This window comes from Rhinoraja longicauda, chromosome 5, assembly GCF_053455715.1.
Source record: "Rhinoraja longicauda isolate Sanriku21f chromosome 5, sRhiLon1.1, whole genome shotgun sequence".
NCBI lineage: Eukaryota > Metazoa > Chordata > Chondrichthyes > Rajiformes > Arhynchobatidae > Rhinoraja > Rhinoraja longicauda.
In genome coordinates, this window is record NC_135957.1 from 34,080,502 (window position 1) to 34,152,590 (window position 72,089).

The following is a 72,089-nucleotide window of genomic DNA, read 5'->3' on the forward strand; positions in this document are numbered from 1 at the left end:
ACTTGCTAGTGTTACCTCTAATTCCATCATCCAAATCATTAATATATATTGTAAATAATTGCGGCCCCAGCATCGAGCCTTGCGGCACTCCACTCCCCACTGCCTGCCATTCTGAAAAGGACCCGTTTATTCCTACTCTTTGCTTCCTGTCTGCCAACCAATTCTCTATCCATGTCAATACCCTACTCCAAATACCATGTGCTCTTATTTTGCTCACCAACCTTCCGTGTGGGACCTTATCAAAGGCTTTCTGAAAGTCTAGATACATTACATCCACTGGCTCTCTTTCATCCATTTTACTTGGCACATCCTCAAAAAATTCCAGAAGATTAGTCAAGCAGGATTTCCCCTTCATAAATCCATGCTGACTTGGACCAATCCTTTTACTGCTATTCAAATGCGCCGTTATTATCTCTTTAATAATTGACTCCAGCATCTTTCCCACCACCGAAGTCAGGCTAACTGGTCTGTAATTCCCTGTTTTCTCTCTCACTCCTTTCTTGAAAAGTAGGATAACATTAGCTATCCTCCAATCCACAGGAATTGATCCTGAATCTATTGAACGTTGGAAAATGATCACCAATGCATCCACGATTTCTTGAGCCACCTCCTTGAGTAACCTGGGATGCAGACCATCAGGCCCTGGGGATTTATCAGCCTTCAGTTCCATCAGTCTACCCAATACTATTTCTTGCCTAATGCAAATTTATTTCGGTTCCTCTGTCTCCCTAGATCCCCTGTTCTCTATTACACCTGGGAGATTGTTTGTGTCTTCCTTAATGAAGACAGATCCGAAGTACCTGTTCGATTCTTCTGCCATTTCCTTGTTACCCATAATAATTTCACCTATTTCTGCCTTCAAGGGACCCAGATTTGTCTTTACTCATTTTTTTCTCTTAACATACCTAAAGAAGCTTTTACTGTCCTTTATATTCTTGGTCAGCTTCCCCTCGTACTTCATCTTTTCAGCCCGTATTGCCCGTTTTGTTATCTTCTGTTGTCCTTTGAAAGTTACCCAATATTCTGGCTTCCTGCTACTCTTTGCTATGTAATACATCTTTTCTTTTGTTTTATTCCATCCCTAACTTCCCTTGTCAGCCACGGTTGCCTCTTACTCCCCTTAGAATCTTTCTTCCTCTTTCGGAATGAAATGATCCTGCATCTTCTGGATTATGTAGTGGGAGAGTCTAGGACCAGAGGGCACAGCTTCACAATAAAAGGATGTACATTTAGAAATGTTATGAGAAGGAATTTCTTTAGCTGGAGGTCGGTGAATATGTGAAATTCATTGCTACAGACGGCTGGGGAAGCCAAGTCTTTGGATATTTTTAAAGCAGATAGGTTATAGATTTGCAAGGGTGCCAATGGTTACAGGGAAAAGGCAGGAGAACGAAATTGAGAGGGAAAGATAGATTAGCCATGATTGAATGGTGGAGTAAACTTGATTGGCTGAATGGCCTAATTCTGTTCCTATGACTTATGGACATAATTTAAAGTGCACTGGAAAAGGCTAAAGAAAAGGTCAACAGATGAGCAGTGGCAGAAATCTATGCAGCTATTTAATAACACCCATCAGAAAATAATCAAAATCAGTGAAAGGAGCTCAATAAGAAAGATGAACCATTGTATTAAATCAAAAACTCAAATATACAAAGTGGCAAAACTGATCTGAAAAATAGTGAACCCTTCTACATATGCTCCAGTTCCAGGAAATCTCCATCTTTTCAACAAGTGGAAAGATAAACAATATTGTTATTTCAAGTCAAAAGACCCTTCTCTTTCCACGGATGCTGTCGGGCACCCTGAGTGTTTCTGGATTTTTCGTTTCATTTCAGATTTCCCGCCCTTGTATGTATTTTGATCCACCTTTTGCCCATCTTATTCAGTTAATTTTAAGAGATTTTTTTGTATTTCTTAGTTTTCATCATTGGTCATTTTTCTCACAGTTTTGCACTTTTTCTTGGAATGGAATGCTTTATTGTCACATGTGACAAGGCACAGTGAAATTCTTCGCTTGCATATCCAAGGTATGCTAATAGTCACCACATAAAGGGCGTTGACAAAGTTACAAAGTATACTGTGCCGGCTCCTCCTTTGTTCTTCCCCCCCCCCCTCATGGCGGACCCTCCCATGCCGGCTCCTCCATTGTCCTTCCCCTCCCCCTAATGGCGGTTCCCCCGCGCCCTCATCGACCGCCGGAACGCTGACCACGGGTCGATCCGCGACTCCACCGACCCGCGAGGCTTCAGCACCGCCAGCTTAGGTCCATAGACATTCATTTCAAGTTGCTTTGCAAATGTCAACCAAGCTTTACATGACTGCTTTAAGTTCTTTTGAAAATCTTTCTGGAATCATTGTTTTGCATCTTAACAATGGTGTTGAGTCTAATTAGGCTATTTTCCAAAGTCTGAGACTGAACTGTTCCAGCTAAGATGCATGGACTTGCTGTGCACTATTGTTTCATCAGCAAGCTTGTCCTAATTATTAAATATATAACATTCATACGTTTTCTGAGACCTCTGATCTAAAATTATTCCATCTTGTTAAAAATAACTTTACATAAGTCCTGTCTTTACTTGTCACAAACTGAAATATTTTTAATCCTTTTTTACTCACCCCAGTAATTAGTGTAGCAGTTCACACATCCTTTGACTGTCTAATGAGACATGTTGGAATTCTTTTATTATCCCAAGTTTGTTTAAAGCTTTTCCAATTGCTGATTTGATTCCCTGTCATCTTCAATTTTGTGTGGCGTTGCACTTTTTCAATAATAGCTTTGAGAAGCTCTTAAACAGCTACATTTTAATTTCAGATTTTAAATGCCTTTTCAGATGACTGGATTACTGAGAGACAACAGAGAGCCAGACCAAACAAGTATGCAAATGATTAGTTCATAGTACTTTGCTGAAAATTATATGGGAAACTATAATTTCTGGATTCAAATACTCCGCTAAAGAAAATTTTGATAAAATTGTGTTCGGTTATCACGCAAAATTTATTTTCAGTCAATAGGAGGTCAGAAAATATTTCATAGCTTAAAAATATAGGAGAATATCCTTTGTTGTTGAGCACAATTGCTAGCTGCAGCAAAGAGGAATCAAGGAGAAAGGATTTTGTATTGGGGTATTGCTGTAGATTATTTTCTCCAGGTGTTCCCAACATCATTGAAAGAAAGATAGGGAAAGACATGAAATGATGGATTAACTCAATGGGTCAGGCAGCATGTGTAGGAAGGAACTGTAGATGCTGGTTTATACCAAAGATAGACACAGAATGCCGGAGTAACTCAATGGGTCAGGCAGCTTCCGTGGAGTGCATGAATAGGTGACGTTTTAGGTTGAGATCCTTCTTCAGATGATAGGGTAAAGTCATCTCAACCTAATTTCCTATTAAAATGTTATTAGATGTTTATCAAACAGATAATCCAAGAGAAGTGATTAGTAGGAGATCCACCTAGATGCTCCCTGCTTATGTGGCTGCCCTGACGGCCCTGAAATAATAAGAAGCCGGAATGGTGGGACTGTCATATGTTGAAAGACTGGAGCGACTAGGCTTGTATACACTGGAATTTAGAAGGATGAGAGGAGATCTTATCGAAACGTATAAGATTATTAAGGGGTTGGACACGTTAGAGGCAGGAAACATGTTCCCAATGTTGGGGGAGTCCAGAACAAGGGGTCACAGTTTAAGAATAAGGGGTAGGCCATTTAGAACTGAGATGAGGAAAAACGTTTTCAGTCAGAGAGTTGTGAATCTGTGGAATTCTCTGCCTCAGAGGGCAGTGGAGGCCAATTCTCTGAATACATTCAAGAGAGAGCTAGATAGAGCTCTTAAGGATAGCGGAGTCAGGGGGTATGAGGAGAAAGCAGGAACGGGGTACTGATTGAGAATGATCAGCCATGATCACATTGAATGGCGGTGCTGGCTCGAAGGGCCGAATGGCCTCCTCCTGCATCTATTGTCTATTGTCTATTGAATGGCGGTGCTGGCTCGAAGGGCCGAATGGCCTCCTCCTGCACCTATTGTCTATTGTCTATTGTCTATTGTCTAAGACCAACATGTGTTGGATTTAGCTCCCCAACCGGAGGATTTATGGGTCTCAAGGACATCTGGCCACAGTTCTCAAAAGTGACCACCCAAAAACAAGAAGCCTGGAGATGCTTCAGCAATAGTAAGCACACCAGAGTGTGGCTTGAGTAGGCAGGGACAAGACACGGTGGGGGTGTCTGTGCACCTGTGTAGGCTGCTCCTGCTCTGGGTACTGAAACTCTCAAGTGTGCTGCAACTGCGCGAACCCGAGGGGCCATACGGAGAGCCAGTGTGAAAGGGGAAAGTGACACTGTGCAGGCAGACGGGGGGAGAGGGGGAAGGAGAGATGGTCAGCGTCAACTGGAGAGAGGAGAGGGACGCCAGTGAGAACCAGGGAAAAGAGAGGGGTGAATCATGCCAATGTGCACTGGCAGGTGTGCTAATGAGAAGAGTATAGAAGAACAGGAGAGGAAATTACACAGCAGAAAGGTGGAAGCAATGAGGATGGGAAAAGGGTGAAGAGAAAATGGTTCCGCACAAGGTATAGTGAAGCTGAGGTAACACTGGGCTGGAGGGGAGAAGGTATTGAAAGAGTCTGGGTCAGAGATTGGCAGGATGATGAAAGAGATGATATGGACCTAAACTTAGGAAGGGGCTGAGAGAGTAGGGAAAGATGGTGGGCATGTGGAAGTTTCCTCTCGTGGAGGCGTGGGGATGGGAAAAGTTTCAAATGTCTGCCTGACAAGTATGTGGTAGATAAAATGCCAAACCTGAGTACTCTGACATTTTGAAAACCTTCTGTAAAGTCCGTAAAACTGAGCCCCTGTCATAGTCAGCCACTGCCTGTGGGTGCAAGGCTGACACTGGCTCTCCCGATGTTTGTTACTCTGCTTTATGGGCCCATCTATAGTGCTGCCGTCGGCAGCCTGGTGAGTTAGAGCATCACTGCGGGAAGTCCGCGTGCTGAGCTGTGCTGGCGATTACGTCGGGACAGCCGGCTGAATTGGTTCAGACCTGCAGTACAGAACTATGCTGAACTAGATCAATACAGCGAGCTGCCTGCACACTGAGTCATGTTGGTGATTTAGGCCACCAGCATGCTAAATTAGATCAATGTTGCAGTCGGCCAAACTAGGTCAGCATTGCACAAGGACGACACACAGTGATAAGTCCTTGCTGCCCAAGACCATTTGCTGAGTTGGGTCGGTACTGTGGAGGACAGCTCATTGAGGAAGGTCAGTATTATACTTGGCTGCGTTGGTCACTAGTGTATTAGACCAGCCCACTGAGTTTGTTCAGCTTTGCAGGAAGTCAACAGGTTTGCACAGCTAGTAAAACTTGCACATTGGGAGTTGTCAGATTGTAGCGGGCCAGCATGCTAAATTAGGATATCATTGCAACTTGCAGCTTGCTGAGTTACGTCAGTGTTGGTTAAGTACTGCAAGAAGGCTGCATGCTGAGTGTGAATCCAGTGTTGCAGGAGGCCAGTGGCCTGAATTTGGTCAGTATTTCAGCAGGTGTATTAGATTGGGTTCAGTCATAAAACTATGTAAATTTATTATACATCTGGAGACCACTCCGTTTAGCAACTTCATGCAGACTTCAAAAGAACTATTTAGACAAATGCCAGAACTCAGTATCAGTCTTTGGGCTGCATGGTGGCGCAGCGATAGATTTGCTGCTTTACAGCGCCAGAGTCCCTGGTTCGATCCAGATTATGGGTGCTGTCTGTACGGTGTTTGTTTGTTCTCCCCGTGACCTGCGTGGGTTTTCTCCGGGAGCTTTGGTTTCCTCCCGCACTCCAAAGACGAACAGGTTTGTAGGCTCTTTGGCTTAGTAAAATTGTAAATTGGCCCTAGTGTGCGTAGGATAGTGTTCGTGTGCGGGGATCATTGGTCACCGTGGACTCAGTGGGCCGAAGGGCCTGTTTCCGGGCTGTATCTGTAAACTAAACTAAACTTTAAAAGTCTTAAGTGGCCTTGCATGTTACAGCACCTCAACATCTCATTATTTACCATAAGAGTTTCTGCCCCAATCGTTCTTTCCGCTAGAGCACCAGGCACCCACTGACCTTTGAATGAAGATAGACCCTTGGAATGAAATTCTATTTCTCAACGTCCTTTCAATTTTTCACCCTTTACCTGCAATGCATTCCACCTTTATCTTCTTCATTGAGGGAAACTGGTCCTCCCAAGCACTTATCTATTGGCACATTATCCAAGCATGTCAATTAAAATCCATTTACTATTTAAATCCTTTTACTATTCTAGATTAAAATATAATCTCATATACAGACATTGAGGTTGCTTCTCGATCAACTCATTTTGGGCCTCCAAAATTCACTAAAACACCAAAGAAAAATCACTGGACAACACTGTCCAGGAATTTATTTTTGCCATGGATTTTTGATCACTCCAATTAGACAACTCAGGAGTATCATTGGTACACCCTCCTTCACAAATTAAAGCCATATAATCGCACAGCATGGAAACAGGCCCCTCAGCCTAACTCATCCATGATGACCAGGATGGCACATCAAAGATAGCCCCATTTGCCCATTTTTGGCCCATTTTCCTCCAAACCTTTCCTATCCATGTACCTGTCCAAATGTCTTTCAAATGTTGTTATTGTGCATCCCTCAACTACTTCACCTGGCATTTTGCCAGGATCATTAGGCTGCAAAGTTTAACACATATTTGGGCCAAACACAGTCTAAAGAGGTGTATTACCGAGGTTGGATGCGAGTGATGGTCCTTAACACCAAGGAAGCATTTGGCCAAATATGGCATCAAGGAACCTTGGTAAAATGGACGTGAATGGCGTACAGGTATGTACGTCCAAAGACGTACAGGTATGTAGGTTAATTGGCTGGGTAAATGTAAAAATTGTAAAAATTGTCCCTAGTGGGTGTAGGATAGTGTTAATGTACGGGGATCACTGGGCGGCACGGACCTGGAGGGCCGAAAAGGCCTGTTTCCGGCTGTATATATATGATATGATATGATGAGCATCAAAGACAAAAATCACATCAGTGGTTTGAGTTTTACATCAAACTAGAGCGGCACAGTGGAGCAACTGGTAAAGCTGCTGTGTCTCAGTGTCAGCGACCCGGGATCGATCCTGACCACGGGTGCAGTCTGTGTGGATTTTGCATGTTCTCCCTGTGACTGCATGGGTTTGCTCTGGGTGCACTGGTTTCCCCTCACATCCCAGACATGCTGGTTTGTAGGTTAATTGGCCTATGTAATTTCACCCTGGTGTGTGTGGAGTGGATGCAAAAGTCGGATAACATGGAACAAGTGTGAACGGTTGATGATGGTCAGCATGGACTCGGTGGGCCAAAGGGCCTCTTTCCATGATGTAACTCAAAACTAAACAAAGGAAAATGTTGGAGATTCCCAGGTTATTTCGGCAGAAGTTCCTCAGAGCAGTCTTCCGGACCTGACCGTCTTCAGCAGCTACAACAGTGACCTTTCTTCCAAGATAAGGTCAGGAATGGAAATGTTTGCTGATAATTGCACAAGGTTCCTTTCACATTTCTGCAGCAATGCAGCAGTTCTCTCCTTTATGCAGCAAGACCTAGACAATGCAGCTATAGCCTGATTAATGGCAAGTGACATTTGTTTGCAGAAGTGCCAGACCATGATTATGTGCAACAAGAGAGAGAACCCAGTCACCTACAGGCCACAAATGCTGGCCTTCAGAGTAATGCCCACATCCCCAAAACTGAAGAACAAAAACCATGTCCAGCAAAAGTAGTTTTATTTAAGACCATCCAATTCTGAGTCACTGTTGCATGAGTATATTTGGCAAGTAGTTGCTTGATCTAAAACACAACTTATTTAAAGGCAATCTGAAAGAAATAAAGCCCAGCTATAGATGCCAAACAATGTCACAATATCTTCTGAGGAGATTACGATGGTGACACCGATGCAGAAAAATACCAAGCTGCATAAGTTTTCTTACCCGTTACTCTTTCCCGTGATTTTCAGTCTGAAGAAGGATCTCGACCCGAAAAGTCACCCATTCCTTTTCTCCAGATACTGCTCGTCCCGCTGAGTTTCTCCAGCATTTTTGGTTTCTTAAAACCAGCAGCCTGTTCTATTGGATTTCCAAAACAGATTACTCAAAAAGCTGTTATGTCTTTCCAATGGCTTTTAACCCCTTAATTTGAATTCCATTTGATAAAAAAGGATTTACTCAACAGTCGATGCGAAGAAACCTTCTCACTTCATCCACCAACTTAATACTTCTCCCTTTAATTATGACCTGAAGGACTAAGACCTATATTTGTAAAGAATGATTTTTAGTGAAAACTAAATTAATCCCCAAATAAATTCTTCATATTGCTTATTATTAAATCTTGCTTCATATTAAATCTTATCCTCATTGTTTTTACACAGGTCCAATTGGTCAATTAAAATATTAAATCAACAAATTATTTTCAGGAATTGGATAGGAGCTTGTCAAACACTTACATTGTTATTCTCTGGTTAATCTCATCCACTTCTGTTGAACTGTATCTCTGGGTCAACATAAGATCGTCCACATCCGTATCTGACCACCTTGTGTGTATTAAATTACAGCATCCCTATTGAAAGTCTATGTTGTTGTCCCAACTATAGACGATCAAAACAAAAGACATCCAGGTTTATAGGTTAATTGGCTTTGGTAAAATTACAAATAGTCCCTAGTGTGTGTAGGATAATGTTAGTGTGCAAGGGTCGCTGGTCGACATGGACTCAGTTGGCCGAAGGGCCTGTTTCTATGCTGTAGCTCTAAACTAAACTGAAAAAAATAGAGATTGCGGATGGTAGAATCTCGAGCAAACAATAATCCATGGGAGTAATTCAATGGGTCAGACAGCATCTGAGGAGGGAAGGGAGACAATCCTCCATTCCACTTTAAAAAGGCAATCCTGAATTAAGTAACAATGCCTCCCTGTTCTGGAGTCCTTCACAAAAGATAGATGGTGATAATGGAAGATGAAGGGGACAGTTGTTAGATATAAATGGTCCTTGAACATATCTCCTGTGACCTCAGAAAGTGCCCTAAAGTTTTGTGGTCAGCTCAGGAAGCGGGACAGGGTGACCTTGCTGCGCAGGAGGGCAGGTGCTGGAGGTAACAGGCAGCGTTTTTGCGATTAGTGCAGGTTTTTGTGACTGTGGATGCGGCCGCTAGAGGTCTTGCAGTAGCCTGATGAGTAGGCGGATCGGGCACAATGTGCAGCAGCTGCAAGGAACAGCAGTGGAAGGAACGGATGGCATTACACTGGGCCAGGCCGATCCCTACTTGATTGCTCTAGTACTGCCAGGATACTGGGCATTAAAGTGCAAAAATAAGAATTTGCATTTCTCCTTTGTCCAAGCTTGGATTTTTCAGAAACTTGTGACTTGAAGTTGCAAGATGTCGGCAGAACGTGGGGTCTCTTTGGGTACTATTGAGAAGAGGATCTATTTACAATCATTTCACTCCTTTACTTGTATACGAAGGTACAGTATGATTTAACAGGAAAGAATGCAGAACAAGCATTTCACTGTATTTCAACACTAATGCTGTCTGATGACAAAACCTCCCACACTGTTATGCTCCCCCTTGCAATGAAAAACCATATTTTTTTCAGGACTCTCAGATGGTTAATGCTGACCATGATCAAAGTGTAGATAGACACAAAAAGCTGGAGTAACTCAGCGGGACAGGGAGCATCTCTGGAGAGAAGGAATGGATGATGCTTCAAAGCAGGGTCTCGACCTGAAACGTCACCCATTCCTTCTTTCCAGAGATGCTGCCTGTCCCGCTGAGTTACTCCAGCTTTTTGTGTCTAACTTTGGTTTAAACCAGCATCTGCAGTTCCTTCTTGCACATGATTAAAGTGAAAATTGGTCTGTGACTGCCTAATTTACACTATTATGGAGCATCATCTGAAACGAGAATGTTCAGAAATTGCTGTCAGAGTTGTACTGTTGATTCTAAGAGTGTACAAGATCTATGTCTCATTAAGATTTGGTTGCCATTGCAGTGTATTGAACAATGGGGAGCTGCTGTGATTTTGTGATAGGTACACGTTGACCTCGCTATATAAAGTTGGGGAACAAACTGCTGCAAAACACCAGCTGTTTTCTTGAACAAGATTCCAGCATCTGCAGTCTCTTGTGTCTCCACATAAAATCAGGGCTTGTCTACTGCAATTTGAATGTGTTCTTAAAGGTCTGATATCATAATTACAGCCAAACAATCTCCCTGCCTTTTAAAATTGGTTTTTATGAATGTGGAATTTTATTCATTTCAATTTTAGTTATTGTCAAGGAATTTCTAAAAATTGGCAAAAAGATTGAATTTTTTTATTTTGTTTTTATGTCTGTGTATGGAATTAATTAAAATAAGAAGGCAATAGGTTGAGGATTTTCCACAACCTCAAATGCAGCTATGCCCAATATTATATGAGTTATATAGTTTTTGGAGAGATGGGGCCAGAAGACTAAACTATAAAAAAGGGTAGCATTTCAAATGAACTTGGCAATGCTCAAAGTGGGGAATAAAATCTGGTGACACAAGATCTATTTACGAGTAATGCCCTTCCAGGAAGTTTATGTTTTGACATTTACTTGATGGAGTTTCCAGCATTTTGAAGGGTGTTGCAATACTTTTCCTTGTTTTCTTTTTCTTTTGGGCAGCATCCAAAGGCTGTAAAAAGGATATTTAAATTGTAAACCCCTCAAAGAGAGGGGCTGGGGTTGTTTTGTTTTACCATCTGTCAGTAGCCGTCGGCAACAGCACCAGGTGAGGAAACCTGCACCCAAGTGACAAATATAGCTGTCGCTGCTTTCCTACCGATTGCAGGCTGCAGGTGAGCCATATATGAGAGGCATATGTAAGTTTTAGTTTTAGTTTAGAGATACAGCATGGAAACAGGGCCTTCAGCCCACCAAGCCCATGCCAACCATTGCTCTCCCATTCACGCTAGTTCTCCAATCTACCTCATTGGAGACCCTTGGACTATCTTTGATCAGACTTTAGTGGACTTTATCTTGGACTAAACGTTATTCACATTATTCCCTTTATCATGTACCTGTACACTGTGAATGGCTCGATTGTAATCATGTATTGTCCTTCCGCTGACTAGTCAGCACGCAACAAAAGTTTTTCACTGTACCTCGGTGCACGTGACAATAAACTAAACTCAACTCAACTCAACTTCTCATCCAAATCTACATATTAGGGGCAATTTACAGGGGCCAATTGACCAAGTAACCTGCACATCTTTGGAATGTGGGAGGAAACCGGAACACCCGGAGGAAACACACACAGTCACAGGGAGAACGTACAAACTCTACACAGATGGTACCTGAGGTCGAGTCTCTTGCACTGTGAGGTAGCAGTCTACCAGCTGCACTACTGTGCCGCCCACTGGTTGTCATTGCTTGGACCCCCAGCTGGAAACTATACTCTGTCAGAGCACTAGATGTAATGTGATTGCATCCTGGATCAAAGGTGAAACTCACGTCTGAATGAATTAAACAGAAAGCCTGTAATAGTTTATTTCATGAAGTGTGTTTGGGTTATTACAGATTCTGAGGCTAGCGTGCATAATGAGCCCTTTTGGAATGATGATAACAAGAGTTAGAACGAGAGAGGAAGCAGGTTATTTGCACTGGAAGCTTCTCCATCAGCATGGGCATGAGAGTCTGCAAGGATAGGCATCATATTTTTCAGTAGGAGACATATTTGGTGCATTAATATCACGGGTTTACGTACAGCGCTGTCACACCTTGTCTCCTTCCTGAGAATGACTGATTTAGATTCTTGGGCTTGGCAGACCGACGGCCACCCCTGTAGCAAAGGTACGGCTGTGAATATGAAGCTCAATTCCTATTGTTACCAGTCACCATGATAATGGACATTCCCATTTCGTGCCTCCCAATATTAAATTACCAGACTCCAGGAAGGTAAGAATGGGTTGAGAAAGCCCACTTGGCCACAGTTATTTTGTTGGCCAGGTCCCTTCTGCACCGCTAGGCCTCAGAGAAATATACCAAACCTCTGTAGGATGGTCATCTATAGAATGGGCTTCTTTGAGAAGGTTACCAATGGGATTGGTTAAAGTGTAGAGTGTAACACTGATCCTGAAAAAGCAGCTCGAGTGCTGGTGTTGTTAAATCTGCCTACAGCTTTAAGCTGGCTCATACCCTGAGATAAGGCACTATTAAAAAAAACACTGTAACAAAATATCTGCAGGATTCAAGGATTCGTTTCAATGAATGGAGGAAGCACATGGTGAAGAGCACAAATAACTCTCTCTCTCTCTCTCTCTCTCTCTCTCTCTCTCTCTCTCTCTCTCTCTCTCTCTCTCTCTCTCTCTCTCTCTCTCTCTCTCTCTCTCTCTCTCTCTCTCTCTCTCTGTCTCTCTCTCTCGTTCTGTCTTCTCTCTCTCTCTCTCTCTCTCTCTCTCTCTCTCTCTCTCTCTCTCTCTCTCTCTCGTTCTCTCTCTCTCTCTCTCTCTCTCTCTCTCTCTCTCTCTCTCTCTCTCTCTCTCTCTCTCTCTCTCTCTCTCTCTCTCTCTCTCTCTCTCTCTCTCTCTCTCTCTCTTTCTCTCTTTCTCTCTTCTCTCTCTTTCTCTCTCTTTCTCTCTCTCCCTTTCTCTTCTTGGTGAAGCTCTTTGCTCTCCCTGAAGATGAAGCTCATGCTTTCATGGTAAAAGCATGTATTTATATAATAATTTCATCTCTAAAAACAATAGGTGGTTATGTGTCAATTTAGCTATCCTCCTTGGTAGCATAATGGCGAGAGTTATGTGTCCTTTCAGACACCGAGCTAGTCTTGGATGTCTCTGGGAAAGCAAAGCTGACCTCAGTGACCTCGCAGGTGTCCTCATGATCTTTCTGGTCCCTTTGAATTAGCCCAATCATTCTTTGAAAACATCTACTTGTTTACCTAAGCACGGTTTGAAATGCTGTGCTGGCAATTTAGCTGACAACTCCATTTTAGCTCACATAGTCTGTTTAACCCTTACATTTCACCTACCCACCTCTTCATTGGCATTAATGCATGGTATGGCTCTCACCTGCACTATCAGATAATTACTGAGCCATTTGTGGCTGATGGTAGTGGAAAACTAAATTTTGTAGATAGAATTTCAGAGTTCATGGCGTGCTTAGTTATTGTTATCTTGCTACCTGAGATACCAGTGGTATTTTATTTATAAATGATTGCATTGTGTAACCCTGCATTTGTTATGGTTTCCTACCCCATTTGTCAGAAAGAACTTGAAGAAAGTTCTACAATGTATCAGCGACACAGAGTATAAATGGTGAGAAAGAGGCACCAGGCAATGATGCATAAGTCACATATGTTTACATACATTTTCACACAGAGGGTGGTGGGTATACGGAACAAGCTGCTAGAGGGTTAACGAGGCAGTTACTATCATAACATATAAAAGACATTTGGATAGGTACATAGATAGGAAAGATTTAGAATATGGGCCAAACACTGTCAGACAGGACCAGTGCAGATGGAGCAACTTGGTCGACATGGACAATTGACTGAAGGGCTTGGTTTCTGTGCTGTATGACTCTATGCTATGTTATAACCACAACTCATAGTGAGATCCATGATCAGAATGTATTTGGCCTGATGCAGTGTGTTTTCCTTTTGATCTCATACTGATTTCATCCCATTAGGAGCAGCATGGTATGAAAGACATAAAGAGCCAAGAATGGCAGAGATTTTACAACACCAACTCTGTGGATCTGACTCAAGCAGTAAGTGTGGAAGCCAAAAACTCTAATCTCTCCTGCAAATTCTTATTTCAATATGTAAAGATGAGTTACTTAACTCCTGAGACTATCTGAGGTAAGCTTTTGTTTAACACAGATGATTATTGTCCATCATGAGCAATTTCTTAATTATATGAGAATAATTTATAAATATACTGTTATAACTTTAAAAGCTGCATGTGATTTCTCCAAGAATATATTCTAACATCTTAATGTTTTATTCACAAACTGAAAAGAGGTTGGTAGGAACATTTTAGACAAAACCATTTTTATAATGAGTAAAGAGAAATGATCTTGCCAGAGTGTGTTCACCTCCTTCCAAAAATGGAAAATGTTTATCTCATTTAAGAAAATAGATGTCCACAGAAAACCCTTGCAGTCTGCTGGGGATTGTATTCATGCAACGATGTAGCCTATATATCTGTGTGGCTTTAAATTGAATTACATGGAGTGAAAAGGGCATACATATTCTCATCATCCACCATAGATATAGTAGTTCAGAATTGATAGCAGCTGCTGCAGGCAACCAGAAACCTAGACCAGGTCTTCACTCTGCAATTACTGACTCACATTTATTGACAACACTTCATAATATAACCTGGCAGCAAGGGCGAAGAATATTTCATTCCAGTTTCTATTTTCCTGCTCCATTCCTTTTACTATCCACAGCAAAGGGGAGGGTAGATTAAAATGAAAAAAAAAGTTAGAGCAAAATACAACATTCAATATGACCTTTGGAAGTTCCCGAATGCTTTATATAAGTGAGGTATTTTTAAACGATGTTTAACTTTGCAAAAAAAGAGGAATGCAGTGGTAGCTCTAACAGCATAGCTGGGGCCTGTGAACATTCGTGAGCAAGGTGAAATGGTGTCCCTTTATGGAAGCCCCAAGCTGTGGTACTTATGGGCCACAGCCCATGTTTAACCCAGTCATTTCTACAAGGAAAGGCAACACTTTTCATTTGATAACTACAGCGGTAGCCAGTTAAAATAACTGCCCTCAATATGTCACCCACAACTGATGATTGCATGCCCACGATTTAAACAACACTGATAACTTGTTCGTGAGGAAAGTGTTAATATTCAACTTATCTTAAACTATTAGATCATTTACAATTGAAATGCTGGCTTTGAAAGTATCTATTGTGTGGTTCCATTTCAGTTGCATAGGAAATAGCGTTTCTTTTGTCCATGTTTGAAACAGCACCCCCTCCCTAAGATGGCTAAATTGCTTTAATTTAACAAGTTTAACTTGACAACTATTTCCTGTTGACCTTCACAGGATGTTGTTATTCCTCTACAGATACAATAATTAAGTCAAAAGTCAAGAGTGTTTAATTGTTATATGTGCTGACAACAGACAATGAAATTCTTACTTGCTGTACCTTAACAGGCCTATACTGGCACTAACACACAGACAATAAAATAATAATAAAGAATACAATAAATTAATAAACATAATGCTAGGTAACCATAATAGTGCAAAACATCAGTCCATAGTTCAATCAAAGACAAAGTACATAGAATATCATAGTTGCTAAGGTTTGTGTAATGTTCAAGAGTTTGTTAAGGTTTGTGTAATGTTGTGTAATGATGGTTGTTGGGATGAAGCCATTCTTGAACCCGGTAGTCATGATTTTCAGGCTCCTGTACCTTCTTCCTGATGGTAGCAGCAAAATGAGAGCATGGTCAGGGTAGGCTGGGTCTTAGATGATTTCGGCTGCCTTTCTCAGCATATTCTGGGGATATCTGAGATCCCTTTGGTGGGGGTGTAGGTCAGTACCTGTAATGGATGGATCAATGACTATCACCCTCTGTAGTCCCCTTTGTTTCTGGACGTTCGAGTTACTGAACCAAACTGATACAACCACCATACATCTGTAGACGTTCTATAGAGTATTGGAACTAGTGAAAAAGACCGGCTATTGTGGTGAATGAGGAGTTAGTTGTGAGGTGGACATTCATTGGAATATCTGTACTAGTGACTAGGAATGGATGGTTGATTGTTATTTGCATAGTTTACTAAATTAAAAAAAAAAAGAATATCTGTTGATGAACACGTTGAATCTATCAGAGCCACTGCCTCTTGGCAGATTCCAAATATTTTGCTTTGTAAGAGCAATGGGTGAGAATGCTAACTCACTTGAGACACGTCAGGCAGATTGTGTTTATGGACGCAATCTGTCATTCGCCAATATGTGACTGTTGGATCTGCTCACTAGTGGTTGTACTGCTTATCCCTGCTGGCTTGGAGCTGTTATTCTGGTTCATCAGGCTGGCTGTGATTACAGCTTTCCGCTATAAGCAAGGTTGTTGGTGTTTCAATGGTTTCCATTTTCAAGTTCATCGTGCATTCTATTGCTAGATAACGATAAAAGGTAAAGTGAGTAAAATGCATGGACTCATAAAACACTTCACAAAAAATTGGTTTAAAAACATGATACAAATATGGGTCTGAAGATCACATGGTGAACACGTGTGAATTAGTAATTTTTAAATTTCCCGTTCGATGATGCAAGTAGCCGTATCTGAATTGCCACTTAACCACGTGTGGCTAGTGGCTAGAGCAGATATTGAAAAGAAAGCCTGATATGTATCTCATTCTTGACTAACCACAATTGAACAACCCAAGTTGCTTCATCAACACACTCAACAAACATGTTATCTGCACACAAATTGCTGGAGTAACTCGGCGGGTCAGGCAGCATCTCTGGAAGACATGGACAGGCAACGTTTTGGTTTGGGACCCTTCTTCCATCTGCCACCAACTGTCTGAAAACCCAAAACATCACCTATCCATGTTCTCCAGAGATGCTGCCTGACCACTGAGTTACTCCAGCACTTTGTGTCATTTTTAGAAACCAACACTGAAGTTTCTTGTGCATTAATAATCTGCACATATGGTTTATTACTGTTGATCAGGATGGGTAAGCTAGTTTACCTCTCCCACTGATCCAGCAAACTGATTCATCTCAACTCATTGTCACTAAATTTGCATCTCTGTTCCAAATTTTCCCTCACATCGAACATAACTGACAAATATATATTGTGTTTTCTCATGATATTGCTCAATACTCCAGGTTGAAGATCCCACTTTTACTAAAAAATAAAAATCACATTAAAGCATTCATCCATTTCACGTTTAACAATTATATACATTCAAAATATAGAAGATGAATTCATCAGGCCCTTATTCCCTGGAGGAAAACGGTAATCAAAGAGATTTTGAAATGGAGCTTTTTTTATTGACCCACTTTTCTTTCAAAAGTTAGACCTTATTGAGAGAGTAATGTTTCTAAATTTATCTATTGATCTAATATTATTGTAATTAGGGTTTTTGAGCTGTTTGTTCTGGGAAAAGAAGGTTAATTTCCCTGTCCATTTGTGGGAAGGTGCAATCAGAATGTTTCTGCTGTGGTAATCTGGAAACTTGCAAAATGTGGCACATATAGTCTTGCAGTATGGAAATGGGCTCTAATATCCATTTTGTCCGTGCTGATCAAGTTTGCATTCTGGACTGCTCCCATTTGCCTGCATTTAGCCTGTATTTCCCAAAGCCTTTCCTATCCATGTATATGCTACTGCCACCTGGAATGAATTGAAGACATCACCTCTGTAGGCAAAGACATTTAGGCCTGGATATACGTGGGAGTTCTCTCTGTCGAAGGTGAAAGATCTCTCTCACCACTGATTTTAAAACCTGACACAATACTCTTGACAAGTGGGGATGCTGAGTGGCTGCCAGATAATGCTTGAGGGATCAGATCTCCTGGCCACATCAGATCCTCCTGCTTTAGTCTCCATTCTGCAGATGATCTTGAGCCTTCCACACTTGCTCTTGATTGTGGAAGCCTAGGAGACTAAAGTAAAACCAATAACATTTATCAATCATTACATCATCAAATGCAGCCCAGCTGATCTCAACCAATTCTCCTGCAAGTCAATCCCCAGCAAACCTCCAGTTAATTGTTGGTATCACAAAATGCTGGAGTTACTCAGCAAGTCAGGCAGCATCCAGGAGAGAGGGAATGGGTGATGTTTCGGGTCAAAACCAGAAGGGTCTCGACCCGAAACATCACCCATTCCCTCTCTCCTGGATGCTGCCTGACCTGCTGAGTTACTCCAGCATTTTGTGATACCTTCGATTTGTACCAGCATCTGCAGTTATTTTCCTCCAGTTAATTATTGATCCCTTGAGTTCCTGAGCTTTCAGTACACTGCACGTTTACCCAATGATAGGTACTGCACATATTATTTCATTCAGGGTATTGCTATTTTCAAATCAAGTGACCTATTTGTGACAGTTACAAAAAAAGCAGGTTATTTGCTCCACATTTCACATTCATTTGCACTTGCAATCACTTTTAAAATGTGCATTATGAAAAGAATTGTAATACATAATGGAATTAAAAAAGGACTTGCTATGCGTATTTTAGTTAGTGACAACACAATTATATCTAATCAATTGTTTTGGGTCCGGATCCTATCTGAAGAAGGGTCCCAAAACCAAAACATTGTCTCTTCATTTCCTGCCACAGATGCTGCCTGACCCGTTGAGTTCCTCCAGCAGTTTGTTTCTTGGTTCAAGATTCCAGCATCTGCAGACTCTGCTGTCTCCACGATCCATCAATGTTAGTGCAATGCCCCCCTGTGTACATCAGAAATAAATGCACCCTCATTGTCACAGATATGTTCTGAAAAAAGTTTTTTTACTTTGTTTTTTTTTGGTGTTCATATGTCTATCTAAGTGGCTTTCCAATTCCTTGTCCAGGTCCAATCTGCATTATTCATTGACCAAAACTGTGGTTCTAGAACCCCATGATTACTAGATAATTTGTCATTTTACGTATCGTTATTAGTGTTTCTTTAAATTTTGCATTCAAGTAGTTTTTATCTTTAAGGAATTCTTCTCAAACAAAGCATTTCCTGGCCACTGCTTGCTCTGGTTGGAGTACAGTCTTGCAGGTGGGTATCAACTTATATTTCTGGTAAAAGGCATTTAGGTTATGGAATGCATTTATCTGTTGTTGAAGTGTAGCCTGTCTTATATAGTCCTTATATGGCGTCTTGACCCAAAACATTGACAATCCCACTGCCTCCACAGATACTGTCTGATCCACTGAAGTCCTCAAGCAGGTTATTTTTGCTCCAGATTACAGCATCTATTTTTTGTCTCCACATGGCCTACCTTTTTCTCAAGTATTGATGGAGTCCTTGTCTCCTTTGCAGATGCAAATCCTGTTTTCAATCAATCTTTTGTCAGTGTGTTCTTTGATCTGTATGGTGGTGTAGCTGGTAGAGCCACTGCGTTGCAGTGCCAGAGACTGGGGTTCGATTCTGGCCTAAGGTACTATGTGTGTGGAGGTTCCACATTCTCCCTGTGACCACAGCGGTTTTCTCCAGTGCTTCGGGGCATAGAAACATAGAAACATAGAAAATAGGTGCAGGATGAGGCCATTCGGCCCTTCGAGCCTGCACCGCCATTCAATATGATCATAGCTGATCATCCAACTCAGTATCCTGTACCTGCCTCCTCTCCATACCCCCTGATCCTTTTAGCCACAAAGGCCACATCTAACTCCCTCTTAAATATAGCCAATGAAGTGGCCTCAACGACCTTCTGTGGCAGAGAATTCCACAGACTCACCACTCTCTGTCTAACCACATTTCGAAGACACGAGTTTGTAGGTTAATTGGAAAGTGCCCATAATGTGCAGGGAATGGATGCAAAAGAGGGATAACATAGAACTAGTGTGAATGAGTGATTGATGGCTGACGTGGACGGTGGGCTGAATGGCCTGTTTCCATGCTGTTTCTTTCAATCAATTCAATTGAAAACATCATGATGATTCTGTAAGTTCTCTACTCTCCAAGTAATGAAGGAGTAAGGCGCACAGTGGTGCAGCGGTAGAGTTGCTGCCTCGCAGTACCAGAGACCAAGATTCAATCCAGACCATGGGTGCTGTCTGTGCAGATTTTGTACATTCTCCCTGTGACTGCGTGGGTTTTCTCAAGGGTGCTCCATTTTCCGCCCATACTCCAAAGACGTACAGGTTTGTAGGTTAGACAATAGACAATAGGTGCAGGAGGAGGCCATTCGGCCCTTCGAGCCAGCACTGCCATTCAATGTGATCATGGCTGATCATTCTCAATCAGTACCCCGTTCCTGCCTTCTCCCCATACCCCCTGACTCCGCTATCCTTAAGAGCTCTATCTAGCGCTCTCTTGAATGCATTAAGAGAATTGACCTCCACTGCTTTCTGAGGCAGAGAATTCCACAGATTCACAACTCTCTGACTGAAAAAGTTTTTCCTCAGCTCAGTTTTAAATGGCCTACCCCTTATTCTTAAACTGTGGCCCCTTGTTCTGGACTCCCCCAACATTGGGAACATGTTTCCTGCCTCTAACGTGTTCAACCCCTTAATAATCTTATACGTTTTAATATGATCCCCTCTCATCCTTCTAATTTCCAGTGTATACTAGTCGCTCCAGTCTTTCAACACATGACAGTCCAGCCATTCTGGGCATTAAGCTAGTAAACCTACGCTGCACGCCCTCAATAGCAAGAATATCCTTCCTCAAATTTGGAGACCAAAACTGCACATAGTACTCCAGGTGCGGTCTCACTAGGGCCCTGTACAACTGGAGAAGGACCTCTTTGTTACTATACTCAACTCCTCTTGTTATGAAGGCCAACATTCCATTGGTTTTCTTCACTACCTGCTGTACCTGCATGCTTCCTTTCAGTGACTGATGCACTAGGACACCCAGATCTCGTTGTACGTCCCCTTTTCCCAACTTGACACCATTCAGATAATACTCTGCCTTCCTATTCTTACCACCAAAGTGGATAACCTCACACTTATCCACATTAAACTGCATCTGCCATGCATCCGCCCACTCACACAACCTGTCCAAGTCACCCTGCAACCTCATAATATCTTCCTCACAGTTCACACTACCACCCAGCTTTGTATCATCTGCAAATTTGCTAATTGGGTTTGTTAAAATGGTAAATTGTCCTTAGTGTGTAGGATAGTGTTAGTATATGGGGTGATAGCTAGTTGGCACGGACTCAGTGAGCCGAAGGGCCTGTTTCCATGCTACATCTCCAAAGCCTAAAATGCCTAAAGAGCCCAATCATTTATCTCTGGGGCATTAAACAAGAGGCCTCCAACATTCATGATAAATGTTTTAATTAACTTCCTAAGTTACATTCCATAATCTGTGGATCTACACTGCAGTGCAAAAGGAACAAAATCAGGATGTGGCAACTGTAACAAGAAACCACAAATGAGCTGGGAGGGATAGGAAGGGTTGTTAGTGCAGGAAACAAAGTCACATCAGAAGTTATTTAGTATAGTTCTGACACATTGCGTAACTGCTCCTCTAGTTCAGCATGAACCGTTCATTCTGATATTTCCTCAGTTGTTCCAGGAATAGTGCTGAATTTCATGATTAGATGGAGTGGGGTCAGGAGAGAGACATTTCATGGAATGCATGAGTATCTGGGGGAAGTTGCTACTTGACATTCTAATGTAGAGGGTTGCTGAAATGTTGATCACAAGATGGATAAAAGAATAACATTGAAATAAGATACTCGATTTGAAAGGAAAGGTGAAACTGATGCAGAATTTACTTTTGAAGCTGCATGACGTTGGGCGAGGCAGAGGTAAAAGCTCAGGCTGAAGAAGACACACATTGAAACTATGGTTAAGAAGATATAACAAACATAAAATTGAAATGTGTAATAGAATGCCCAGCGGGAGTAATAGAGATTGCAAGATAAACTAGACAGGCCACGAGTGACAAGTGGGAAGGCAGAAAATGCTCTGAGAATCATTTTGATATGAATGTAGAAACAAACCAAAAACAACGTTTGATGGCAAGAGTTTTAATGGGTATCATGAGAAATATAATGTAATTCATTATGGAGACACATGAGACTGCAGATCCTGAAATCTGGAGCAACCAGTGATCTGCTGGAGGAGCTCAACGGGTCAAGCAGCATCTATAGAAAATAAGTGCAGGAGGAGGCCATGTGGCCCTTCGAGCCAGCATCGTCATTCATTGTGATCATCATTCATGCAAGGCTGATCATCCACAATCAGTAACCCATGCCTGCCTTCTCCCCATATCCCTTGATTCCACTAACCCCTAGAGCTCTATCTAACTCTCTTTTAAATTCATCCAGTGAATTGGCCTCCACTGCCTCCTGTGGCAGAGAATTCCACAAATTCACAACTCTCTGGGTGAAAAAGTTTCTTCTCACCTGTTTTAAATGGCCTCCCCTTTATTCTTAGACTGTGGCCCCTTGTTATGGGCTCCCCCAACATTGGGAATATTTTTTCTGCATCTAGCTTGTCCAGTCCTTTTATAATTTTATACGTCTCTATAAGATCCCCTCTCATCCTTCTAAACTCCAGTGAATTCAAGCCCCGTCTTTCCAATCTTTCTTCATATGACAGTCCCGCCATCCCAGGGATTAACCTCGTGAACCTACGTTGCAACTGCCTCAATAGTAAGGATGTCCTTCCTCAAATTAGGAGACCAAAACTGCACACAATACTCCAGATGTGGTCTCACCAGGGCCCTATACAACTGCAGAAGGACCCCTTTGGTCCTATACTCAATTCCTCTCGTTATGAAGGCCAACATGCCATTAGCTTTCTTCACTGCCTGCTGTACCTGCACGCTTACTTTCAGTGACTGTAGGAAAATAATTGCAGATGCTGGGACAAATCGAAGGTATCACAAAATGCTGGAGTAACTCAGCAGGTCAGGCAGCATCTAGGAGGGAGGGAATGGGTTACTTTCCCAGCTATTCTCCTCACGATCTTATAGAATCTTATAGAATTTTGTAGAATCTTGATCTTATAGAAAAGTATAAGATTGTGAGGAGAATAGTTGGGACAGATGCACTGAATATTTTACCCAGAGAAAGGGAATCAAGAACCAGAGGACATAAGTTTAAGGTAAGGGAGAAAAGATTTAATGGCAATCTGAGGGACAACCTTTTAAACAGAGGGTGGTGGGTATGTGGAATGAGCTGTTGGAGGAAGTAGTGGAGGCAGGAATTATAACAACATTTAAAAGACATCTTATAGAAAAGATCACCTCTCCTCCGCCAACACTCCAAGCAATACGGCCCGAGCCTGTCCAACCTCTCCATATAGCTCAGGTCTTAGCCTCTGTGTTCCTGCTGATTACCCTCCAGCAGTTGTCTCCACCTTCATCCTCTCCTCCCCTCATGTGGCTCCATCTGTATCTTTTATTTTGGGTTGTCTCAATCTATCGTTCACTGGCACGGTGGCGCAGCGGTAGAGTTGCTGCCTTACAGCGCCAGAGTCCCGAGTCCCGGGTTCGATCCTGACTGCGGGTGCTTGTCTATACGGAGTTTATACATTCTCCCCGTGACCTGTGTAGGTTTTCTCCAAGATCTCCGGTTTCCTTCCACACTCCAAAGACGTACAGGTTTGTAGGTTAATTGCCTTATTATAAATGTATATTGCCCCTCGTGTGTGTAGGGTAGTGTTAATGTGCGGGATCGGCGCGGACTCGGTGGGCCGAAGGGCCTGTTTCCATGCTGTATCTCTAAACAAAACCTGCCTCGACCTCTGAACTTCATCCCTCTCCCTCCCCTATGTGGTTCCATATGCCCGTCATCCCTCACCCTTCTTCGGTCCATCGCCCACTGGCCCCTCCCTCGCCCCCTCTTCTCTCCTCTTTCTACTGGCTATTTCCCCTCTCCACTCTTCGTCCCGATGCAGGGATTTGAGTTGAAACATTGACAATTCTTCCCCCCTCCCACTCATGCTGCTCGACCTGCTGCAGTCCTCCAGCAGATGTTTGTTGTATGTAATTAATTGCTCTGCACTAACCTGTGGGAATGTGGAAGATGTTTGTAGTGATGCCCATGTTTATCTTTCATGTCGCTGAGTTTATGCTGTGTGATATCACCACATTCAGCCTATGCTTTAGTACAAACGAGAGAAGTTGGTTGTGGACAATGACTCTCATTCATTCCTACTGTCACTGGAACTTTTTAATCAGTGACATCTTTTACTTGTCTTTTAGAATAATCCGCAGTTTACTTGCACTGAGAAGGCTCAGTAACTTGTGTTAGAAGATCGTGGGTTCACACCCACTTTAGAGCCTGTTCATATACTCAGATGAAGTAAAGCACTGAGGTGGTTATGCACTGTCACATTTGTGATTGTTTGGCTAGTACATGAAACCAAGTCAATGCCTGCTTTTTCATTTGAGCAAAAACTGTCCCATGGCACCAAAGAAATCGAGCGATCCATTGGACAACTGTTTAACCTCGGCCAAGCAAGCATAAAAGGATTAACTGGTCATTCAAGTTATGTACAATTTATTGGATCTCATGGTATGCAACATTGGTTTGCCTGAATAAAAATAGACATAGGCAACAAGGAAATGGCTACCTCATACGCTTCTGCCCCCACAGTCCACCACAGAAAAGAAGCATTTGTGCTTGTCTTTCATTGACAACACATTCTAAGTGCTGGCCTGCCACAGTTCCGTGTCTGTGAATGTTTTCATATATATATGGATTTCATCTTGTATTTTATACATTTAGTTTCTAAAATAATCCAAAAGACATATTGAAAGATTTTAATAAACTTTAGGCGTGCTAGATATAACACAAGCCACTGACGTAATCAACTGTGAACCTGGGCGCTCATTGGTTAGCTGCCTGGGTATAAATATTATAAACCATCAGCATGAGTCATTGATCATCCGTATGTATATACCACAGAAATGTTATTATGATATTTATTTTAAGACTTGGCAATCTAACAGCTAAAGATTGTAGTGCTCCAAAGTGGAGCAAGAGGCTGTTCAAAGGAGCTCATGTTGCTAATTTTTAGATTATCAAAACATAAAAAAGCCTTCATGATTATTGAAAATGGTGTTCTTTATTCCACCGCACATTAACTTTATTGCCTTTTGTTGGAAATGTGAATTCACAGTTGAAATGTCGGGCAGGCAACTTAGTCTTTATTATCAAAGTACAACAATTAGGCAAGGATAGGAAGCCATGGAAAAAGGCTTTTACCAACTTGTCTTATTTATCCCGGTTTCCTTCGGAGGAAAACACTCATTTCCATTTTTTGTTTACTTGAAAATATATATTTTTTTTCTCAATAAGAAACAGTTCACTGAAGTTACAGTTTACAACTTTGGGCTTATAAATCAGGACGACACAGTGGCACAGTGGTAGATTTGCCTTATAGTGCCAGAGACCTGGGTTCTATTCCATCTATAATGCTGTCTGTATGGAGTTTGTATGATCTCACTGTTTTTGCATGGATTTTCTCTGGGTGCTCTGTTTTCCTCACATACTCCAAAGACGTACAGGTTTGTAAGGTACTTGGATTCTGTAAATTGTAAATTATCTCTAGTGTGTAGGATAATGTTAATATATGGAGTGATTGCTGGTCGACGTGGACTCGATGGGCCAAAGGGCCTGTTTCCACTCTGTATCCCTAAAGTTTAAAGTCTAAAGTCTAAATGGAGCATACAGTGCATTCAGACCATTTCACTTTTTCCACATTTTGTTATGTTACAGCCTTATTTTAAAATGGATTAAATTCATTTTTTAATCATGAATCTACACACAATACCCCATAATAAAAAAGTGAAAACAGGTGTTTAGAAATGTTTGTAAAGTAATTAAAAAGAAATAACTGAAATATCACATTTACATAAGTATTCAGACCCTTTACTCAGTACTTTGTTGAGGCACCTTTGGCAGCGATTACAGCCTCAAGTTTTCTTGGGTATGACGCGACAAGCTTGGCACACCTGTATTTGGGTAATTTCTCCCATTCTTCTCTGCAGATCCTCTCAAGCTTTGTGAGGTTGGATGGGGAGCATTGATGCACATCTATTTTCAGGTCGCTCCAGAGATGTTTGATTGGATTCAAGTCCAGGCTCTGGCTGGGCCACTCAAGGACATTCACAGACTTGGCACGAAGCCACTCCTGCGTTGTCTTGGCTGTGTGCTTAGGGTCTTGTCCTATTGGAAGGTGACCCCAGTCCGAGGTCCAGATTGTCTGGAGCAGGTTTTCATCAAGGATCGCGATGTACTTTGCTCCATTCATCTTTCCCTTGATCCTTACTAGTCTCCCAGTTCCTGCCACTGAGAAACATCCCCTCAGCATGATGCTGCCACCACCATGCTTCACTGTAGGTATGGTATTGGCCAGGTGATAAGCGGTGCCTGGTTTCCTCTAGATGTGACACTTGGCATTCAGGCCAAAGAGTTCAATCTTGGTTTCATCAGACCAGAGAATCTTGTTTCTCATGGTCTGAGAGTTCTTTAGGTGCCTTTTGGCAAACTCCAAGCGGGCTGTCATGCCTTTTACTGAGGAGTAGCTTCCGTCTGGCCACTCTACCATAAAGGCCCGATTGGTGGAGTGCTGCAGCTATAGTTGTCCTTTTGGTGGATTCTCCCACCTTCACAGACGAACTCTGGAGCTTTGTCAGAGTGACCATCGGGTTCTTGGTCACCTCCCTGACCAAGGCCCTTCTCCCCCGATTCCTCAGATTGGCCGGCTCTGTGAAGAGTCCTGGTGATTCCAAAGTTCTTCCATTTACGAATGACGGAGGCCACTGTGCTCTTCGGGACCTGCAATGCTGCAGAAATTGTTTTGTACTCTTCCCCAGATCTGTGTCTCAACACAATCCTGTCTTGGAGGTCTACGGACAATTCCTTCGTCTTCATGGCTTGGTTTTTGCACTGTCAACTGTGGGACCTTATATAGACAGGTGTGTGCCTTTCCAAATCATGTCCAATCAATTTAATTTACCACTGGTGGACTCCAATCAAGTTGTAGAAACATCTCAATGATAATCAATGGAAACAGGATGAACCTAAGCTCAATTTTGAATGTCATAGCAAAGGGTCTGAATACTTATGTAAATGTGATATTTCAGTTATTTCTTTTTAATTACTTCGCAAAAATTTCTAAACAGCTGTTTTTGCATCTTCATTCTGGGGTATTGTGTGCAGAATGATGATTTAAAAAAATGAATGTAATCCATTTTTAAATAAAGGCTGCAACGTAACAAAATGTGGAAAAAGTGAAGGGATCTGAATACTTTCTGAATGCACTGAAAATACATAGATTTGGCAACTCAAAGATCTTCTGCTCATAGTAGCACTAGCTCATCTTCAGATTATATCTGACAATAGCTTACATTTCCTCTACTTTTCATTCTGTATTGTTTTCCTTCAAAAATTATTTACCAACATATTGTTTGAAAACAAAAAATCTACAGTTATTTTCTCGGCCCTTGCTAAAGTGTGTTCAAAAATATGATAAGGCATTGTCCTGCTGGGAGAGATAAAAATGACAACCAGATCTCCTGCACTAGAGTTATGCTGATAGTGGCAGTCCAAACACCTGTCAAATATTCTGCAACTTTACACTCACTAATATTTTATGTGCTGAGGACAGTTAATGCAGCAACACCTGTAAATGAGTGATGTATGTGTGTTAGATATGAGTGCACTGATTAAATGGAGAAGGGGGAATAAACATGCAGGTGCATAAATCTATCAATTGTTGTCACTGATTACACCAGTCAATCAACTATGATGGGGGATATATGCTCAGAAAATAAAAGCTAGACTGGCTAGGAATTTTCTGCATGAAAAATTAAAAACAAAATTACTGTACTAAATTTGCAAAAATGTTCAAGGATAACTACACAGTCATGACAGGTAGGTCACATCTAGACAGGTACAAAACTGGTCTACTGGAAGCCTTGACTTGTGCTATTAGCACTCAAGAACATGATGGTGGAAAAGTTAGATAAAATAGACTGAAATGGAGACTCACTAAAGCATTTATTTATGCTAGCATTTATTTCAAGAGGGCTAGAATACAAAAAAGGGATGTAATGCTGAGGCTCTTAGGCGCTGGTCAGGCTGCATTTGGAGTACTGTAAACAATTTTGGGTACCATTTCTGAGGAAGGATGTGCCTGCTCTGGAGAGGGTCCAGAGGCGTTTTACAAGAATGATCTCAGGAATGAGTGGGTTAACATATAATGAGTGTTTGACGGGACTGGGCCTGTACTCGCTGGAGGTTAGAAGTTTGAGAGGGGAGTCTGAAACTTAATGAATATTGAAAGGCTTGTATATAGTGGATGTGGAAATCATGTTTCTGCTAGTGGAAGAGTCTAGGACTAGAGGGCATAGCCTCAGAATTAAAGGACGTTCTTTTAGGAAGGAGATGAGGAGGAATTTCTTTAGTCAAAAGGTGGTGACTCTGTGGAATTCTTTGCCACAGATGGCTGTGGAGGCCAAGTTAATGGATATTTTTAAGGTAGAAATAGATAGATTCTTGATTAGTACGGGTGTCAGAGGTTATGGGGAGAAGGCAGGAGAATGCGGTTCGGAGGGAGAGATAGATTAGCCATAATTGAATGGTGGAGTAGACTTGATAGGCCAAATGGCCTAATTCTGCTCCTACCACATATGACCTTATGACCAGGTAGAGTCATTGAACAATACTAAGTTTAGTTATAAAGCAAATAAAATTGATTGATTGTATGGTGACGATTGAACAATGAAGTAAATGATCAGCAGTACACATTGCTTCATGCAATAATTATGTAAAGTTGGCAGTAGCCAAAGTTGATAGGATCCAAAGATTTACCCAACTAGATCTGCATATGTTCAATTGAATGAGGACTTAGCACCAATTAAGAGCAACATGGCACCCAAATAATATTTTAACATGAACATCCACCACAGTGAGTCCTCCACATTCCTCACTGTGTTGGAAAGCAAAGAAATTCCATCTACTTCCCTTCTTTGTTCTCCCGTGGTTGGGGCACTTGAACCTTCTGTTGTTGGGGCGATCTTGGCTCCTGCAGCTGGCGGTTGAGCCCTCCGCTTTGGGGCGATCAAGCTCCCGCATTGGGGAGGATCTCAGCTCCCCCGTGCTGGGTGATCGGAACCCGGGTCGGGGATGGTCGAACCTTCTGTGACTTGGAGCTTCCCGACATCAGTCTCTACCCGAGACTGCGAGCGCCTCGATGGTGAAATCTGCAGTTGGAACGTCGATCCCAGGCAAGGGATTGTAGACTCTGATGGTAAGTCCACGGCCCTGCGGTGGGGCTCAAAGTCAGTCTCGAGCAAAGCCGCCAGCTCCATGATGTTAGGCTGCAGAGCGACCGGAGATATGATCCAGAAAACATCTCCGGCAAGGTAAGAGATTGAAAAATATTTCCCCTGACCCCCTCCCCCACCCCCCACATAAAACAAACAGAGAACATTAACGCAAACTTTTTAAAACACACTAAATATCACAAAAAAGACGAAAAGACAGACAGACTGTTGGCAAGGCTGCCATCGCTGATGGTTCCACCTGGTGGTTATCTGTGTAATCAAGATGATATACTGATAGACATAAGTACCAAAGAAATAAATCTTTGAAAGTTTAATGAAGTGTTCAAGTGTGAACACATGAACATAATGTAAGGATCTAAAGAAAAGAGTGTGCATTTGTACAGAATTAAATAATTTATCTTTGACTCAAAGAAGGTGCAAGTGGATTGCTGCTATCCCAAGGTAGCGCGAAATGTAAATGGAGTCAATGGACACGAGGCTGCTCTGTGTGATAAACAGGATACCAATGTGGAGAATTATTGTGGAGGGGGTTTTGTCCTCATGATTGTGGTCTATGAGCTATAAAGTCAAGGATCTTGTGGCAGAGAAATGCACTGACTCCTGGGTCGAGATGTTTTGAGATGAGTTTGTTTAGGATTATGATGTTGAAAGCGGAGCTGCAGTCAATAAACAAGAGGCGAAAGGAGCTGCAGCTATTGGAATCTTGCGTTGTACACAAAGTGCTGGAGTACCTCAGTGAATCAGGCAGCATCTATGGAGGACATGGATAGGTGATGTTTTGGGTCAGGACCCTTCTTCAGACAATCAATAGGAGTCTGATGTGGTGTCCTTGTCATCCAGATGTTCGGGAGATGAGTGTGGAGGCAGGGTGAGTGTGTCTGCCATGTAACTGTTGTGATGGTAGGCAAATTGCAGTGAATCAAGGCTGTCAGGGGAGGCTGGAGCTAATGTACACCATAACCAGGCTCTCAAAGTATTTCATGAAGGTGGATGTCAGAACCACTGGTCGGTCATCATTAAGGCACATTGCCTTGCTTGTCTTTGTCACCGGGATGATAATGGCCTAGCTTAAAGCAGGTGGGGGCCACAGAATGGAGTAGTGAGAGGTTCATGATGTCTGTGAATACTCCTAACAGCTGATTGGTGCAGGCCCTGAGGATGCAGTTGGGGACTCCATCTGGGCCAGTTCACTCTAACTGCAACAATGGCCCTAGGTACAGGTCTGGGCAAGGTTATTAGGGGCAGATAACAATAGTCCATGACCTTCTGTTCAATGCTTGTCAGGGAGGGTCATGTTGTTGCTTGTGATACTGCCTGCCTTCACTTTGTCAATTGAGTGGTGAAGTGGTTATTTTGACTTCATCTTCATTTAGCTTCATCTGGAATTCCCTCTTGGCATCCTTGATTGCTTTGTGAAGGTTGTTCAGGTTGTACTGCTAGGTATTGTTTGACTTGAATGCTGCAGACTTGGACGTCACATGGGACTGAACCTCATGGCTCATCCATGGTCTCCAGTTGGGGAATAGTTGTATTGTCTTATCTGCCCTGCATTCCTTTACCTACTTGTGATAAAATCTGTGAAAGTACTGGCTTACACATTTAGGTTGGCCGCAGAGTCCTGGAATATGTACCAATCTACCAACTGAAAGCATTCACAAAGGATCTCATCTGTTTCCTTGCTTAGACCAACACTGAACAACGTTCTGTACCCAATTCTCTTGCTTCAGTTTCTGCATCTAAGCAATAATACAATACAATACAATATCTTTATTGTCATTGTACAAGTACAACGAGATTAAGAATGCCACTTCCATATCGATTGCTAGAAAATAAATAAATCATGGTGAAAACAAAAACAACAAAGGGAGGGGGAAAAAAAAAGCAAACAAGGTAAAGTGCAAAAAAAGGTTCATGCAGGGTCAGTTGTGCCAGATGACCATGGGGCAGAGACAGATCATGGGGGGCACTCAGCAGATCCGATTCAGAGCAGCTATAGCTCTTAGCAGGGAATAGAAGTATAGCTAGGTGGGCAGATTTTCCAAAGTGCGGTCGAGGGATGGAGAAGTCGGCGTGTTTGATGGTTGTTTAGCAGTGTTCAAGAGTGTTGAGGTCTCTGGTAGGACAAAAGACATGCTGCTAGTATTTTGGTAGCACACTCCTGAGATTGGCCTGATTGAACATCCTTGGCAATTACGAACAAGACCATGGGGCACTTGGTTTCATGGCTCTCACTAGCACTACGTATCTCATCAAGTGCAAACAGTATTGGCATGGGGTAGGAAATAGACTGCTGTCAAGATCGCTGAAGGGAATTCCTGTAGCAGGTAGCAGGGTGGGTATTTCACCATGTGATATTCCAGGACCAGGGATCAGGAGATGGCCGGGACGCCATAAGGAGTTGATTAGGAAGCACACACCTCCGCTCCTAACCTTGCCTGAGAGCCCACATATAGTCCATCTCTGAAGTGAGAAGCCATCGGCTTGTATGTACACTCAGGGGTGAGCCATGCCTCCGTAAAACAGGGTACAATGCAAGAATGAAGCAATAACAAAGCCTGGAGCCACGATGATTGATTGGCAGATATACTCCAGGAATAATAGGGGCAGTATACAGGTGAAACCTTTCAGCAGGACTGACCAACTGATGAGGAATTCGAACTTCTCTCTTTCAGCAGCTAATTGCTGCACATTACCAGTTTTACCAACCACTGATCATCAACCCGGCCAATATTTATTCTTCCGAACAGAACATCTCTTGAAAATATTTCACATGATGCAACTGCCCTTATGCACTATTTTGTTTTCCCTCGATGCTCCTTTTATGAAAGATTGCACAATATTTTCCCTCTGGCTGCTGATTTTATTGCTAAGTTAAATCAAAATCATCTTTGCATTGAAAAACATGTGCAATGATGTCACTGTTGGCCACATACCCTGAATCCATATTGATTTACAATAGAGAATCAAAATTGCAAAATAACATCCAAAATATAAATCTAGTTACAAGTCTTAATTATAAGAATGTCTTCTGAACATTAAAAATGTATTTTGTATCGACCTTATATGTACAAAAATTAGATCTATTCATAAATAGGATTTCTATAATAATTCAAGTGGCCAAGTGCAGGGAGCCCTCCAATAGTGTGAAATTGTATAGGAAGAAACTGCAGATGCTGGTTTAAACTGAAGATAGCCACAAAAAGTTGGAGTAAATCAGCGGGTCAGGCAGCACCTCTGGAGTAAAGGGATGGGTGAAGTTTTGGGTCGAGACCCTTCTTCAGACTGACGTAGGGTCTGAAGAAGGGACTCGGCCCGAAACATCACCTATTCCTTTAACTCCAGACCCACTGAGTTACTCCAGCTTTTTGTCTCTATCAAAAAAATGGAATTGATTTATTCTAATGCTGCCAGGAATGATCCTTGTAGCTAATGGCCGGTTTTCCACTAAGACGATTTCAAACCTTATTCAGAACAGTCAAATGGTGGCGATGCCGACAACAACCTTGCCTTTCTCTCATTTGGGTCAGCCATAGTGAGGCTACAGCCAGCATCTTAGCATTGAGGCAAAACCTCATTGACTGTAGGGTGGTGAGCTTGACAAGATTGCTAGTAGAGTACTGATTAAACATGGAAGTTTTCATTACCGGAGAACTTATCGTGACCACTGCTGCAATGTTCCGGATCCAACAGCCAATTTCCACACAAATACATCCCACAATACGGTTGGATAATCTATTTCAGTAATGTTGGTTGAGGGCTAATTAGGTGTTTGGGTGCAGCAGGAAACTCCTTAGGCTACGCCTTAAGATACTGCCATTAAAATCTTTCCCAAAGGCAGCACAGTGGGGCAACGTGTGGAACTGCTGCCTCACTGTACCAGTGACTCGGGTTTGATCCTGACCTCAGATGCTGTCTGTGTGGAGTTTGCATGTTCTCCCTGTGACTGCATGGATTTCCTCTGGGTGCTTGTTTCCTCCTACATCACAAAGATGTGTAGGTTTGTAGGCTAATTGGACTGTAAATTGTCCCTTGTGTGTAGGGAGTAGATGAGAAAGCGGGATAACATAGTGTAAGAAAATAACTGCAGATGCTGGTACAAATCGAAGGTATTTATTTCATAAAATGCTGGAGTAACTCAGCAGGTCAGGCAGCATCTCAGGAGAGAAGGAATGGGTGACGTTTCGGGTCGAGACCCTTCGGGATAACATAGGACCAGTGTGGATGGGTGAGGATAGTCAGCGTAGACTCAGTGGGCGGAAAGAACTGTTTCCATGCTGTATCTTTCAATCAATCAATCTATGTGAGAGATTTTACTTTTGAAAATGCAGATCTCCATCAGCATGGATGTGTCAATTCAAATTATGTAAAATGTGTGTAAAATCTCTGGAGTGGATATGATCAGCCTTCTGACTCAGAGGTGAAAGAGGTACCAATACCCACTTATGAAATCCATAACGAAATGTGTAAGCTGTTAAGAAGCACAGCTACAAGGCTGGAACTGAGAAGGACAGTTGGTGTCCAGTGAATATGAGGCTGATTTCAATCAGCACATGCTGGAAATTGGGGAGAAATTAGGGGCAAACATGCATTTAATGCAGAATGAACCATTTGCTGGAAGCAATTCCCCCACTTCCTTTTCTTTTAACTCATGTTTTATGTAGAGTAAGATGAAATAAACATTTTAAATGAATTCCCCAATCTTCCATTTTTATGCCAATCCATTAGAAGTAGACTTCCTGAAGGAGGTGCAGTGAACCGTGTGGCAAACTGCAACGTGAGAGTCCGCTAATTCCCATTTTGTGGCAATGTATGCAGTGCAGCAGAAATTTCATCAATTTTGAGTTGAAATGCTGTGTTGACACTGTCATCCCCAGCTTGCATTCCTGTTTTGACTGTTGTCTTGGCTCCCGCTTCCTTTTGCAAGCTTGCTAACTCTTTTATTCAATAAAAATGAAGACAGTTGTGAGCAAAAGAATAAAGCCAAACTGAAAATCCATTCAAGATTACTGAGCAATTATTAGTTTTAAGAGGCAGGCAAGTAGAAACAGATTTTTCCACCAAGAAAAGAGGAAGTTGTACACCAGACAACATAGACTTGGCAGCAATCCTGTTAGCCTTTGCTTTGTTTCAGTTTTATAATACAGCAGCCACTCGTATAAACACATGGTTACATGTACTTTCTGGTCTCCAAGCAGCTAAAGCGTAAGTTCTCTCCCTACCCCCATCGATTTCTTGTGAAACTTCTGATGAGATCATCTGCAGACATGGAGTCAGATTCCACAGATGTGTGGATGGCTCCAGCATTACCCCTCCCCTGTGCTCTCTGACCGTCTGGGTGCGCTAAAACTTCCCCTTCAGCTAGTCATTGGGAAGAATTGCCTTGGCTTTAGCTGCCCGCCAGAGTCTTTCTGACCACATCACAGTCTTATTCTTCCGAGTTTATCAAGTGGCCTGAACCATTGTGAAAAATAAGTTCATAAGTTCAAGGAGCAGAATTAGGCCATTTGGCCCATCAGGTCTACTCCGCCATTCAATCATGGCTGATCTATCTCTCCCTCTCAACCCCATTCTCCTGCTTTCGCCCCATAACCCCTGACAAAAAAACTATCTTGTAAAAAGAATGATCTCAGCACTGAAGGCTGAGAGGTGGATGTTAGTGCTAGATGCAGTAGGTTTAGCACATCAGTCTCCACTTGGGGAAGAGTCTGTGCAATGCCCGCTCCGCTCCTTCTAGGGACAGGCCTGTGTTGTATTTTTCAGCTGAGTGAGGCAGGAGATCATGAGGTCTGCGATCTTGCAGTCTGCTCATCTGTTACACATCACTGACCTCACAAATGCCAGAAATGCGTTCGACTGTCTCTTGCGGTTCAGTATTCCATTATTATCAAAACAACATTGAGTGCAGGGATTCAAGTGACTCTTGACCTGAACATGACCTCTGCTTCTCCCCACCATACCTCTCTTTCTTTTTTCAGATGTTCTTCACCTGCAAGGACTGTACATGGATAGGGAAGGTTTAGAGGGATATGGGCTAAATGCAGACAAATGGGACTAGTTGGGTCAGCATTGATGATTTGTGCTGTACGACCTATACTTGTGCTGTATGTGTAAGCAGGAACTGCAGATGCTGGTTTACACCAAAGATAGACACAAAATGCTGGAGTTACTCAGCGGGTCAGGCAGCATCTCTGGAGAAAAGGAATAGGTAATGTTTTGGGTCGAGATCAGCAGCCTAAGAGTCAGGGAGGGGTCATTATGATTTGATGCTCTATTTTCCATTTCTTAGCTTTCAAATTTTGGTTTTCTCAGTGGTCTCAGGCAGTTCCTGTGCCATTGGTCAGCCATCAGCTCAAGGCCATCAGCTCAAGGCCATCAGCCATCATTGGTCAGCCATCAGCTCAAGGTTCTGCAAAAGAGGGTCAGCCATCGGCTCAAGGTTCTACAAAAAAGATTTCTATTTAGATGGCCATCGCTTTAAGATGGCACAGAGGGCACAGCTGGTGGAGCTGTTATAGAGTCATAGAGTCATGCCATAGTTGTTCACATAGTATCAAGGCCCAGGCTCAGCCCTAACCTCAGATGGTATCTCCCAGCAGTTTGCACATTCCCCTCTGATGTTTTCCTTTCATCTGGGCGCTCCAGTTTCCTCCCACATCTTAAAAGAAATGCCATTGGGGAGGCGAATTAGCCACTGCAAATTGCTACTTGTGTGTGGGTGAGTGGTGGGATCTTGGGGGAGTCGATGAGAGTGTGCAGAGAATAGAAATGGAAATAAGGTAAGATTAGAGTGAATGGTTGTTTGATGGCTGATGCAGTGTTTCTGCTTCTCTGCTGAATGACTTCATGATCTGAATGGATTTCTGCAGATGCAACTGAAGCTTTTGTTCCCAGGAAGAATTGCTATGTTTAGGCCCCACTTGTTTTTTTGTGAGTGTCAGATCGCGATCTGAAATGATTTGATTCTAGATGGGCACATTGTCACCACCTTGAGAGACATCAACATCTGTAGCCACTTCTTGTGTTCACTGATATAAAGCTAAGGGGCAGAAGAGCAATTGGTCAAATTCCTTATTGACCAAATAGTCCCAATAATTTTGTGGGAAGACATGAGTAGTGTTCAAAATGAACCACAAGTTCCTTAATAATTAATGCTCGTTGTTAGGGCAGAAGCCAACAAAATTTGAACCAAAACTCCGGGCCTTGTCACTTAAGGTTTGGTGACAGAAGTTTGGAGGTATAGTCCCTCGAATGGAACTCCTCGCTTAGGTCAATAAGAAGTAAAAACAGCAGCTCTATATCTGCTCGAATCAGAGCTACTCTATTCCCCAAAGAAGTTCTACAGTCATCAAAATGGCCCGCTTCAAAAATATATTAATCATCTTCTTTCGATGACGATCTTGAAATCATAAAAGTTAGTCTAACCTAACACAGCGCCTGCCAGTGTCGTTTAGGCCAAGGATGTAGTCTCCAAAATAAAGTCCATTTTACACCAATGACATGTGTAAGTTTAGATTTATTATTGTAACATTTACTGAGGTATACTGAAAAACTATTCAAACAGATCAGATAATACAAGACATAAATGTAATTGTCAAACTCAAGTACAATGGAGAGAACAAAGAGGGAGATACAGATAGCAGAATATGGTTCTCAGCATTATAGTGCTTTGTAGCGCATTGATTTCCTAGACAAAGTCCAATGTTCACAATTGTAGAGAGGTTAATCAGATAGCACCCGGGCTGCAACTGAGAGGAAGAAGCTGTTCCTGAGTCTAGTAGTATGTGCTTTCACGCTTCTATACTTTTTGCTGGATAGGAGTAGGGAGAAGAAGAAATGACCGGATGGGACAAGTCTTTGATTGTTTTGATTGCTTTTCTGAGGCGTGGAGTGTAGATGGAGCCCATGGTGGGAGGTCTGGAATGAGTGATGGACTGGGCTACATTTACAACGCAATTTCTTGCAGTCTTGGGCAGAGCTGTTCCCAAACGAAGCTGTGATGCAACCTGACAACATGCTCTCTTTGGTGCATCTGTAGAAGTCTTTATGAGTCACAGGAGACATGCTAAATTTCCTCAGTTTCCTCAAGACGTAGAGGAGTTGGTGTGCCAAGACATCTTGGCCGTCGCATCAATATTATTCTCTGAATCAAATGTGGACTTAATTGAATGGAGGTCAGCAGGTCAGTGTGATGCTATTGCAAGACTGTGGGGCAACACAATGGCTCAGCTGGTAGAGACTTGGATTCAATCCTGACCTCGGGTGTTGCCTGTGGGGAGTTTGCACATTTTCCCCGTGCCCACATGGGTTTCCTCCGGGTGCTCCGGTTTCCACCCACATCCCAAAAATGTGTTCGTTTGTAGACTATGTACAGGTATGTAGGTTAATTGATTGGGTAAATGTAAAAATTGTCCCTAGTGTGTGTAGGATAGTGTTAGTGTGCGGGGATCACTGGGCGGTACGGACTTGGTGGGCCGTAAAGGCCTGTTTCCGCGCTGTATCTGAAATATGAAAAAATATATATAAAAATATTAAAATAATTGGATACTGTAAATTTCCCTTTATGTGTAGGTAAGAGGTAGGATCTGGTGGTATTAATTACAACATGGATGGAATAAAGTTGGATTAAATTTGTGTAGAATTAGTGTAAATGGGTGGTTGATGTTCAGCATTGTCTCAGGGGGCCAAAGATTCAGATTCCATGCTGTATTTCTCTATCTCTATCTATAAGGGCGGTACGGTAGCGCAGCGGTAGTGTTGCTGCTTTTCAGCGAATGCAGCGCCGGAGACTCAGGTTCAATCCTGACTACGGGTGCTGCACTGTAAGGAGTTTGTACGTTCTCCCCGTGACCTGCGTGGGTTTTCTCCGAGATCTTCGGTTTCCTCCCACACTCCAAAGACGTACAGGTATGTAGGTTAATTGACTGGGTAAATGTAAAAATTGTCCCTAGTGGGTGTAGGATAGTGTTAATGTACGGGGATCACTGGGCGGCACGGACTTGGAGGGCCGAAAAGGCCTGTTTCCGGCTGTATATATATGATATGATATGATAAACTCTGTGGGGCTATTTAAGCATTTTACAGATTTTGATGATTAAAAAAAGACCACAGACTTTAGCAGTACTCCACAAAGGCACAAATATTTGAAGAAGTAAATTACGCAAATAAACAGTTTCCCAAAAAAGCACATTTTGTCCCAATGACCACATCCCCCATCACTGCTGAAACTGTTATCCAACTGTTATTTTGTCAGCTTTTTATCTAACCACTTCAATGGTCTATTATTGTCGTGTTTTGGCTACGTACTCCATAGTGTTTTGGACAAAGACCCATCATTTATTTATTTGCCTGTACTCTACAATTTGAGAGTTGTAATAGAAAAAAATCACATGTGGTTAAAGTGCACATTGTCAGATTTTAAAAAAAGGCTATTTTTATACATTTTGGTTTCACCATGTAGAAATTACAGCAGTGTTTGTACATGGTCCTCCCATTTCAGGGCACCATAATGTTTGGGATACAGCAATGTCATGTAAATGAAAGTAGTCATGTTTAGTATTTTGTTGCATATCATTTGCATGCAATAACTGCTTGAAGTCTGCAATTCATGGACTTCGCCAGTTGCTGGGTGTCTTCTCTGGTGATGCTCTGCCAGGCCTGTATTGCAGCCATCTTTAGCTTATGTTTGTTTTGGGGGCTAGTCCCCTTCAGTTTTCTCTTCAGCATATAAAAGCATGCTCAATTGGGTTCAGATCGAGTGATTGACTTGGCCACTTGAGAATTGACCATTTTTTAGCTTTGAAAAACTCCTTTGTTGCTTTAGTAGTATGTTTGGGATCATTGTCTTGCTCTAGAATGAACTGCCGGCCAATGAGTTTTGAGGCATTTGTTTGAATGTGAGCAGATAGGATGCGTCTCTACATTTCAGAATGCATTATGCTACTACCATCAGCAGTTGTATCATCAATGAAGATAAATAAGCCAGTACCTTCAGCAGCCATACATGCCCAGGCCATAACACCCCCATCACCATGTTTCACAGATGAGGTGGTCTGCTTTGGATCTTGGGCAGTTCCTTCTCTCCTCCATACTTTGCTCTTACCATCACTCTGATATAAGTTAATCTTCGTCTCATCTGTCCTCAAGACCTTTTTCCCGAACTGTGGTTACTCTTTTAAGTACTTCTTGGCAAACTGTAAACTGGCCATCCTGTTTTTGCGGTTAACCAGTGGTTTGCATTTTGCAGTGTAGCCTCTGTATTTCTGTTCATGAAGTCTTCTGTGGACAATGGTCATTGACAAATCTACACCTGACTCCTGAAGAGTGTTTCTGATCTGTCGGACAAGTGTTTGGGGCTTTTTCTTTATTGTAGAGAGAATTCTTCTGTCATCAGCTGTGGAGGTCTTCTTTGGCCTGTCAGGCCCTTTGCAATTAGTAAGCTCACCAGTGCTCTCTTTCTTCTGAATGATGTTCCAAACAGTTGATTTTGGTAAGCCTGTTTGGCTGATATCTCTAGCAATTTTATTCATGTTTCTCAGTTTCATAATGACTTCTTTAACTTTCATTGACCAACTTTGGTCCTCATGTTGATAAACAGCAATAAAAGTTTCCAAAGATGATGGAAAGACTGGAGGAAAGACAGGGTGCTGAGAGCTCTCTTAGACCTGCATTAAGGAGGCAATTAAACACACCTGAGCAATTACAAACACTTGTGAAGCCATGTGTCCCAAACATTATGGTGCCCTGAAATGGGGGGACTATGTATTAACACTGCTGTAATTTCTACATGGTGAAAACCAAAATGTATTTGGGGGAGGGTGGTGTACATCATTACCAATTGTCCGTTATAACTAAGGTATTATGTAATTGAAACAAAGAAATGCAGATTATTGTTAATACACAAAAGGACACAAAGTGCAGGAGTAACTAGCAGGTCAGGCAGCATCGCTAGAGAACATGGATAAGTGATGTGGGACCCTTCTTCAGACTGATTCAGTCTGCTGAGTTACACCAACACTTTGTGTCGTTTCACCTTAAAACGAGGCGCTGATGCCGCTGGTCTGCACCAGCGAGCCCTTCTTCACCCACTGCATGGTCCGGTGACATGGCTGTTGCTGCGGCTCACATTGTAGCCCCTGGGGACAGCGCTTTCTCCGGGCTGCTGCCAACCGCAGGACGCACTCGGTCACCATGGGGCTCTCTCCCCTCACCTGCTCATGCTTCCAATGTCGGAGACGCCGGGGGAGAAGGAAGAGGAGACAGTGGAGGTGTGGGGGCAGGGAGGGGGGGAGGGGCTGAGTAGAAACATAGAAAATAGGTGCAGGAGGAGGCCATTTGGCCCTTCGAGCCAGCACCGCCATTCATTGTGATCATGGCTGATCATCCACAATCAGTAACCTGTGCCTGCCTTCTCCCCTTGATTCCACTAGCCCCTAGAGCTCTATCTAACTCTCTTTTAAATTCATCCAGTGAATTGGCCTCCACTGCCTTCTGTGACAGAGAATTCCACAAATTCACAACTCTGAGGAAAGTGCTGTTCCCAGGGGCTACAGTGTGAGCCGTAACAACAGGTGCATCAACCGGACAATGCGGAGGGTGAAGAAGGCCTCGCTGGTGCTCCTGGCACGTCAGGGAAGCCGGGGCACTAAGTGGCTGGGGAGATGGTGCGAGCCAAGGGTGGCATCGGCAGATCTGTCCACTTTATCCAAAATAAGTTATAAAAGGGCCCATTAAATCGAGGTTTTACTGTTTTGAAAAAATGAGCCTGAGTGGCTGAGTGAGACATTAAGGACCCATCATGGGGCTCTTTGGTTCGCATGACCTTTACAGATCTGTTGTGGGGTTACTTGTTTGTTTGTGTTGAATGAATGGAGATTTAGTTCAGTAATCATACAAATGCTTGTGCCATACATGATTGAAATTGATAGAATGATAGAACGGTGGCGCAGCGGTAGAGTTGCTGTTTTACAGCGAATGCAGCGCCGGAGACTCAGGTTCGATCCTGACTACGGGTGCTGCACTGTAAGGAGTTTGTACTTTCTCCCCGTGACCTGCGTGGGTTTTCTCCGAGATCTTCGGTTTCCTCCCACACTCCAAAGACGTACAGGTATGTAGGTTAATTGGCTGGGTAAATGTAAAAATTGTCCCTAGTGGGTGTAGGATAGTGTTAATGTACGGGGATCGCTGGGCGGCACGGACTTGGTGGGCCGAAAAGGCCTGTTTCCGGCTGTATATATATGATATGATATATGATATGAAATTGATAGATTCTTGACTAGTACAGGTGTTGAGGGTTAGGGGGAGAAGGCAGGAGAATGTGGTTGAGAGGGAGAGATAGATCAGCCATGATCGAAAGGTGGAGGAGACTTAATGGGCCAAATGGCCTAATTCCACTCTTATTACTTATGAACTTATGATGGCATTAGTAGCTGCATAATTGATGCTGGGCAAATATCGGCTGTGCAAAGGGGAATTGTGCATGAAAATCACTGGGCCAATTTCCTGATGGGCACAAAACAAAATTGGTTGCTAGTATGATTCAATGTGTAGAGCAATGGCTTTATGCTGAATTTGCAAGTAGATTCATAGAACTGCACACCACAGGAATCGGTCCCTCGGCCAACAATATGTGTGCAGTACATAATGCCAGATTAAACCTCTCCTCTCAGCCAGCACATGATCCAAACCCCTTTAATGCCTGCATATTCATGTGCATATCCAAAAGTCTGTTAAAGGCCACTATCGTATCTGCAAAAATACATTTAAAATATTAATTCATGCTTCCCTCTGTGCAAAAATACATTAAAAATATTCATTCATGCTTCCATCGCCGTCTCCTCCTCCTTCTCCCCCGGAGTCTCCGAAATTACTTTCCGGGCAATCCATGCTAATTCCACTGCCCAGCCCTTGGTTTGTAGCCTTTACATTGTGGCACATCTAGTGCTCATCACGATACTCTTTAATTGTGGAGACAGGTCTATCTTCATAACCTTTTCAGAAGGAGTGTTCTCGAGCTTCACTACCATAAAGAATGTTTTCCGAGTTCCTCTGGAATGCGTTTACTAATCCCTTTATTCGATGCCTTTGGTTATTGGGCTTTATGCTCCCTCACATCCACTCCCACCATTCCTCATACCTTAATACACCTCAGTTAAATCGTCCCCATGCCTCTTCTGTTCTGAAGTAAACTACCTCAATCTGGCTAATCATTTCAGATAACTAAAGTTCTCCAACCTGGTAACATATTCACAGGATTCCTTCAAAGCCCACTGGTTCAACTACATCTTTCTTGTAATAATGTTACCAGGTCTGTAGTCAATACTCGTTGGACCAATCTGAAGAAGGGTCCTGGCCCGAAACACACCAGTCCATTTCCTCCACAGATTCTGTCTGACCTGCTGAGTTCCTCTAACACCTTGTTATTTTTTGCTCAAGATTCCAACAGTCTCCTGTGACTCCACTAATTACGCCCTGAATTGTGTTTTGTGCAATTTGAACATTTTGCATTGCATTTAGCCCAAGGATCAAGAAAGTAGAGTATCCTGTATGTCTTCTTCACCAATTTAGGTCTTTGCTACTCCCTCTAGGGAATTCTGGTCCTGCACTCCAGGATCATTCTGTTCCTCCATATTTTAGACTGTATCATCATTTATTATAAATTCTTTTGCCTTGTACACTTCTCCAAATACATTACATCATCTCTGGATTGAATTCTATTTACCATTTTCTTGACTAATCCATTAATACTTTGGCACAGTTTACAGCTTTTCCTCCATGAATCTCATGATCAGTTTTATTTTAAAGTTGTGAAGCGTGCCCACCAATTCCCCATCTCTGGCCTCCTCTGTTTTCTCCTTCTTCTGTTTCACCACCAATGGCAGTACTTTTGGATGCATTCACAGAACTCTCTCACACTCTCCATCTTTAACCTTACTACGGGGAGAACGTAAAACTCCGTATGTACTGCACCCGTAGTCAGGATCGAACCCAGATCTCTGGCACTCAGCTCTACTGCTGCACCACTGTGCCACGATTTAACAACAATAATGGGTGGGCAAAGATTACTTGCCTTGTCAGGTCTGAAGAAGGGTCTCGACCCGAAATGTCACCTATTCCTTTTCTCCTAAGATGCTGCCTGACCCACTGAGTTACTCCAGCTTTATAGTGTAGTTTAGAGATACAGTGTGGAAACAGGCCCTTCGGCCTACCGAATCTGTGCCAACCCACGATTCCCGCACAATAACACTATCCTACACACACTAGTGACAATTTACAATTATACCAAACCAATTAACCTATAAACGTACAAGTTTGGAGTGTCAGAGGAAACCGTAGAAAACCCATGTGGTCACGGAGAGAACGTACAAACTCCATACAGACAGCACCTGTGGTCAGGATTGAACCTGGGTCTCTGGTGCTGTAAGTCAGCAACCCTACCGCTGCGCCACCATGCCGCCCTTTTTGTGTCTACCCATATCATATGACTGAATTTAAACAAATATCTCATTTCTGCAGGAATTACTTTTGTGACGGGAGTTTGAAAACAATAGAAATTTAAGGAACAAACCTGAAAATGAGTTGTGGCTTCAAAATTCTCCAGATTCCTTTTTGAACCTTGCTCGGCTAATGTAACTTTTAATGATGACTTTTCTGTTTCTCGTGTACAGTAATTAGGCAAAATAACAATGATTTATTAAGTTAAGTGAAACACTGTGACACACTTGATGTGAGATTGCAAATATAAAGGCAACTGTTTATTTATTTTCGTTGATGGTTTTATTGCTTTTTTGAAGTATTTGCTATCTGAAGGGCCAAAACCACCAAAAATGGAAACAAGTCTTGTGTTGCAATCGCACACAATGAAACAATAAAAGAGGGAGGTGATAGGAATCGTTCTTTTGCATTTTTTGTCATTATGATGAAGGCAATAAATATTTTTGGAAAACTTTAAAAATTGCAGCCAAATAGATGCCTAGTGTTGACTACCAGCCATGGTCAAAATTCCACTGGGAGGAATCTATCCTTCTGTCCTGGTATAACCTGCACATGTTTTACTCACTGTAATGCTGAAAAACTTACATGGTTTCACAACAACGTTTCTTTTGCATTAACTGGAGGCAGACTAAAACCATCAGGTTTGTTATTCTAAAAAAGAACTAATCAGCAAAAGCTGTTCACAGATCTACATGCCATAATAGACGATGACCTGTTTCATTGGCTTTGATGTTATCAAGGTATAAAGCATCTGGCGCAAACTACTTAACACAAAAGGAATCCTCTTGAACACAAAAATAAAATCTGCAGTTGACTGGGTCAATCCTTCCCCTTTTGTTCGAGAGAGTCTTAAAGTAAAAATCATTCAGGCAAGTATTTTTTCGCAAAAGTTCACAAGCTCTGAGAAATGTTCGCCTCACTGATTTCCAGGAAATTCTCCGCCAGTGTATTGCACCACAGTGCTGGTGTATGGTAGGGACATACGACCTGCTTCTCATGATGGGATTCACATGGCGGGTAGAGCTCAATACTTTCACACATGGCTGTGTGTTTTTTGGAAAATATTCCCCAGATTATTTATTACTGGCATGGAATATGAGTTTCTGTCTGTGCTTCTCCACATGGATGGTGCCTGCTTTTGAATCTTGGAAATCAAATCTTCTGGAACAGAAAGTGAGGAGAAAAAAATCCCATTAACATTTCTACAGACCTAATGAATCTCAACCAGGGTAACAATGACATCCCTTTCAAATTATGGGGCATGCAGACTTAGAAATGCAGTCTGAAGAAGGGTCTCGACCCGAAACGTCACCCTTTCCTTCTCTCCAGAGATGCTGCCTGTCCCGCTGAGTTACTCCACCTTTTTGTGTCTATCTTAGAAGTACAATGTTGGTCATTCAAATCCTGTTATTTATTTGCATCATCTGTGTACCTTTATGAATGAATGAATGAATGAATCAATGAATACGTTTATTGGCCAAGTATGCAGATACAAGGAATGTGCCTTGCTGCTCCGCTCACAAATGACAACACAAACATACAGTTAACAATTAAGAATAAAGCATAAACACATCAAAACAATAACGATACACCATTACGGTCTACACATGTGGGTGAAAATAAACCAGAGCAAAAAAGAGACTACAGACGTTGGTTATTGAGTAGAACTATCATTCGTGGAAAAAAAGCTGTTTTTATGCCTGTTTGTGGCTGATTTGACAGTCCGGAGTCGCCTTCCAGAGGGAAATGCTTCGAAGAGTTTGTAGCCAGGGTGAGAGGGGTCAGAGATTATCTTGCCCGCTCGATTCCTGGCCCTTGCAGTGTACAGCTCATCAATGGGGGGAGGGTTGCAGCCAACAACCTTCTCAGCTGTGCGAACGATCCGTTGCAGCCTCCGGATGTCGTGCTTGGTGGCTGAGCCAAACCAGACCATGATGGAGAAGGTGAGGATGGACTCAATGATAGCAGTATAGAATTGGACCATCATTGCCTGTGGCAGATTGTGTTTCTTCAGTTGCCGCAGGAAGTACATCCTCTGTTGGGCCTTTTTGACTGTGGAGTCGATGGTGGCCCCCCCCATTTAAGGTCCCTGGAGATGATGGTTCCAAGGAACTTAAATGACTCCAAAGATGTGACAATGGTATTGCTGATGGTGAGTGGGGGGAGGGGAGGGGGATCTCTTTGAAAGTCTACAATTAGTTCCACTGTCTTGAGAGCACTGGGCTCCAGGTTGTTGCAATGTCACTTCCCATCTGTAGGCAGATTCCTCCCCATCCTGGATCAGTCCAATCAGGGTAGTGTCATCCACAAACTTGAGGAGCTTGACAGAGGAGTCTGTGGAGGTGCAGTCGTTGGAGTAGAGAGAGTAAATGAGAGGGGAGAGTACGCAGCGTTGCGGAGCTCCTATACTGAGGGTCTGCGGGTCTGAGATGTGCTTTCCCAGCCTCACATGCTGCTTCCTGTCCGTCAGGAAGTTGATGATCCACTGACAGAGGGGTTCAGGCACAGTCAACTGGGAGAGTTTGTAGTGTAGCAGCTCTGGCACAATGGTGTTAAAAGCAGAGCTAAAGTCCACAAACAGAATCCTGGCATAGGTCCCCTTGTGGTCTAGATGCTGGAGGATGAAGTGCAGGCCTAGATTGACTGCATCGTCCATTGATCTATTGGCCCTGTATGCAAACTGCAGGGGGTCCAGCAGGGGGTTTGTGATGTTTTTCAGCTGGGCCAGCACGTCTTTCAAAGGTCTTCATGACTACAGAGGTAAGTGCGACAGGCCTGTAGTCATTAAGACCAGTGATCCTTGTCTTTTTGGGTACAGGGACAATAGTGGAAACCTTGAAGCAGGCGGGGACAGTGCAGGTTTGCAGGGACTGGTTAAAAATGTCTGCCAAACGGACTGCAGCAGCTCAAGAAGGCAACACACCATTATCTGAAAAACAGTTGGGGTTGGGTGATAAAGGTTGGTGCTGTCACCAATTCCCATATAAGGATATCATAGTTGGTTTTAGAGATCCTCAGCTTGTGAGGGAATGGTTGGCCATCTGAACACTTCCTGATTGCTCTCTACTGTTTCTGACATTTTGTCCTTTTTCAACCATATTGATGCTAAAGGTTGTAAAGCTCATCAAAACCTCTACTTCCTCAGAAGACTAAGGACGTTTGGCATGTTTTCAATGACTCTTGCCAATTTCTATAGACGTACCATAAAAAGCATCATATCCAGATGATTCACTGCTTGCTACGGAAACTATGTGCATGACTGCAAAAAATTGTTGTGAACGCAACACAGTACATCACGCAAGCCAGCCCCTCCCTGACTGACTCCAACTACACAACACTGCTTTGGGAAGGCAGCCAACATGACCAAAGACTACTTACAGCCTGGTTTTTCTATCTTCTCTCCCTTCTCCCATCAAGGAGAAGACACAAAGCTTGAAAGCACGAACCACCAGATTCATAAGCACTACAATCAGACTCTTGAAGGGATCTCTCATGTATTAAGGTTGAATTTTCGATCTCCTAATCTCCCACATTGCAGAGGGGTCTCCACTCGAAACGTCACACATTCCTTTTCTCCAGAGATGCTGCGTGTCCCGCTGAGTGATTCCAGGCTGAAGAAGGGTCTCGACCCGAAACGTCACCCATTCCTTCTCTCCAGAGATGCTGCCTGACCCGCTGAGTTACTCCAGCATTTTGTCTAGCACATTGCAGTTTTCTTCTCTTTTTTTAATCTGTAATTTCCATGTAGGTGTAACAATCTATTCTGCACCCTGTTTTTTTGCTTTTCCACTAATCATATACACAACAAATCATCCGCCAACATTTCTGTCACCTACAACGGGACCCCAACACTGGCCATATCTTCCATTCCCTTCCCCTTTCTGCATTCCGCAGAGACCGTTCCCTCCGTAACTCCCTGGTCCACTCGTCCCTTCTTACCCAAACCACCTCATCCCCGGGACTTTCCCCTGCAACCGCACGAGATGCAACACCTGTCCCTTTACCTCCCCCCTCAACTCCATCCAAGGACCCAAACAGTCTTTCCAGGTGAGACAGAGGTTCACCTGCACCTCCTCCAACCTCATCTATTGCATCCGCTGCTCCAGATGTCAACTTATTTACATTGGCGAAACCAAATGCAAGCTCGGCGATCGCTTCGCTCAACACCTGCGCTCAGTCCGCATTAACCAATCTGATCTCCCGGTGGCTGAGCACTTCAACTCCCCCTCCCATTCCCAGTCTGACCTTTTTGTCATGGGCCTCCTCCAGTGCCATAGTGAGTCCCACTGGAAATTGGAGGAACAGCACCTCATATTTCACCTGGGCAGCTTGCAGCCCAGTGGTATGAACATTGACTTCTCCAACTTTAGATTGTTCCTCTGTCCCTCTCTTCCCCTCCCCTTCCCAGATCTCCCACTGTCTTCCTGTCTCCACCTATATCCTTCCTTTGTCCCGCCCCCCTGACATCAGTCTGAAGAAGGGTCTCGACCCGAAACGTCACCCATTCCTTCTCTCATAAGATGCTGCCTGACCTGCTGAGTTACTCCAGCATTTTGTGAATAAATACCTTTGAATTGTACCAGCATCTGCAGTTATTTTCTTACACTATATATTATGTATGGTATGATTTGCCTGGATAGCATGCAAAACAAAGTTTTTCACTGTATCTCAGTGCACATGGCAATAATAAACCAATACCACTACCAATGCTACTGAAAGTGCATGAGTAGGCAAAGGTTGAAGTATTTGATGAGGGCAGACTGGTCTCGAAAACATTGCAGACTGTTAATCCTGGAGTAGACAGGTTTAGTCCTGTCTGTTAGAGATGTGTGTCCATGTATGACGGGTTCACACATTAGGTAGGCAGGCGTGATCTAAGCCCTGTGAACTGCATCCCCATAAAGAATGAACACCTTCAGGAAAGGAGCTGGAGAATGTAGGAGACAAAACGCATCAATCCTGTAGCTTTAATGGACATCTTCACTTACTCTACAGATGCTGCTCAGCATGACCCCTCTTTCAAAGAAAGAGTGTTGTGGAAGCTTAAGAGTGATAGGTTATTGTGGTTAATCCTGTCACCAGTAATCTCTTTCTTTCTCCTCTTGAGGATGTTGAGATGCTATAAATGCACTCCATCACTTCCTCTGCATTGTCAACCAGAAATACGAAGGAACAATTGCGATGTAATTCCCAGCAAGGTTCAAGTCCAGCCAGGAGGACTAAGGGTATGGGGAGGAGTTAATCTGCTGAGAGGGGAAAGAGAAGGGATGAACAAGAGGGGGAAGACTTTGTGCTTCCCTTAGCCCCTTATGACGTACCAATTAAGTCTACATCAATTTTTTTTCACTTACTCACTGTTATAACCAGAAGGGCAGACATTTTTCGGCAATGGATTCACTGCTATCCAGATCAACACTTCCTTTTAATTGAACTGCCAGAGTTTGACTTGGACTTGACAGTTTGACAGTTTGTTATCACACAGCATTGCACCCAGAGATCAAGCCAAAAGTTGTCAAAGCGAAATGAATCAGGTTGAATGATGCTGGCATTTGGACATAAGTCCTCAGGATGGGGGATCCAATGCTTTACTATCAAATACATAAACACCAGCACAAAGGATAATTGAATTCAACATTGAATGCAGTCCAACAGATGACAACCTTTTAAAAAGACAGGTTTAGCACAATGATGTAATTCTTCATTAGGGCTCCATTTGGTAACTATAAACATAACTCAGCTTGCTTTGAAACCTTATCTTGTGGGTGTTTTTAGAATTGTTTTCAGTCAACAGGTTTCCACAACAACTAATCTCTGAAATACTCAGAGCTTAGTGACAGAGTTGAGGTGGGGAACAGGTCAGAACATTCAACCAGTTCCAGTGAAAAGATTGTTTCTATTGCATGTAAATGGCATAATGTACATAGAAAGTTTGAATGATAATTTTATGCTAACCTCTGTCTTCCAGGTAATAGGTATTATACAGTTTTTTTTTAACATATCTGGGTTTAGTAATCCAACTGGGCAATCCAACCCAGTACTGGTTTATTATTCTCACGTGCACCAAAATACATTGAAAGGCTTTTTTGTTTGTGTGCTATCCAATCAAATCAGATAATACTCCATGTGAGTACAATCAAGTCATACAAAGTGAGATTACTTGTAAGATTGCTAGTAAGAAGACCTGAAAGATCACAAGCTGACACATTAATCCCCTGCAGTGTACTGTTTCAAAGAACTTCAGTTCACCTCAACAGTTATTTGTCTGGATAGTTGAGGCTTGTGCCTGGTTCTGTCCACTTATCATCTCCGTGCTTGTTGACTCACACTGGCTCCTTGTCAAAGAAAACCTCGCATTTATAGTTCTCATCCGAAGGCTTGATTCCCCAGCCGCTCTGAAAACGACTTCAGCGGTAAAGTTGCCTAACAACACTTGCAGCGCCAGGGACCCGGGTTTGATCCTGACTATGGGTGCTGTCTGGACATAGTTTGTACTTTCTCCCCGTGACCTGCGTGGGTTTTCTCCAAGATCTTTGGTTTCCTCCCACACTCCAAAGACGTACAGGTTTGTAGGTTAAATGGCTTGGTATAAGTGTAAAAATTGTCCCTAATGGGTGTAGGATAGTGTTAATGTGCAGGGATTGCTGGTCGCCGCGGACATGGTGGACTGAAGGGCCTGTTTCCACGCTGCATCTCTAAACTAAACTAAACTAAACTAAACTAAACTAAACTAAACTAAACTAAACTAAACTACGCTCCTCAACCCTGTGAGATAACTGTCCTCCTCCAACTCTGGCCATGTCATGATCCTCAAATATAAACCCTGGACCACCTATGCATTCAGCTGCCAATTCACTCTGCCCTGGAATTGTTTCCTTGCTATCTCACCGTGTTGACATTGTAACAGTGAATATTGTTGCAATTTCACTCAATGTAAACTGTGCCAATGAATATTTCCAAGTGAATGAATTCACATCGGTTGCAAAACTGGCCCTGGCACTTCAAGCAAGATCCATGTTTGCATGCCCGACTTTCCCCAAAATCAACAGGCACCTAAAGAAGTTCAATTTGCATAAAGTCCATTTCCACCCAAGTTCAAATAAATTACAGGCTCTGCAGGGATATTTTTTCAATGAGTGCCTCAACAGTGACGCCGCTGGAAACACTTCTTTGCTGGAGGCGAGATCCATTTTGGCTATGGCTGTGCTTCCAGGATGGGTCAGAGACCATGGAGATGAAGGCAAATAAATACATAGTCATTGGTGATAAGGCTGCTTCCTTAGAGACTTCAAAGACATTGTATCCTACCTGAATCTCTCTGAAGAGTGATTTATTTGCAGGTTCCGGATTTACAAAGCTACCATTACCACTACCATTATTTATATGTGACTTTTTGCAGTAACCTGGACCCCGTTCTCCATGGATCCGAAGGTCACATTGACTCCCAACTCCCTTACCAGCAGATCTTTGCCACGCCGCTCAGTTCACTGTTCACCGCTGCATCAGAGGGGTCCTTGAGGCAGAAAGGTGAGGTGACACATGTTGGCGGAAAATGGGGAATAAAACAGCACGTTTTGTATTCAGTGGTGTTGAATGTAACAATAAACTCGACTTGACTTGTGCTTTATTGGAATAATGATTCCAGAGGGACAAAAGATTGAAAAAAGTAAGAGGCTAATCTTACCGGAATGGCAATGGTGAGGTCTTTGACTTGTGTTGGATGTTGCAGCCTGATCCTCAGTGTAAATCTCTGCGCATTGCCCTCCCCTGCACCCTCTCCGCTTCTGCTGCTGAAATTCATGCACGTGCTTTTGTTTCCACCAGACTTGACTGTTCCATTGATACCATAGATAAATAGATACATAGACTATAGGTGCAGGAGGAGGCCATTTGGCCCTTCGAGCCAACACCCCCATTCAATATGATCATGGCTGATCATCCACTTGATTCCGCTAGCCCAAAGAGCTCTATCCAGTGAATCGGTCTCCACTGCCTTCACAGGCAGAGAATTCCACAAATTCACAACTCTGGGTGAAAAAGTTTTTCTTCATCTCCATTCTAAATGGCCTACATCTTATTCTTAAACTGTGGCCCCTGGTTCTGGACTCCCCAACATCGGGAACATGTTTCCTGCATCTGGCGTGTCCCAATCCCTTAATAATTTTATATGTTTCTTTAAGATCCCCTCTCATCCTAAATTCCAGTGAATACAAGCCCAGTCGCTCCATTCTTTCATCATAAGACAGTTCCGCCATCCCGGGAATTAACCTCGTGAACCTATGCTGCACTCCCTCATATCCTGGCTGACTTCCCACACTTCAGCCAACATAAAACTCTGTTCATTCAGTGCTCTGTTCCCGCGAACTATTCACTCAACAGCCCATACTCTCTGTCCCACGTGGAATGAAGGGTCTAGCAGTGCACCAAGTTTTAAATGTCTAAACTTCCACTCAAATCCCTCTCTGAATAGTGAGAGCAGCTCCGGTTATGGGCCTGAATCACATTACTGGGATCTGAGCCTGAATTTAAACTGCTGACTGTGATCATGTAAACAGGTCTATGTAATGCCTCTGCCACCCGGGCGGTCACATTCGAATGCAACAGAATATCCACCTTGGCTCTCTCACCAAGCACATTATAATCTGAAAATATACTGTTAAGATTATTAAAGAAAAAACTTCCAAAGGCTGTGCAATCTCCTTGGCTCAATTGACTTTCCTGGGATACATTTGGAATGCATACAAAGAAAACACTGCAACAGGCTGATGATAAAAAATAGTGAACCCAGCCACATGAGGGGATTGGTGCATCGCCAATGCTGCCAATTCTGCGCTCTCACTCTCCACTTGCAATCTTGCACTCCTGGTATCCCAGGCCAGAGAATCAACCCTGAATTCTTCTGAAGGAGCCCTTAGGAAGAGCACTAAATCATTCCTGACTGTATTTTTCAATAAACATTTAACTTCGGCCCTCTTCAGAGTTAGACTTGCGCCAGATACTGTCCTTCATTTCAAAGAATGTTCAGTTTTCAATTGATGGTTTAAACATTTACATAGTTTTATTTGCTTCTGCTTCAAAATGTTTTTAGTTCCAAACTAGCAGATATGTTTTGCCAAGAATGATTTCTGATTGTAGGCAGATTATGGATCTGACAGTCGGGGTGTTTTGCATTCTTATTTGGGATAAGCATCAAGGTTCAAATTTATGCCCAAGCTCAGTTGCCAAAATATGACAGTAATGAGACCAGGGACACAGGTTCAAGTCCTCATGAAGAAGGGTCTTGACTGAAAACGTCACCTGTCCATGTTCTCCAGAGATGCTGCTTGATCTTCTGAGTTACTCCAGCACTTTGTGTCCTTTGATGTGGCCCCCTAGGTATCAGCAAGAAGAAGCACAGACTGGGCGACTGTTTTGAGGCCCACCTGCACACTTTCCACAATATCCTACATAGTATTATGATTATTAATCATTTAATTTTTTTAACTGTTATATTTCATGCATATTGCATTGCAGACCTGATAAGCTGCTGCAAGTAAGAATATAATTGGTTGTGGGTTGAGAATGGGGTTGAGAGGGAAAAGTAGATCAGCCATGAGCGAATGACAGAGTAGATTTGATGGCTTAATTGTGCTCCAAAGTCTTATGAACTTAATGTCTTATGGTCTGAGTCTTTGGAGATCTACTGAAATACTTAAGGGTTGCTAAGACTTTCTGTGTTGGTGTGAAATGGCTGACTTGGAACCAGCAGCCAATTTCTCACATTTCATGGCTTTTGTTTGCTTTGAAGTCTTCCTTTGCCCAAACACAACAAGTCCTCAGCCAGGAATGGCTGAAATATAGAAATATAGTCCTGTGGTCTCACATATGATTTCAATTAATGGAGGACACTTAAAGCTGTCTGCCAGACGTGTGTAATCAACGATACTCAGGAGGGTCTGTCATTCATTCATTTCATTTCCCAAATGAGCAAAAAATCGTCTTGGTTGAGGAAACTCTGATTATGAAGGAAATGGAAGGGAAGTATTACATCACCATAAATCAATCCCACCTTAAAAATTTCAGAGAGGCATTTAATACGCTGCAGAGCTGTTTTAATAGTTATTTTAGAGAATACCAGAAATGGAAAGTGCACACATGCCTAGTGCTATTCACTTCCAGGTCCTGGAGTTTTGCAGTTGCACCATGAAGTGGGCTAGCTGAAGTAATGCTGTTGGCTTGTGTGAAGGTTTTTTTAACCAGATGTGCATTTCCCTATTGCTCTATAGTTGTCATAGTTGAGAAAGGTGGAAAAAGTGTTCATATATGTTTAGTGTTTATAAAGAAATATAGCCTGTTGATGTAAGCAAATCAATTAGTGTGGAGGGAGTGCATGCGAAAGTGGGGTAACAGAACAAGACCGAATGAGTGATCGATGGGTTTGTATAGACTTGGTGGGCTGAAGGGCCTGTTTCCATGCTGTATCTTTCAATCAATCAATCCAAACCAAAATATGAATAGTGCTACATCATGAATCTCCTGAGCCATTCATTATCCAGAGTTTGGAGGATTTCAATGTTGATTGAAACTCAGTCAATACCCTCAATAATTTCAATGAATCTCTAGCCCATGACTGGTTGAAGTGGAGAAGGTGTATTCGGGATGGTATAAGAACCTCAAGGCAATACCTCTGAAGAATATGAGAACAAGAGAGCCTGTTGGAAACAGTGGAAGGAGCGCTTCAACGCGTAAACTACTTGATCACCGCATTAGGCACTTCCTGGGCCACCTCTAGCAGTATGTGGCCCCCACACCTGGTCTCATCCACTACCTCAGAACACACAAACCAGAATGATGGCAAGTCATCCTCAATCCTGAGGGATTTCCCAAATTGGAAAGAGGGAGAGAGGGAGAGAGGGAGAGAGAGGGAGAGAGAGGGAGAGAGAGGGAGAGAGGGAGAGAGGGAGAGAGGGAGAGAGGGAGAGAGGGAGAGAGGGAGAGAGGGGGAGGGGGAGGGATGGAAGGAATGAGAGAAGGAAAGCGAGAGAGGAGAGAGGAGAGAGGGAGGGAGGGAGTGAGAGTGAGAGTGAGAGTGAGAGTGAGAGTGAGAGTGAGAGTGAGAGTGAGAGTGAGAGTGAGAGTGAGAGTGAGAGTGAGAAAAACTGAATCAAACGAACAGCATTTTAAATGACTTTCTTTCTCTCGTCATGTAGCTGTAGGACCTAAACATTTCCTGTATTCATTTCATATTTCCAGCATACCCAGTATTTCTATTCTTAAATAGTTGCTGCTTACTGATCCCATCCCCGGGTCTTCATTCTATGTGTACTGGACTTTGTGGTAACTTATATAAGTTACCAACAGTCCTGGGATTTCTCTGGCCTTCTGTCACTTCTGGAAGGCAGGAGGTTCCCGTACCAGGCAGTGTAGCAGCCACTGTTCACTGAGGATCCTGAACGTGTGGGAAGTAGGAAGACAAAATGCCACTCATTTGGTACAACCGATTATTTGGGGTTAAAACCACATCTATGAACGTAATTAATTAAGCATTGTCTCCAGTGCAAGCAACCTTCATTGGGTTGTTCAAAACATGCATGCGAGCTCTCTAAATGTGCTATATATTGCAAATTGGGATGGTTCATGGTGCTGGAGCCTCCAGTTCCAAAGTATTCCAAAGTTAGCAGAATGCCAAAGTTAGCAATGCTAAAGTTCCGAGCACTTCAGACACCTTTCATACATCCACTAGTATTTGTCCCCTGTATTTGGTCACAACATTTTTATTTTTTGTTCACTGGATGGTATTGGATAGTATATTGTTCTGCATGAGCATGGAATTTGGAAGCGTGACTAATGTTAGGTGAATTGAGAAGGTGTGTGAGAAACAGGGCAGACCTGTGACGTTTCCTCTTCTCTTGGGGAGTCTGTGTCTAGCCGGCGGCATGGTTTCCTTTAAAGGTCTGATACTTTGTTATTAATTGAGGAATTGCTGCATCATGGTTTGCTGGAGATGCCATATTAATTCATTGATCCAATAATGCTGAGCATATGACTTCCATTTCAGGTAAAGTACCTTTAGTACTTTGAGACAATTCATTGTTTGTAATATGTAGCAGGCCTTATAAAGAATGCCTTTACCACATTACTTACCATGGCTCCAATCTTTACATAACTGCATGAGAGTAGTAATAGAAAATAGTAGCAGAATAATTGCTTCCTGGTTTGGGACCTTGTACCACCTGCTTGCATTTTAAATGCACTTTTTTTTCTCCAAAAGAGCTCGGCCCAGACATTAAGCCCTCATAGATATAGCCCAGAGAGGGCATTGGGAAACTGGGCACAAAGTACAATGGCGCTGTACTGGGGATCAAATGCAATGGCGCTGTACTGCAGACCAGATGCAATGGCGCTGTACTGCAGACCAGATGCAATGGCGCTGTACTGCAGACCAGATGCAATGGCGCTGTACTGAGGACCAGATGCAATGCGAATAAACTGCTGGGTAAAAGGAAATAGGAATAGGAATACTTTATTGTCACGTGTGACTAAGCACAGTGAGATTCTTTGCTTGCATACACAATGTATACAAACAGCAGCCCTTACGGCGCTGACAAAGTTACAAAGCACGCTGGCTTCCCCTTTGTCCTTTGGTCCCCCCCCTTATTGTCCATTATTCTCCCCCCACCACACCGGGTCCTCCATTGTTCTTCCCATCCCTCCTCACGCTTCCTCCACGCTCTCATCGATCGTTGACCGCGGGTCGACCCGCGAGGCATCTCCGCCGCCGCGAGGCTTCACCGCCGCCGAGGCCCCACCATCGCAAGGCTTCACTGCTGCCGCCGCTTCACCGCCGCCGAGACCTCACCGCTGTTGACGCCCCACTTCACGCCTCCATGGTGCCGACCCGGGACCCAGCCGCGGGCTCTGTCGGCCGCACCGGCGACCCGGACTCCAACCCACAAGACCCGGCTCCTCCGTCCAACCCGCGAGGCCCCGATCCGGGCTTCTACGCAGCGATCCCGGAGGCATCGAGACCGCGGCACCTCGATAGAGGCCTCCGGCCGCGTTCCCAGTCCACAGCCACGGCCCGTCGGAAAATATGGAAAAGGCCCTCATTAAAAGCAGGCAATAGCTTAATTTTGTCACAGAAATATCACATAATACAGATTGGTGCATGCAGATTTTCTAATGATCATTTCTGAGATTTATGCTGGATTTTACTGCGATTTGTTAATTCGAAATCCAATGAATTCCAGGTGTCACCAAATGAAATTGGCAACTTAATTGCGAAGTTGTGGTTTTCTCACAGCAATTTTTGTGCAAGCTTTTTTTCTAAAATTTGGCAAATAATGTTTTCGTTGAATCACATGACAAATTGGAGTTCTAGAGGTGTGGCATCTCTGGAAATTTGGTTGCAGAGGTCAGCGTAGAATCACAAGGGCCATAGAGAGATACTGTACAGAAAGAGGCCCTTTGGCCCACTGAGTCCAAACTGACCACCAACCCCATTTTACCCTAATTCTACATGAATCCCATTTTTACATTCTCCAAACATTCTCTTCAACCCACCCGATTCTACCACTTACTAAGAACTGGAAGTAATTTATAATGGATATTTAACTGAATAACTTACAGATGTGGAAGGAAAGTGGACTTAGAGAGAACATGTAAACACCTCGCAGACAGCACCTGAGGTCAGGAGTGAACCCGGGTCCCTGGCACTGTGCGACAGTGGCTCTCCCAACAGCACACAAACATGCAGCATATTAGAGTGATACGTGTGGAAACAGGCCCTTCAGCCCAACTTGCCCACACCGACCAACATGCCCCATCTATATATGAGCCCCACCTGCCTGTATTTGGCCCTTATTCCTCTAAACCTGAACTATCCATGTACCGGTTTAAATGTTTCTTTGCTTCTGTTTGCTGTTTACTTGAGAAAACATACACCGTAATTTACAACAGTGGAATCAATTGTGTTTGTATATGGCAGAGCTGAAGGGAAAAGGGGCAGGCAGGTTAGACTATATCTTTCACATCGCCATCCACCGAGAAAGCTCTCCTCACAGATGGTGGCGGATCTATCTCAGCTCTGTTATTCTGCAATCGGACCATTACCAAGCCTCCACTGCAGGAGTGGAATTAACAGTGGTTGTCAAGGTCACCACAGCTCTAGGCTTTCATACTTCAGGTTGCCATGGGGAACGCCGGCAACATCAGTCAAGCTATCGCTCATGAATGAATCCAGCAGGTGATTGATGCATTGTTCTCTGTGGAAACCAGGTTTATCACTTTTCCTCCTGCATATCTGGCAGCCGATGAAAGAACGTTGCATTTTTCAAATATTAAGGTCCTCTAAAATCCATGGCAACACAGATGGCACACATTATCACCCCGTACTGTCCCTTCATAAAATTTCATTGCCTCCACCGACTGTATAGGTAATGCGGCTTGAACTGATTGCGTTGTGAGGACAGATTGCTAAAAGCTTGGCTTCAATGGGGGGAATTTGAAGGGTGATCTGATTTAGGCATTTGGTATGTTTACAGGTTTTGATGACAGAAGATGGAATAATGCTTCCCTCTGGAGTTTGAAAGGAAGCACAATTTGGAGCTGGTCTATTCATGTGTAAAATTATAAAGTATTTATTTAAACAGAAAATAAAAAAAACTGGAACTTTACCCCAAAAGCTGGGGAACAAAATTAATTTTTCAAGTTTGTTTTTTGATTAATTTTTCTTAAATATATCAAGAATGATAGCAGAAAGTGGAACTGAGGGCAGGATCACACCATCTGTTGAAAGGCATACAGTTCTGAATGGCTGCTTTGTTTTTTTGTGTTTTCTTCTATTTTGAGAATGTGTCTGCCTCCCTTCCGAAGAACTATCTTCGTACTGTTTAAGTATAATGTCCTTGAGCCCACGTGCACAATACAATCTGTCAATAAACTAGTGGGGAGCGGTGTATAAGATCATGAGAGGGTTAGATTAGGTAGATGTATAGAGTCTCTTGCCCAGAGTCTGAATCAAGGACCAGAGGACATAGGTTTAAGGTGAAGGGGAAAAGATTTAATGGGCAACTGAGGGGTAACTTTTTCACATGGAGGGTGGTGGGTGTATGGAACGAGCTGCCAGAGGAAGTACTTGAGGCAGGGACTATCCAACATTTAAGAAACAGACAGGTACATGGATAGGATAAGAAAATAACTGCAGATGCTGGTACAAATCGATTTATTCACAAAATGCTGGAGTAACTCAGCAGGTCAGGCAGCATCTCGGGAGAGAAGGAATGGGTGACGTTTTGGGTCGAGACCCTTCTTCAGACGTGAAGGACATCCTACATGGATAGGATGTTTGGAGGGATATGGATCAAACGTAGGCAGGTGGGACTAGTGTAGCTGGGACTTGTTGGCCGGTATGGGCAAGTTGAACCGAAGGGCATGTTTCCACGCAATATGACTCTGTGACTCTATGACTCTAAATCTCAATTGCATGCTGTTCATTGTTCAACATTGTTAGGTGGAAAATAGACACAAAATGCTGGAGTAACTCAGCGGGACCGGCAGCATCTCTGGAGAGAAGGAATGGGTGACGTTTTGGGTCAGAACTTTCTTCAGACTGAGAATCAGGGGAGAGGGAGACGAGAGGGTAAGGTGTGAAAACGACAGATCAAAGGTTCATTGTTTGCTTTGGGGAAGGTGAAAACCCAGTGATAATATAACTGTTACAGTATTGTGACAGGATGCCTTACAATCCAAGTGGAACATTAATGGAACCACAAGCAGCAATGTGAAATATTCCACCTACAAATATTTACAACTCATTTACAACTCATCAAGCATCAGTCCAGAAAACCTCACTTTCCCCAGAAGTATTGTCTTGGGTTCCAATCAGAGTTGGAACCCAAGTGGTGATTTTCACAACATTCACCAGTGAATCAATACTGCATGGACGAAATTCCAATGTCTCACTAAATTTTCATCCAGCAGTCCACATACAGTAATTCCCCCTTAAACTTAAGTCTTCCGTTACATATTTTTTTTACACACATGTTTCAAATTAGATAAATAGGTGCTGAGAAAAAAAGTGATCGTGTTACAGTTACAGAAATTAAGTCGAGTTTAAATGTGAAAACAAAACAAAGTACTGCAGATGGTGGTTAATTCACAAAGGGACACAAGGTACTGGGGTAAATAAGCAGGTCAGGCAGCATCGCTGGAGAACATGGATAAGTGATGTTTGGGGTCGAGACCCTTCTTCGGTTTAAGACTCTACAGTATGGTATTGAAACGGATCTCCATGTTACTGGTCTGCTCCCTGGACACATCGTCCACTGTATTCTCCCATCGCCACTAACTCAGGAAGAGGTTTAGTTTAATTTAGTTTAGAAGAACAGTAAGGAAGCAGGCCCCATCGGTCCATCGAGTCTATGCTGACTCTTTCTTTAGTCAGAGGGTGGTGAATCTGTGGAATTCTTTGCCACAGAAGGCTGTGGAGGCCGTCAGTGGATATTTTTTAAGGCAGAGATAGATAGATTCTTGATTAGTTCGGGTTATAGGGAGAAGGCAGGAGAATGGGGTTAGGAAGGAGAGATAGGTCAGCCATGACTGAATGGCAGAGACTTGTTGGGCCGAATGGCCTAATTCTATTCCGACTCCTTATGACCTGACTATCTATCACCAATCACTGGGGTGATCTCCGTCCTGGAGCCAAGCTTCAAGGGCCAGGTGCAACTAAGCGTTGGGCTGCAGTGCTGCCCTGGAATATCTTATCAGGCATTAATTAATAGGAACAGAAACTTGTCTTCCACAAAATCTAGCAAGATAGTTCTCAATGCCCTTGAGATTCAAAACTTGATGCAAATAATTCAAAGGTTCATTAACAGCAGTACATTATCAAAACATATATATGGAGTTCAATTGGAGCCTAGAGATGGAACATGGTGACAAATGTTGAAACATCTGCCCCTTAGTATGGCCTCCATAGTTCCCGCCATATCTGCGATTGACTTCTGTTTGGATGAGTCTGTGATCCTTTAAGTTGATATTGATTTTAGAAGAATACTTAACGGTTAACCTCTGATAAATGTACCTCATGTACAAGGCTTGGATTGATATTTCTAGCAAATTCTTGGGTCTCAGCCTATGGAATGGACAACGAAGAGGATTCCATGAATCTGTGGAAACCCATTAGCCATGGGTTGAAGACTTTTGGATTTAAAATTGAACTTGCTCGTTGCTAAAATGTAGAAACAAAGAACAGCAGATGCTGGTTTATACCAAAGATAGACACAAAATGCTGGAGTAACTCAGCGGGTCAGGCAGCATCTCTGGAGCAAAAGGATGGGTGACGTTTCAAGTTTTGTCTGAGGAAGGGCCTCTACTCACTGGAGTTTAGTCAGAAGATGGGGGAACCTCCTTAAAACTTACCGAAAGGCTTGGATAGAGTCGATGTGGAGAGAATATTTCCACTTGTGGGAGAGTCTAGGACCAGAGGTCATAGCCTTAAAATAAAAGGATGTTCCTTTCGGAAGGAGATGAGGAGAAATTTCTTTAAGTCAGATGATTGTGAATCTGTGGAATTCATTGCCACAGAACGGTGTGGAGAACGTCAATGGATATTTTTAAGGCAAAGATAGATAGATTCTTGATTAGGACAGAAGTCAGGGGTTATGGGGAGAAAGCAGAAAAAATGGGGTTAAGAGGAGAAGATAGATCCTCCATGATTGAAGGGCAGAGTAGACTTGATGGGCTGAATGGGTCTAATTCTGCTCCTATCATTTATGAAAGTATGAGGGTCCTGACTCGAAAAATTACCCATCCATTTTCTCTAGAGATGCTGCCTGACCCGTAGAGTTACTCTAACACTTTGTGTCTATATATGCTCGTTGCTAAGTTGTCCTCAGTTAGGCAAGGGTGAGCGACTGATGGTCTTCCATCTTCTGTACCTGAGTTAAGTTTGATCCCCAACACTGACACATAGGCAATACGTTTAGAAGCAAAACGCAAAGTGCTGGATGAACTCAGCAGGTCAGGCAACATCTGCGGAGGGAATGGGCTGGCGATGTTTTGGGTCGGGCCTCTTCTTCAGAGGTAGCAATCTAGCTTTACCTCTGGTGCACAATATTAATTGCAAAGTCAATGATATTGGTCTGCTTCTCACTAAGTGTAGACAGCAGCTGGTGGCACAAAACGTTAAACATACAACTGGGCACATTTCAACTGCTGGCTGCTCAGCTCATAGCCAGAAAGAAGAGATGATCAACCGCCTGAATATTATAGTGTGGGTGACCCACTAGTTTGTAAGTCTCACTTGGTGTTCTCTTCAGTCAGGTCTATATAGGGACATGCCCATCTGAAATGCAGAGGCTGGACAAATATACAAATCTGGGACCTATGCGAGGTGCAGTCATTTTGCCTGTCCTGTCCAGTCACTCAGCTCTCCTGTTTGACACAAAAAGCTGGAGTAACTCTGGGGGACAGGCAGCATCGCTGGAGAGAAGGAATGGGTGACGTTTCGGGTCGAGACCCATCATCGGACCCGAATCATCACCCATTCTTTCTCTCCAGAGATGCTGCCTGTCCCGTTGAGTTACTCCAGCATTTTGTGCCTACCTTCGGTTTAAACCAGCATCTGCAGTTCCTTTCTACACAGCTCTCCTGTTAACTGGTTTAACATGGAATCAAGATCTGCCCAACTAAATATATTTGCTATCGAGGAAGACTGAAAGATCCAGTTTGATTTTGGCGATTAAACGTCGTCCCATGTCCTAACCAAGGGTGGGAATGGCTGTGACTTCCCCTTCCACTAGAGCTGGCCAGCAGCATCAAGGTGCTTTGATGTGACCTGGAGCGCACTGGTGGTTCGCTTGTGGTAAACGACCTCGCTCAGGCATCCACGAGCAGCCACTCTGCTGATGCAGCACTCATTTTAGCTCAACCTTCAGATGATCCCAATTGCTCCTTGTTAACTGCTTCTTTAGACTTTAGACTTTAGAGATACAGAATGGAAACAGGCCCTTTGGCCCACTGAGTCTGTGCCAACCACCGATCACCCCGTACACCTGCACAATCCTACACATTAAGGACAATTTACAATTTACAGAAGCCAATGAACCTACAAACCTGTATGTGTTTGGAGCATGGGAGGAAACTGGAGCACCAGGAGAAAACCCATGTGGTCACAGTGAGAACGTACAAACTCCGTACAGACAACACCCGTAGTCAGGATTGAACCCGGGTCTCTAGCGCTGTACGACAGCAACTCTACCTCTGCACCACTGCGCCACCCTACTGCTGCGAAACAATCTGAAAATTAAAAAAATAATAAAAATCTGAAATAAAAACAGAAAACACTCAGCAGGAATGATGCAAGACCCAAAATGTCAACTATCCCTTTGCCTCCACAGATGCTGCCTGACCTGCTGTGTTCCTCCAGCGGATTATATATCTTTTGCTCCAGATCCCAACATCAGTTGAGCTTTATGTCTCCCATTCAGCAGGTCAGGCAGGATCTTTGGATTGCCCTCAACAAAAAAAGCCCAGAAACCAGCTCACAACCTTTGAGATAGGAATCTAGAAAATTAGATCTTCGGTTTCCTCCCACACTCCAAAGGCATACAGGTTTGAGGGTAAATTGGCCTGGTATAAGTTTAAATTGTCCCTGGTGTGTGTAGGATAGTGTTAATGTGCAGGGATTGCTGGTCGATGCGGACTCGGTGGGCGGAAGGGCCTGTTTCCATGCTGTATCTCTAAACTAAACTAATTAAACTAAACTAATCTAAACCAAAACTAAACCAAACTAAACTAAACTAAACTAAGGTCTCCATATACTCTCTTTTTCTCTGACAAAATAGGAAGAGAATGCTTATACAGGTTGTGAAATCAATTGTTTTGTATGGTAGATTATATTAGTAATAATTTCCAGGTAAATCACCACCATTGGTGAAGCACATCTCATGTTTTCCTGGTGTCAGACACTGACCTATGGAGTCACCATGTAAACAACGCTCACCTCAGAAGAACACAAGAACAACTGCATTCAACCGTTGATACCGTCAATCCAGCCCAAAGCCCTTTGCAAACAGAAAAGCACTTTTGACATTACAATGCAGGAAATACAACTGGCAAGTTACAGGATGCAAGCTCACCAAAAACCATTATGATATTGATCATCCAGCCATGTTAAGCACTTAGAACGTGTTTGAGGGACAAATATTAACCATGTATAACTTTCCTGCTCTTCTTCCTGCCATGTGTGTGAGCAGACAGAAGGTTTGCTGACACAAGCTGAATATTAATGGCACAGTGGTGTAGAGGTAGAGCTGCTGCCGCACAGTGCCAGAGTCCAGGGTTCGATCCTGACCTTGGGTGTTGTCGAAACAGAGTTTGCACGTTCTCCCTGTGATCACATGGCTTTTCCCTCGATGCTCCAGTTTCCTCCCACATCCCAAAGGTGTGCAGTTTTGTAGGTTAATTGACCTTTGTAGATTGTCCCAAGTGTGTAGGTAGTGGATGCAAAAGTGGGGTAACGTAGAATTCCTTTGTCCCGCCCCCTTGACATCAGTCTGAAGAAGGGTCTAGACCCGAAACGTCACCCATTCCTTCTCTCCCGAGATGCTGCCTGACCTGCTGAGTTACTCCAGCACTTTGTGAATAAATACCTTCGATTTGTACCAGCATCTGCAGTTATTTTCTTATAGTGTGAACGGGTGATCGATAGTCAGCATGGACATGGTGGGCTGAAGGGCCTGTTTCCATGCTGTAAGCTAAACTGAACTAAACTAAACTATTAACTATGCGATCTGTGACCTACAATTAGAACTTTCCAAAAGACAAGGGTAACACCAAGAGCAGAGTTGTAAAGAGATATGACTTTAAGGATTAACACTGTTTTATCAATATATTCACTGCACCTGTCAGCCGCAGTCTCTATTGATTAACAGAACATATATCAGCTGTATAACTGCTGTGATCTCTGCCATGGTGGTAAGACTGGGCCCTGCTGTGATGTGGGACCACTCAATCGCGCATGGAGGCTCCATCTGTGTGGTTGATCACTGGCACAAGTTGGGTGGCCAGACACATGCCTCACCCACTCCACCCTCCCTGCCGTGTTCTCCGTCCTTCCATGTTAATGACATCATTCCTGCTGCTGCCCTGTTGCCATGGAGTCTCTTTAAGGCCCTGATCGCCTCATCCTGCTTCAGTACAGTAAACACTGGGCAGCTGCAATCTCCGCAGGAGCCTGCTGTCAGCAACTGAGCAGGTAACTTTTCCTGCACTCATTAGGGTGAAAACCACATTACAGTTTCTCAGCTGGTTTTTTTTTTGTTAATTTCCCAATTTCTTTTTTTTGCTTGCAAGCACTGGTGTCATCAGATCATAAGTGATAGGAGCAGAATTAGGCCATTTGGCCCATCAAGTCTACTCTGCCATTCAATCATGGCTGATCTATCTCTCCCACCATACCACATTCTCCTGCCTTCTCCCCATAACCTCTGTCACGCTCAAGCACCCGCCTCGTACGCCCAAGAAAGCGAGAACTTCAATGCTAGGCATTAACTTTCAAATATATTTTACTATTTTAGTTTAGTTTAGAGATACAAAGCGGAAACAGGCCCTTCGACCCACAGAATCTGTGCCAACCAGCGATCCACATACACTAGCCCTACCCTACACACTAAGGACAATTTATAATTTTTACTGTAGCCAATAACCTACTAACCTCTACATCTTTGGAGTGTGGGAGCATCTGGGGAAAGCCCACATGGTCACGGGGAGAATGTACAGACTGCACCATACAGACAGCACCCGTAGTCAGGGTTGAACCCGGATCTCTGGCGGTGGCGCAGTTGTAGAGTGTAAGGCAGCAACTCTACAACTGCACCACCGTGCCACATTTTAGCTTTCAAATATATTTTACCACTTCTGTGCATTTAAACCATCTCCTCATGAACATGAAATGCAGAGGACCAGGGTCCAAGGTGTATTTGCTTTCAAGGTGTTTGATGAGATTGGTCAGAGGACAGGGAAACGTTAAGTTTTTCTGTATTCATCATGCTGACACTGAAAATTGTGTCGTAGGTATGGCCATGAATAACAGCCAGTGGTTTATGTGCATGTTGGATTCTGCAGAATGTTATGTTTCACTCGGTGATGTCAGCGGATGGGATTTTTAGTTTAACTTTGGTTAACCAAATATTGAGAGGTTTGTGTGCACGGCATCCTGTTGGATATCAAGTGGTGTAAAAGAGCCATTTGGCCTGGAGACAAAATTCCTCCTCTTCCTGCTGGATACTGCACAATGCTCACTTGTTCCTGAGAACAAGGTGGACGATCACTGTTGCTCGTGCGCACGCACATGGCCTATAAGGTTACATCGCTGGTAAGACAACGTTGTTTCCCGAGCTGGTCTCCGTGCTCTCAGCTACTACTTTCCCACTGCTCTGTCAAGACTGACGGTAATGCTATTAGGGCTGTGAAGTGACAGTCTCTATTTGCTCTGTGTCTGTGCAGTTCACGAGGTGTTCTGGGAAACTTGCCAACTCTCTCCACAAAGGGAGCTTCTCATTAGGATGAGCTTAGGTTGAGCAATTTCTTGGTAAAAGGGACATCAGTGTGATCATCCTTACCACAGCTGGTTATGTAATTGCCCAGCAGCTGACACGCCTTTTTATTTTCTTAAATTACAAGGAGAGTACATAGCAAAGTTTGTTTAGAAGCTGATGCAAAATGTTTCTTTTCACTTTCTGCAAATAAGCCCTGTGGAAAAATTCATGCCGTGACCCAGTTAATGGAGACACAACACGAACGGCTCCTAACACGAGTGCGTAGGTCTGTGAATCACAGTCTGCACTAACACATAATATGGCCATCCTCAGTCGCCGGCTCTCATCTGATCTCCGTCAGCTTCTGTTCCATTCACACCGAACGGTCCAGTACCTTATCACGAGGAGAGGTGAAACCATCAAACTCACAAAGGCTGCCGAGCCTGTTCATTAGCCTCCAATGCAATGTTGCTGGTGACTCGTTTAAAACCCATTCCTCCTTATAATGCTGCCACGTGTAAGGGAGTTCTATATCTTGCCTGGTAACTCGATGGCCTCATGCAAGAAATAAACACCATTGTGTTAATAAGTTTTTGTACTAAGAAAATACAAAAGCTAGGAACTTGGAAAATATGCTGGGATCAGAATTTCAGAAGGTTTTATACTCTTGTCATTTCAAAATAATTGAAGTAGAATAACATCAGAAATCTGAAAAAAACATTTGGCGTGCAGCTGTGGTCATGTTGAGGTTTGGAACTGGAGCGTGCTACTGAAACAAAAGTGAACAATTTAATCCAATTCTTTATGTATTTCTCCCCTTCCTGCTCTTTCATTGAAGGGGCCTCCTCTTATTGAGTCTGTTCCCTCTCTTTCACCACTGTTACATTAGCTCATAGTTCACTGCTCCTGTCAACTTGAGAGTGTGTTACCTCATCAAATCATTACCCGGTTGAAGCGGGCCATTCAGCCCATTGAGGCCATACTGATCAACAGACTACTGTTCATCTTGGACCTCACAACCAACGCAAGAAATAAAAAGAAAAATTGCTGGAACTACTCAGCAGCTGAGGAGCATCCATGGGAACAAAAACAGATTTAACGTTTCAGGCTGATGACTATTGTGTGATAACTCGTTTGCTGTCACTGACCTGAATTCCGCCTGATCTGTTGAATATTGGCAGCATATTCTCATTGTATTTCCAGAATTTTAGCATCCACAGAATTTAGCCTTTATGCAATCAAGCTTGAAATTGGATTACATTACAATTATGAAGCACAATATTTGATGGGCGGCACGGTGGCGCAGCGGTAGAGTTGCTGCCTTACAGCGAATGCAGCGCCGGAGACTCAGGTTCGATCCTGACTACGGGTGCTGTACTGTATGGAGTTTGTACGTTCTCCCCGTGACCTGCGTGGGTTTTCTCCGAGATCTTCGGTTTCCTCCCACACTCCAAAGACGTACAGGTTTGTAGGTTAATTGGCTGGGCAAATGTTCAAAAAGATAATTGTCCCTAGTGGGTGTAGGATAGTGTTAATGCGCGGGGATCGCTGGGCGCCGCGGACCCGATGGGCCGAAGGGCCTGTTTCTGCGCTGTACCTCTAAATCTAAAAATATATTGGCTGCAAAGAATAAGGAAGGAGCTATTTAAATGCAGGTCTTTTATTCTTCTCATTTTTCTCTTGATATCATTGCACATCCTGTTTTTCAACTGAAGTTTCTCTGTTGTGATTAGACCCTGGGCTTACCATTTTTGATTTTAACTCAAAGACCTTGAAGTTTCCTCAGTGACTGTTAAGGCCCTGTCCCAGTTCGGCGACTACAGTCGACTAGGCTGTCGCCGCACGGTCACCAGGATGTCGCGGGCATGGTCGTGAGTAGTCTCCAAAGAGCCGTAGCATTTTTCTGGTCGTCGCTGGATTTTGTGAAGGTTTGAAATTTTTTGCCGACTGTTGGTTTGACGCCAATGAGCGTAGCTTGACGTCTCCTGCCGTGGGCGCTGTCGTAGGTTGTCGCCAGGTTGTCACCTGGTGAAGTAGGTTGTCGCCAGGTGATTAAGGTTGTCGTCGGTGTTGACTTCGGGGAATTCCAGGTGTGGACTTGATCTGTTCATCCATCAGTGTAATGTGTCCATAAATGATGTTAAGTTTTGTATGTTTTTGCACTTGTATTCTGTTTAAAGTTTGAATTTTAAAGTTTGAAGTTTGAAGTTTATTGAAATTTATTGAAGTTTATTACAATATTTTTGTATGCACTGTAGTATGTTCTTATCAACCTTTAAAAAAAATTGTTTCTATATCAATAAAGGAAATTCTTGACATTTTGACGGAAAATTGATGTATGAAGTTATTGTATTTCAGAGTTGTTTCTCATGGCATCACTTTCAAATAGTCACTTTCAAATAGTTGTCTACTGCCGGACCCTGACGTGAGAGGACGCTGGCGCTGTTTATTCGCCGCTTCTCCGTTAGGATAGTTTGTCTGTTTGTTTTTATGTTATGATTGTTTTTGTAAAGCGCTTTGAGCTTCTGGAAAGGCGCTATATAAAATAAATGCTTATTATTATTATTATTATGATGCAGAATGATTGGAAACCCTACCATACACCCTTTTTATAGGGAAAGTGGGTGAAACTTGAATTGTCTTCATTTGTCTTCAGTCTTCACGGTCATAGCTTGTCGTAGCTTGTCGCGGGTGGACGTAGGTTGACTTCAGTTACCGTAGGGTGTCGCCTCTGTGTTGGTAGGTTGTCGTAGGTGCTGTCGTAGGTGGACTTTCTCCTTGCGATGATTGGGTCGCCGGTTTTCGGTAGCTTGTCATAGCTTGACGTTGATTAGGTGGTAGGTTGTTGTAGCTTGTTGTAGACATTGTCGTAGGGTGGGTCCAGTAGCAAGGTTTAGCACCATTTTGGGGTGCATATGAGATGTGATGTTATGCAAGTTATAAACCCCTGTCGCTTCCGATGTTAACAGCAGTTAACTTTGTGCCAGCTTCTCATTTGCATAACGACTATTTATGGTCACTTGCCACCTCCTCAAGGGGACCAGTGCAGGGAGTGGTTGTTACATCCATCCTGGCCTTTTGGGAGAGGGGTTCTTAATCATTGCAAAAATATATAATGAATTACGTGTGGCTTTAACATACAATTGATTTCCAAATGCTTGTTGGGGAACGTACAAAGAGATTCCGATCTGTTAAAGATTTCAAGTTATAATCCGCATGAGAATCAAAAGGATTTCCAGTTTTATTCTTCATGTTCTTCACTGTTGAATGTACAAGTGAATGTTGAGAGGAGTGGGAGAAGAAGAGAATGCGGCGCTGAGAACAACAACATTGCTCCGTTGCCACAGCTTGAGAACCAAGAAACAGCGGAGAAAGAGAAGAGAAGACTTTCTCGACAAGCCAAGATTTATTGAGTAGGATAAAATTAGAATGGCTACAACTGTCGCCAATTGCCGTGTTTTAATTAATACAAGTAGCCTGTAATTGATCCAGATCTGTGATAGATGTGTGTACTGACTGCAGTTACAGGCAAATGACGCTGTAATGGGTTGGCTCACAATCATTAGCAATATTTAGCAAGTTCTTGGATAAGGTATAATATGTCAGTGTCATCTTATGGAGAAGTGCTTTTTGTTTTTAACCTAACATGCATCCAGGGACAGTCAGTATTTTTCTGCTGATATTATTATTGTCAATACTAACAATTCTTTATTCTGTGAAAATGGAGTCTAATTCTAGTTCACTTGTGGTGACAATGGGGTTTGAGTTTAGTTTATTGTCACGTGTACCGAGGTACAGTGTAATGCTTTTGTTGCGTGCTAACCAGCAGGGGTGATAATACAACCCCTGTTCTTATAACCCCTGTTCTTATGTCACTAAAGAACATGTAAAATTCTTAAGGGATTGGGCAGACTAGATGCAGGAAAAATGTTCCTCATGTTGGGGGTGTCCAGAATCAGGGGTCACAGTTTAAGAATAAAGGATAGGCCATTTAAGACTGAGATGAGGAAAAACCTTTTTCAGCCAGAGAGTTGTGAATCTGTGGAATTCACTGCCACAGAAGGCAGTGGAGGCCTATTCACTAGAGGCCAATTCATCAAGAGAGAGTTAGATATAGCTCTTAGGGCTAATGGAATCAAGAGATATGGGGAGAAAGCAGGAACAGGGTACTGATTCTGGATGATCAGCCATGATCATATTGAATGGCAGTGCTGGCTCGAAGGGCCGAATGGCCTACTCCTGCACCTATTTTCTATGTTCTATATGTCAGAAGAAAATGTTGTAGAAATCTGCAATTCTATCTTCATTTCCAAGTTGGAAGACTTCAGTTCACCCTGCATCCACTTCCTTGTAACATCACCATCAGTACTGCTTATCTGACAGCTGTCTTCATGCTGTCTCCTTGCACCAATCTTTCAGCAGATTCATTGGTAGAGCATAGATTCAATACTCGGTAGTCATGGCAATAAACCACAACCAGAGAGCAATGCTGAACTACCATCTACCTCTTTGGTGACCCTCAGACTATCCTTGATCAAGCTTTGCTGGCTTTACCTTACAATAAACATTATACCCTTATGTATCTATACACTGTAAATGGCTTTGATTGTAATTGTGTATTGTCTTTCTGCTGACTGGATAGCATACAATAAAAGCTGTTCACTCTACCTCGGTACACGTGACAATAAAATAAACAGAACTTTCTCAGCATTGCATAAATGCCAACCAAAATGCACAAGATTTCATTGGATATATGTGATAGGTAGAGACTATTCAGTCCATTCAGGCCCCAGGAAAGAGAGTTTGTAGAGTGCCTTCGAGATGGATTCTTAGAACAGCTTGTACTGGAGCCTACCAGGGAGAAGGCAATTCTGGATTTAGTGTTGTGTAATGATCCTGATCTGATAAGGGGACTAGAGGTAAAAGAGCCATTAGGAGGCAGTGATCACAACATGATAAGTTTTACTCTGCAAATGGAAAGGCAGAAGGGAAAATCGGAAGTGTCAGTATTACAGTATAGCAAAGGGGATTACAGAGGCATGAGGCAGGAGCTGGCCAAAATTGACTGGAAGGAGGCCCTAGCAGGGAAGACGGTAGAACAGCAATGGCAGGTATTCCTGGGAATAATGCAGAGGTTGCAGGATCAATTTATCCCAAAGAGGCGGAAAGACTCTAAGGGGAGTAAGAGACACCTGTGGCTGACAAGGGAAGTCGAGGACAGCATAAAAATTAAGGAGAGGAAGTATAACATAGCAAAGAAGAGTGGGAAGACAGAGGATTGGGACTCTTTTAAAGAGCAACAAAACTTAACTAAAAAGGCAATACGGGGAGAAAAGATGAGGTACGAGGGTAAACTAGCCAATAATATAAAGGAGGATAGCAAAAGTTTTTTTAGGTACGTGAAGAGGAAAAAAATAGTCAAGGCAAATGTGGGTCCCTTGAAGACAGAAGCAGGGGAATTTATTATGGGGAACAAAGAAATGGCAGACGAGTTAAACCGTTACTTTGGATCTGTCTTCACTGAGGAAGATACACACAATCTCCCAAATGTTCTAGGGGCTGGAGAACCTAGGGTGATGGAGGAACTGAAGGAAATCCACATTAGGCAGGAAATGGTTTTGGGTAGACTGATGGGACTGAAGGCTGATAAATCCCCAGGGCCTGATGGTCTGCATCCCAGGAGGTGGCTCTAGAAATAGTGGAAGCATTGGAGATCATTTTTCAATGTTCTATAGATTCAGGATCAGTTCCTGTGGATTGGAGGATAGCAAATGTTATCCCACTTTTTAAGAAAGGAGGGAGAGAGAAAACGGGTAATTATAGACCAGTTAGTCTGACATCAGTGGTGGGGAAGATGCTGGAGTCAATTATAAAAGACGAAATTGCTGAGCATTTGGATAGCAGTAACAGGATCATTCCGAGTCAGCATGGATTTACAAAGGGGAAATCATGCTTGACAAATCTACTGGAATTTTTTGAGGATGTAACTAGGAAAATTGACAGGGGAGAGTCAGTGGATGTGGTGTACCTCGACTTTCAGAAAGCCTTCGACAAGGTCCCACATAGGAGATTAGTGGGAAAAATTAGAGCACATGGTATTGGGGGTA